The sequence below is a fragment of the Heterodontus francisci genome, chromosome 11, assembly GCF_036365525.1.
Source record: "Heterodontus francisci isolate sHetFra1 chromosome 11, sHetFra1.hap1, whole genome shotgun sequence".
NCBI lineage: Eukaryota > Metazoa > Chordata > Chondrichthyes > Heterodontiformes > Heterodontidae > Heterodontus > Heterodontus francisci.
In genome coordinates this window covers 39,947,254-40,019,342 of record NC_090381.1, presented here as the reverse complement: position 1 = coordinate 40,019,342, position 72,089 = coordinate 39,947,254, and the positions used below count along the sequence as shown (strand labels likewise).

Here is a 72,089-nt window from a genome sequence, read left to right as displayed (position 1 = left end):
ACTGGCCACTAACGTAAAAGTCAGTGGCGAACCCGCTTTCACCGGCCTGGTGATCCATCCCGCATTTTACGGGTCGGCAGGCTTTAATTGTTCCAAGGCGGGACTTCCACCCGCTTGAGGGAGGAGGTTCCACCTCATTGAGCTGCCAATTATCTGGCCGTCAGCTCTTAGTCCCAGCAGCGCCACTGGGAGTGGTGGCCACTGCTGGGACTGCAGCCCAGCCGAGGACATGGAGCTGGGACTGAAGGTAAGTTGGAGTTTGCCTCCTCTTGGGAATTGGTCGCGACCCGGCGAGGCAAGGGTGGTCATTTGGGGGGGACGGGGGGGGCGGTGCGTCTCGAGTCCTGGGGGTGGTTGGGGAAGTGGGGGTGGCCCTCAATAGGGCACCATGTGCTTGATTGGCAGGGCCCACCCCCGCCACCACCCCCCCCGGCCCAGTGCACTGAGAAGCCGCTGGGCAGCCTTGCCACCATCTGTCTTGCTGGGGTGGCATAAAATTCTGGCCAAAGTGTTTCTGTGAGGTAGTGGTCCTTTCTTTTTCAGGCTGCAGTACTGACTGCGTAACCAATACCCAACCATTCCCCCTCCTTGTAACTAACTCACCTAATCAGGGTGGCAACATCTATGGCCCAATCTCACAGGTCACGAAGGTGTCACATTACATTCATTACAATGTCACAATCCTTCCATCATGCAGGACTTAAAAGATTCTCCAGCTCTCTCGTTACCTGAATCCACCTTGTGGATAATTCGTGATAAGTATTATTTGTACCAATGACAGAGGCAGGAAGAGGGATGAGGTCCTGAAAGCAGATTTTAGGGAGTTAGGGCAGAAGTAAAAAGCAGGAGCTCCAAAGCAGTAATCTCAGGATTACTCCCAGTGCCAGGTGCTAGTGAATATAGGAATAGGAGGATTGATCGATTGAACACATGGCTGGAGAATTGGTGTAGGAGGGATGGCATCAGATTTCTGAGGCATTGGGACCAGTTCTGGGGAAGGTGGGACCTGTTAAGATGAACGGGCTACACCTTAACAGGACCAGAACTAACATCCTCTCTGGGAGATTTGCTAGTGCTGTTGGGGAGGGTTTAAACTAACTTGTCAGGGGGATGGGAATCTGAAGGGTAGCTCAAATTGGAAGGACATAAAGCTGGTAACAGGAAGTAGGAAAGTAGCAAGTGACATTAGAAGGTAGGCGAAACAAAGGAGAGCATCAACTAGGCTTAGAATGCAGAATGTCAAGAAGACAAAGTTAAGGGCACTCTACCTGAATGCACGCAGCATTCACAACAAGGTAAATGATTTAAAGGCCCAAATAGAGGTAAATGGGTATGATCTAATTGCCATACAGAAATGTGGCTACAGGGTGATCAAGACGGGGAACTGAATATTCAAGGATATTCGACATTTAGGAAGGACAGGTAAAAAGGAAAAGGAGGTGGTGTTGTGCTGATCATAAGGGATGGGGTCAGTACATTAGTAAGGGAGGATCTCAGAATGGAAGAACAGAATGTGGAACCAGTTTGGGTGGAGCTAAGAAACAACAAGGGGCAGCAAACATGGATTGGAGTTTTTTATAGGCCACCAAATAGTAGTGGTAATGTGGAGCAAGGTCTTAATCTGGAGATTAAAGAAACTTGTAGTATGGGTAATACAGTAATCATGGGTGAATTCAATCTGCATATAGATTGGGTAAACCTAATGAGCACTAATGCTCTTGGAGACCAAATTTCTGGAGCGTGTTAGGGATGCTTTTCTGGAGCAGTACATTGAAGAACTGACTAGAGAACAGGCTATTTTAGATCTAGTATTATGTAATGAGAAAGGGCAAAATAATAATCTTGTTATAAATGAACCTTTAGGGATAAGTGACAATAATATGATAGAATTTTACATTATGTTTAAAAGTGAGGTAGTTCCATCTGAAGTCAGGGTGTTAAATTTGAACAAAGGAAAATATGAAGGTATTAGGGGCAAATTGGCTGAGGTGGATTGGGAAAATACATTAAAAGGTATAACAGATTGGAAGTTGGCAAATGTTACTCTGCTTTTCAAGAAAGGAGGTAAAGAGAAAACAGGGAACTACAGGCCAATTAATCTAACATCAGTTGTTGGAACGATGCTGGAAACTATTATTAAAGAAGTCTTAACATTGCATTTGAAAAAGCATAATATGATTAGAACAAGTCAACATGGTTTTACGAAAGGGAGATCCTGTTTGACAAATTTGTTAGAGATTTTAAAGGATGTAACTAATAGGGTAGATAAAGGGGAACCAGTAGATGTTGTACACCTTGATTTTCAAAAGGCATTCGATAAGGTGCCACATAAAAGATTAAAAGGCAAGATAAGGGCTCATGGTATTTAGGGTAATATATTAGCATGGATAGAGGATTGATTAACAGACAGGAAGCAGAGAGTGGGCATAAATGGGGCATTTTCAAGTTGGCAGGTGTTGAATAGTGGGGTGCCACAAGGATCAGTGCTGGGGCCTCAGCTATTTACACTCTATATTAATGATTTGGATGAAGAGATAGAGAGAAATGTATCTAGGTTTGCTGATGATTCAAAGCTCGGTGGAAAGGTAAGCTGCGGGGAGGATGTAGAGAGGCTGCAAAGAGATATAGACAGGTTAAGTGAGTGGGCAACAAAATGGCAAATGGAGTATAATGTAGGGAAGTGTGAAGTTATTCACTTTGGTCATAAAAATAGAAAAGCAGAATATTTTTTAAAAGGTGTGAAACTGATAAGTGTTGATGTTCAGAGAGACTTGAAGGTACTCGTAGAAGGAACACACAAAGTTAACATGCAGTTGCAGCAGGCTATTAGGAAGTGAAATGGCATGTTGGCCTTTATTGCAAGGGGATTAGAGTACAGGAATAAAGAAGTCTTACTAAAATTGTTCAGGGATTTGGTGAGACTGCACCTGGAATACTGTGTGCAGTTTTGGTCTCCACATGTAAGAAAGGATATATTTACACTGGAGGTGGTGCAGCAAAGATTTACCAAATTGGTCCCTGGGATGAGGGGGTTGTCCTGTGATGAGAGGCTGAGTAAATTGGGCCTATATTCTCTGGAGTTTAGAAGAATGCGAGGTGATCTAATTGAGACATACAAGATTCTGAAAGGGCTTGATAGGGTAGAAGCTGAGAGATTGTTCCCACTGGTCAGGGAATCTAGAACATGGGGACACAGTCTCAAGATAAGGGGTCATTCATTCAGGACTGAGATGAGGAGAAATTATTTCACTCAAACGGGTTGTGAATCTTTGGAATTCTCTACCCCAGAGGGTTATGGATGCTCCATCATTGAATACATTTAAGGCTGGGCTAGATAGATTTTTGGTCTCGCAGGGAATCAAGGGATATGGGGAGCGGGCAGGAAAGTGGAATTGAAGCCCAAGATCAGCTATGATGGTATTGAATGGCAGAGCAGGCTCGATGGGCCATATGGTCTACTTCTGTTCCTATTTGTTGTGTTGTTGTGTTCTTGTGTACATACGCAATGGATAGTCTTTAATGAAATATTACATAGTTTACAGCAACTATACATTCCTTCAAGGCATAAAAACCCCAAAAGTTAAGGCAGTCAACAGTGGATAACAGGAAGTTAAGGATGTATAAGATTAAAAGAAAAGGCATATAAAGTAATAGTAGTAAACCTGAAGATGGGAGAATTTTAGCATACAACAAAGGCAGACTAAGAAATTGATGAAGAAAGAGAGAATAAAATGTGAATGTAAGCTAGCAAAAAATATAAAAACGGATTGTAAAAGCTTTCTATAGGTACTTAAAAAGGAAATGTTTGGCGACGACAAATGTGGGTCCATTACAGGCAGAGAGAGAACTTATAATGGAGAATAAAGAAATGGCAGAGAAGCTAAATAATTACTTTGTGTCTGTCTTCACTGAGGAAGATATAAGAAATCTCCCAGAATTAGAGATCCAAGAGGCTAGGGAGAATGAGGAATTGAAGGAAATTAGTATTAGTAAGAAGGTTGTATTGGAGAAGTTAATGGGGCTGAAGGTTGACAAGTCCTTAGGACCTGATATTTTACATCCCAGAGTGTTGAAAGAGGTAGTGATGGAGAAGTTGATGCATTGGTAATCATCTTCCAAAATTCTATAGATTCTGGAGCGGTTCCTGCAGATTGGAAAGTAGCAAATGTCACCCCACTATTTAAGGAGGGATGGAGAGAGAAAACAGGGAATTACAGACCTGTTAGCCTTACATCAGTTGTTGGGAAAATGCTAGAATCTATTCTAAAGGATGTAATTAATGGAAACTTGGATAATAATGATCTGATTGGGCATAGTCACCATGGATTTATGAATGGAATTGTTGGAGTTTTTTGAGGATGTTACTAACAGAATTGATAAAGGGGAGCCAGTGGACGTGGTATACTTGAATTTTCAGACGGCTTTTGATAAAGTCCCCCACAGGAGGTTGGTTAGCAAAATTAAAGCACATGGGATAGGAGGTCATATACTGGCATCAATTAAGGATTGGTTAACAGGCATAAAGCAGAGAGTAGGAATAAATGGGTCATTCTAGCATTGTCAGGCAGTGGCTAGTGGGGTATTGCAGAGATCAGTACTTGCGCCCCAGCTGTTCAAACTATATATCAATGATTTCGACGTGGGGACCAAATGTAGTATTTCAAAGTTCGCAGATGACACAAAACTAGGTGGGAATGTGTGTTGTGAGGAAAATCAAAAGCGGCTCCAAGAGGATTTGGAAAGACTTAGCGAGTGGGCAAGAACGTGGCAGATGGAATATAATGTGGAAGAATGTGAAGTTATCCACTTTGCTAGGAGGAATAGATGTGCAGAGTATTTCTTAAATGGTAAGATATTAGAAAGTGTAGATGTACAAAGGGACCTGGGTGTCCTTGTCAATAAGTCACCGAAAGCTAACATGCAGGTGCAGCAAGCAATTAAGAAGGCTAATAGTATGTTAGCCTTTGTCACAAGAGGATTTGTGTACAGGAGTAGTGAAGTCTTTCTTCAGCTGTATGGAACCTTGGTTAGACTGCACCTGGAGTACTGTGTGCAGTTTTGGTCCCCTCACCTTAGGAAGGATATTATTGCCATAGAGGGAGTGCAACAAAGGTTCACCAGACTTGTTCCCTGGATGGTGGGACTGTCCTATGAAGAGAGATTGGGAAAACAGGGCCTGTATTCTCTAGAGTTTCAAAGAATGAGAGGTGATCTCATTCAAACCTACAAAATACTTAAAGGGATAGACAAGATAGATGCAGCTAAGATGTTTCCCCTGGTTGGGGAGTCTATAACCAGGGGACACAATTTCAAAATCAGGGGCAAGCCACTGAGGACAGAGATGAGGAAAAATTTATTTACTCAGAAGGTTGTGAATCTTTGGAATTCTGTACCCCAGAGGGGTGAAGCTCAGTCATTGAGTATGTTTCAAGCAGAGATTGACAGATTTCTAAATCCCAATGACATAAGGAGATATAAGGATAGTGTGGGAAAAAGGCACTGAAGTGATGATCAGCCATGATTGTATTGAATGGCAGGGCAGGTTCGATGGGCTGAATGGCCTACTCCTGCTCCTATGTTCCTATGTTGCTAGCCCTTCGGCTGTCTTTCTGAACTTTAATTTTACTCCCTCTGACCAGTACCAATGTGCTTAATTTATCCTGATTATTGTGAAGTCATTTTGTCTATGAAATATGTGTCAATGCCTTCAAAATTTAAAATGTTGTCTCACTCTACTGGCCACATTAACCACTTCATGCCATGCTCTTGGTCAAGTTGCTATACATGTCTGAGACCCATTCTTCAGTGCATTCACCATGCTTTTTGCATGTTAATTGCTTCACAGGTAACAAATCAAATCTGCACTCTTACACTGGTATTCCAATATCATGCCACACATTTTCGACTCTCAGGTGATTTTATCAAACAATCAAAAAAGTGGAGGGGGTGGTACCTGCCTGAGTGTCTGAGATCTTTGCTAATTCTCCACCACCACCCCACCCCGCCCACACCCCCCCCCCCCCCCCCCCCCCCACACCCTGCATGATCCTGATTTCTCAGGTAGTGGCCGGATTATCAAATGTGGTTCTCTTTTTTTAAAAAAAAAACTCATAAGCAAGGATACAAATATCTTCAAGAGAAAGCTATCAAATTGCCAGTTTTATTACACTTTCCTGATTTTCACTGGAAAGTTCAGGACTTCTTGGAAATTCTACACTATATTAATTTAATGGTTTGTATTTTAATTTCACCATTGTTTGTCCCCAAAATTCCTTTATTAGCTCTTGCATCAGCCAAGTCTAACTTCCAATTCCCATTAATTATAATTCTATTGCATTCATGAGCCCTGGAGAATCTTTACATTCTAAAATTCATAATATCTTGAAAACAGCAACATCAAAATGATCATCCTCCGCCATGTCCAGCGTGATGCCACTACTAAACGCATCTTCCCCTCCCTCCCCTGTCAGCATTCCGAGGGGATCATTCCCTCTGCGACACCCTGGTCCACTCCTCCATTACACCCGACACCTCATCCACTTCCCATGGCACCTTCCCATGCAATTGCAGGAGGTGCAATACCTACCCCTTTACCTCCTCTTTCCTCACTATCCAAGGCCCCAAACACTCCTTTCAGGTGAAGCAGCGATTTACTTGTACTTCTTTCAATTTACTATACAGTATTCGCTGTTCACAATGCGATCTCATCTACATTGGGGAGACCAAACGCAGTTTTAGATTTAGATTTAGATTTAGAGATATAGCACTGAAACAGGCCCTTCGGCCCACCGAGTCTGTGCTGACCATTAACCACCCATTTATACTAATCCTACGCTAATCCCATATTCCTACCACATCCTCACCTGTCCCTATATTCCCCTACCACCTAACTATACTAAGAGCAATTTATAATGGCCAATTTACCTATCAACCTGCAAGTCTTTTGGCTGTGGGAGGAAACCGGAGCACCTGGCGGAAACCCACGCAGACACAGGGAGAACTTGCAAACTCCACACAGGCAGTACCCAGAATTGAACCCGGGTCGCTGGAGCTGTGAGGCTGCGGTGCTAACCACTGCGCCACTGTGCCACCTTCGCTCAGTCTGAAAACATGACCCCAAGCTTCCTGTCACTTGCCATTTCAACACACCCCCCACATCTCTGTCCTGGGCTTGCTGCAGTGTTCCAGTGAACATCAACGCAAGCTCGAGGAACAGCATTTCATTTACTGACTAGGCACGCTACAGCCTACCAGACAGAACATTGAGTTCAATAATTTCAGAGCATGACTGGCCCCCCTTTTTTATTTTTAGTTTTATGTTTCACTTTTATTTTATTTTAGTTTGTTTCATCATCCATTTTTTTACCATGTGCCTGCCTACTTTTTTTTCATGTTTGTGCTTTTGGCCAGAGCTGTTCACTATTCGGTCATTTAACACCCTCCCTGCACTAACGCTTTGTCTTTCACCACACCATTAACACATCCTTTGCCTTTACTCCATGACCTTATGGTCAGTTATTCTCTGTGACCCTCTGTCCTTTTAACACCTTGCCTTGTGTTATCTCTTGCCCCACCCCCGCTTTATTTGCTTAAAACCTATTACATTTCTAACCTTTGCCAGTTCTGATGAAAGGTCACTGACCTGAAACGTTAACTCTGCTTCTCTCTCCACAGATGCTGCCAGACCTGCTGAGTATTTCCAGCATTTTTTGTTTTTATTTCAGATTTCCAGCATCTTGTTTTTATATTATTAATCAAACTTTCCAATTGATTCCAAACATTACCATATTTTGTTTGTTTGTTCTTTATCTTAAATGACATTTTAGTTTCTTAAAAGTAACTTGCTAAATTAGACTGGATTTTTTGCATCTCAAAATTATTCCAAATTCAAATAACTGTATTACTGGAAGGACAGGTTTTGTTAATGTTCCATTGATTTCTCCCCAAATAATACTTATTTCTCTATATTCATAGAAACCACCTAGACTGTTCATTTTTTGTTTAGTTTTTCAAAATTTGATTATCCCTTTAAAGTCAAAGGAAAACATCTCCATCAGGGAGGACAGCATTTAGATTAAATTCCAATTGTTTCCAAACCTTTAAATCTTTTGTAAGAGGTTTCTAACCCAAAGATGTTTTGATACAACCAGGATGATTCCAAAGCCCAATACACAGCAATCATTTAAAATTCATAACTGCCAATGTTATATGAGTGAGCATTATATCTGGAATTAAAGACTCCCTCATACCGTGACATGATAACTTGGAAGTTTATCATGGCCACTAATGAAATTCCAGCTTTCACAACTTAACAGGTCAGTTAATCTTCATAATTTAAACTTAATTCAGACCAATGTTTATTAACTACACACACAACAGACTAGCACATGCCTTTTTAAAAAAAGAAAAGGTAAATTATGTCATTTTCATGTTCTTTCTTCAGGCACCTTTTCAAATGACTGTAATAAAACCAAAAAACCATATCTCCTTTATTTATCCTTTCTCTTCCTTAAACCAATTTCCAATTCCTGACTTTTGCTACTTAAAAACAGTCAGTAAGACATGTCTTTAAACTGCGAAAAGCCAATAGCAGATTTTAAAGCAAAGTATTTGAAAACTTCAAATTGGATTTCTGCCAGACATCTTCAAGTCTTCAAGGCTGAAACTTATCTCTTACAAAATTATTCATTGCCTTTTCACAGTTGCAAAACCAACTTTTAAAATCAAAATAAAACATTACATCAGCATCTTTAATTTTAAATACAGTTCAGTTTTTATATCCCACTTCTGGGTGCACATCTTGAATTGAAATGAACACACTTAACAGTCACATTCACACTTTTTAATTCCAAACAACGTAGAAATATTGATATAAAAACAAGAAATGCTGGAACCACTCAGCAGGTCTGGCAGCATCTGTGGAAAGAGAAGCAGAGTTAACGTTTCGGGTCAGTGACCCGATGCTTTCCAGCATCCGAAGTATTTTGCTTTTACTTTAGTGTAGAAATATTGATTCCTGTAATGGGTTATGAATTCAAAGTACCAAAAATCTGCATTTAATTCCCAGTCCCAAGCCCAAGAAACACACAGGTTCAACTAGTTCACAACCAAAACATAACTCAAGGTTCCCACAGAAATGTACACATGCAAAAATAGAACAAATAATAGACTCATACTTTCAACATTAAAGCCAGACTACAAAGGGTCAATGAATGTTAACTCTGCAGAACATAAGCTATACAGATAAGGACATTAATTTGTGGAAGTTTCCAACATTCATACAGACTCAAACAAAAGACACAGTAACTTGCTTTTACTCACTTTAAATTTCACTAATATTTTCTTGTTTGTTGTCCCTCTTTCCTCAACCTGATATCTCTCTCACTTTCCCACCCTGGTTCTCTCCCTTCAATACTTGTAACCTGTCTCTTTTCCTGGGTCCTTGATCCTATGCACAAGGCTCTTCACCTTTGGGAACACTACTAAGGATTCCTAGCATGACCAGTCTGTCAGTCGGGTGCCTAAACACAATTCGCAAGGCTCTTCACCTCTAAACCTCCATCCTGTATCCAGTTCATCTGCTGTCAGTGATCTAGATGCAACGTTGTCTCCTTACCCTTTTACCTCATTCAGTCGCTCCGACTGTGTTCAAATGTTCATGGTCCCGAGGAGGCCCCAGTGGTCAGTCAGATCTAACTAAACACAGGGTGGTATTAAATAAATGTGCTCACCCTCTGGTGTCTGCTGTCCGCCGGAACTCTGCTTTCGTCTTGACTGTCAGTGGATCCTTCTGACTAGCCAAGTTGTTGTGGGACAAAAATCACTTCAGGGTCAGGAGTGAGTTGAACTCTGAAGGGTCTTTATTATCAGCATGCAGGGGAGTGCCTTCAACATGCCAAAGTCTCTCAAAAAAGTCATGGTTACAGCAGAAATATTTATACAATAACTTTGTGTGAAATTAATACAGCTGGTTACTCATATGTCCATATTTGGTTATCTTACTATTGCTTGTATACCTCGTTTCAACACTTTACAATATTAGTTTTTCTTTGCCCTCCCCATTGTCATCTCTTACATCAGATAAACAGACCAAGGCCTCAGGATGGAAAGGTTTCAGCAAAAGAAAAACAACTTTAGCTGTTTGAACCTTAGTAACCCTGTCAACCTTCATTTCCACATCAGCACCTATGACATGAGGGACTTGTTTCGGTTTCAAAGTATTGCAGTAGATGCTTACCTTCAGTTCATCTAAATTAACCAATTTACAGGTCATTGTAACAATTCAGAACTTCATGAGTGTCAGTGCATGCGCTTAGGCAAAAAACTCGAATAGACTATAAAATCTTTGGTCTCACAGAATAGAATTATCTGAGACAGGTAAGTACTGTATTCCTCTTTCACCTGGTGAATTAACTTGCTTGTGTGTATAATACTCTCAATAAACACCTTAAGCTGAAATACATTGGCTGTCAATATGTTTTCTTCACCTGTTGTAGGAAACAGGAGTATTCAGCATGGACTCATTGCTAGTTGAGATTGGTATTATGGTTCAGGTTCTCTGCCAATGCTTCTACTTTGATTTCATGTCAAAAAAGGCATTTTTTGTAAGCAGACTGAATCTTTTATGATCGAGGATCCATTTCCTTATATTTATGGAGTTACACGCTAAGAGTGAACAATGATCTCTTACCTGCAGTGTACAGTACAACCAGGGATCATGGGGATGCTCTCCACATTCAACTGTCTCTTTCAGAAGCTGCAATATCCTAAGCCATCAGAACAATGTGCACAGGTAAAAATGAATAGTCAAATTCACTTACAGTTAAATTGTACATAGAAACAGTGAGACAGAGGTAGAAACATTATTTTTCAATTCTCTAGGGCCAACCAGATGAACTGATAGAGCTGTTCAGATCATTACCTTCCTGTGAGTTAAATTTCATGTGAGGATTCTCCCTTTGACCATGAAACTTTGTAATATGAGAAGTTGCAGGCATGCTCCAGAGTCCAACATTGGTGCTTAAAGTTCAGGAAGAAAGATAGATGGATGGAAGGAAGGAAGTAATACAAATTTGAATTTATATAGCACCTTTTATGACTTCAGAACATCAGAAAGCACTTTGCAGACAATTAAATGCTTTTTGAAGTGTCGTGACTATTTCAATATAGGGAGCATGACAGCTAATATGTGCACAGCAAGCTCCCACATGCAACAATGAAATAAATAAACAAATCATCTGTTTTACAGGTTGGTTGAGGGATAAATATTGGCTAGAGAGTCACGAAAACACCCCTGTTTTTCTTCAAACATTGCTATGGGATCTTTCACATCCACCTTAGAGGACAGACAGCTTGATTTAATGTTTCATTTGCAAAATGATACCTGTGACAGTGCAGCAGACCCTCAGTATGGCACAGGAATGCTAGCCTGGATTATGTGCTCAAGTCTTTGGAGTGGGGCTTGAAACCACATCTTCTGATTCAGTGGTAAGAATGCTACCACTGAGCCATGGTTGACACCATCTCAGTTAGCTACTCCTTCAAAAACATATTCTGAAATAATTGTTTAACTGGGGAAAATAATGTAGTTAGTTAATGAAAGAAAATATCACTAATAAGTTGGTATAACTTTCACTGTCTTGGAAAATAACTTCAATGTATGAGAACATCTTTAGGAAAGAGTGTGATGATTCCAAGCCTGCAGAGAGTGTAAGACATAATAGAGTTACTCACTGCTTCAATCACAGAAGAATTAAACAAGGGATCTTATCTAAGACATTTACAGCTCCTATCTCTTAATTATTTATTATCTAAGACACTACTTTGAAAAATTTAACTGTAAGAGCACGGTCAAATAATAAGAATTTCTCACATTACTGTGTAACAAATTTCCTGTTACTTGTAAGCAGTTTCTGCATTATAATAGTGCTGACATCTCCATAAATATATGCATCATATTACATTGCAAAATAAGCTTTTGAACCCACAGTGTACAGAGAAATGTTCATCAATCTAAGAATACCAGAAAACAGTGCTCATAACAGAGAATCATTGTTTCATAAGAACAATGGTTCATTCAGCCCTTCGAGCCTTGATGGAGAGAAGAGGAGATGTCTGGAAAGGGGATTAGTGCAAATTACTGCTTAAGCATACTTCCTCTGTCATTTTTATCAAAACCTACAGCATTTGACTTCCCTCAGTGATCTCCTGGGCTGCACAACCGAAGCTCACAGGACGCCAGTTGATCACTTGCTTCAGATTAATGATTTGCAAGTAGAATGGTGTAAGGGCTCTGCCTTGCTATCCACTCATCAGCTCTCCCAGGCCTCATGAGGTTCACAATAATCAGCTTGCTTGTCCGGTTAGGCATTTAGTCAAACAAATTTTAAATCGTCTGGAATAACAAAGCGATCTCAAGATAAATTCAATCACTTCATCATCAAGCATTATCTCTCCCTTGAACTGTAACTTCAATACATATTTTGCTGTTATCACTAGTTCTCTATAAGTTTTTGTAACATTTAAAATTTATGCTGATACGCCTCCAAGCCCATTGCGGGGGAGAGCATAAAATTCCCTCACCTTGGATTTCCTTTTATATTAGTTGTCAGTTTCTTTTCATACCCTCTCTTTGCTTCCCTTATATGCTTTTTCATTTCCCCTCTGAACCTTCTATATTCCACCTGATTCTCTGTTGTATTATCCACATCTATCATAAGCACACCTTTTCTTCTTCATCTTAATCTCTATCTCTTTCATCATCCAGAGAGCTCTGAATTTGTTTGCCCTACATTTCCCCTTTGTGGGAAAATACCTTGATTGTGTCCGAACTATCTCTTCTTTAAAGGCAGCCCATAATACAGTTACCGTTTTGCCTGCCAATTTATCTGGGCCAGAACCATTCTTACCCCACTGAGGTTGGCTATCCCCCAGTTAATTATTCTTACTCTACTTGTTCTTTGCCCTTTTCCATAGCCAACCTAAACCTTAGGAAAAATGATCACTTTCCCCTAATTGTTTCCCTACAGACACTTGATCCACTTGGTCCACCTCATTCCCAAGAACCAGGTCCAGCAGTGCCTCTTTTCGCATTGAACTGGAAACATACTGTAGAAAATTCTCCTGAACACACTCTAGGAATTCTTGTCCCTCTGTACCTAGCACCTATCATGTCTGCTAGGCATCCCAAGGTGAGCCCCAAGCAGAAAGTGCTTTTCTAAATTTTATTCATTCGCGGAAACTCTTTTAAGTATCACTTTACTGTGACATTCATGCCAGAACTCTTGTAAAGAACAGACAGAGGGCGCTGTGATCCATTCCATTCAGTCTGGCTGTGCTAGAGTTCTAAAGCAGGCAAGTGTGCTGAATGCTATTGGAAGAGTAATTGTATGATACCTGAAATCTAGCTATAATGTTCATGAGAGTTCAAACATGAAGCCTATAAATAGACACCTAGATCGCTGCAAGGTTGACACAATTTTGACAGTCTGCTTCTAGCTGTGGAGGAATATTTCACAGATCATGTATTAGAAAAGGGTAAGTAAGACACCCCTTCAAACAGAGTTGACTTGCCAATGTGTGGTGTGTCATGGTGTTCTGATGCAGTCATTGTCTATTTTTTAGTGTGAATAAGTGAGTAAGGAAAGGAAGAATAAGCACAGGGTGAGTAGTGGCTCTGCTTCATTCTGTCCCCTCTTATTATGGACCCCTTGCCGATATTTCTCAGGTTTATTATTTGATGTGACTTAAGGCACTTTTATTGGGAGGCCATTCTTCAATATGACCCCATCCTCCATTGTTTTGATCAGTTGTGTTCTGTATGCAGATGCAAATTGTTGAGATGTTGAGATGTTGAAAGTTTGAAGAGTCCAGAATTTGTCATCTATAGTGCCCATCCTGTGTCCAGGTTTAGTGCTAGTCACTTGACTTTTGTTCGAAATGAGATTTTTGGGTGAAATTTCCAAGCTTTGTATAACAAGAATTGGATTTTTCAGTGTCAGGTAGAAAGTGTGTCTTGCAGCAAGATTATTTTGCATGTGAGAACAGAAAGTGCCGAAATACTCAGCAGATCTAGCAGCATCTGTGTGGACAAAGACAAACCTGTTGAGTATTTCCAGTACTTTCTGTTCTCATTTCAGAGTTCCAGCAGCAGGAGTATTTTGCTCTTATTTTATTGTTTTGCATGTGAATGTTTGATAGAGGTGAAGGCCAATAAATCCCCAGGGCCTGATGGTCTGCATCCCAGAGTACTTAAGGAAGTGGCCCTAGAAACAGTGGATGCATTGGTGGTCATCTTCCAAGGTTCTATAGACTCTGGAACAGTTCCTACAGATTGGAGGGTAGCTAATGTAACCCCACTATTTAAAATGAGAGGTAGAGAGAAAGCAGGGAATTATAGACCAGTCAGCCTGACATCGGTAGTGGGAAAAATTCTAGAGTCCATTATCAAAGATTTTATAGCAGAGCACTTAGAGAACAGTGGTAGAATCGGACAGAGTCAGCATTGATTTACGAAAGGGAAATCATGCTTGACAAATCTACTAGAATTCTTTGAGGATGTAACTAGTAGAGTTGATGAGGGGGAGCCAGTGGATGTGGTTTATTTGGACTTACAGAAGGCTTTTGACAAAGTCCCACATAAGAGATTAGCATGTAAAATTAAAGCGCATGGGATTGGGGGTAGTGTATTGCAATGGATAGAAAATTGGTTGGCGGACAGGAAACAAAGAGTAGGGATAAATGGGTCTTTTTCCTGAATCTGAATGGCTATAAACTGAGAGAGGGGAATATGCAGCGAGACCTGGGTGTTCTCGTACACCAGTCACTGAAGGTAAGCATGCAGGTGCAACAGGCGGTAAAAAAGGCAAATGGTATGTTGGCCTTCATAGCGAGAGGATTCAAGTACAGAAGCAGGGATGTCTTGCTGCAATTATAGAGGGCCTTGGTGAGGCCACACCTGGAATATTGTGTGCAGTTTTGGTCTCCTTATCTGGGGAAGGATATTCTTGTTATAGAGGGAAAGCAGCGAAAGTTTACCAGACTGATTCCTGGGATGGCAGGACTGATGTATGAGGAGAGACTGAGTCGGTTAGGATTATATTTGCTGGAGTTCAGAAGAGTGAGGGGGGATCTCATAGAAACCTATACAGTTCTAACAGGACTTGACAGGGAAGATGCAGGAAGGATGTTCCCGATGGTGGGGGAGTCCAGAACCAGGGGTCATAGTCTAAGGATACGGGGTAAACCTTTCAGGACTGAGATAAGGAGAAATTTCTTCACCCAGAGAGTGGTGAGCCTGTGGAATTCGCTGCCACAGAAAGCAGTTGAAGCCAAAACATTGTATGTTTTCAAGAAGGAGTTAGATATAGCTCTTGGGTCTAAAGGGATCAAAGGGTATGGGGAGAAAGTCGGAACAGGTTACTGAGTTGGATGATCAGCCATGATCATAATGAATGGTGGAGCAGGCTCGAAGGGCCGAATGTCCAACTCCTGCTCCTATTTTCTATGTTTCTATAAGGGTTGTCTGAGCGCCATCAAATGCAGCAGGTTGCAAGACTGCATGTTGGGGAGGTGGTGGTGTAGTGGTAACGTCACTGTGCTAGTAATCCAGAAGCCCAGGCTAATGCCCTGGGGACACAGGTTCAAATCCCACTGTGACAGCTGATGGAATTTAAATTCAATTAGTTAATAAATTCAATTAATTAATAAAAATCAGGAATTGAAAGCTGGTCTCAGTAATGGTGCCATAAAACTATCATTGATTGTCATAAACACCCATTTGGTTCACTAATATCCTTCAGGGAAGGAAATCTGGCTATCCTTACCTGTGATTCCAGACCCACAACAATGTGGTTGACTCTTAACTGCCCTCTGAAATGGCCTAGCAACCTATTCAGTTGTCAAGGGCAATTAGGGATAGGCAACAAATGCTGGCCTTGCCAGCAATGCCCACATCCCATAAAAGAACAAAAAACAGGTCAGTGCTGTGTGTTCATACTGTTAGAATCATTTTTGTGCTTAGATTTCCACATTTCCTTAGCCATCCTACATACACCTAAGATGATGGTTACTCTTTCCATTACCACCTCCTTGACACTGCAGATAATTGATCACAGAGAAGGGTGTCCCAGTGCCCCAAAGAGATTAAGCCTCCTTTGCTGCATCTCTTACAGAAAGATTGCCCCAGTTGAATCAGAAAAGGGAAGTGTCCTTCTTCTTTGCCTTGCATTTCCTCTTCTTTCAGCATCATCTTAAGTCCCAGCAAACATTTCAGCCAAAACCTCACCTGTGGCAAAATCAGGCAGTCCACCTTTCAATATCAGTATCTTTTTAAGAACTTCAGCTATCCTACCCCCACCCCCAATAAGCAATCTTCCTGTATAGAGCCCAACCTATTCAGGGAGCATTGAATAGTAATTGAAGTGAGCTGACCTCTGGAATGCTCATAGTCAGCTCCAGAAGTCTTCAGGAAGCCATGGAACCACAGAGAACATTTTCAGCTTCAGTAAACTGTCAATAATGTTTTTTCTCTCTGTAATATTATCTCTCCAATTTGCTTTTCCAATAAAGTCAATGGAAAGTCGTCAGGCTTGGCATATGGTGTATGACAGAAAGAGGACATTCGGCCTGTCACATCTCTACCAGGAGCAATCCAAAATTAATCTCACTGCCAGTTCTCTCAGGTGGTCCTGGATCATCTCTGCGACAAAGATTTGTTCATTTTCCCTTAAAAGATGCAATTATATCTGCTTCAACTATTGCTGTGGAAAAGCATTCTCTGAACTCCTCTCTTCATTCTAGAAGTGACAATTTTTATACATTCTGCATTGGTAGATGGATTCACTAAATAAAGTGAGACAGCAGGCATTAATCAGTGGTTAAACAAGCACTGGGAATTCAAAGGTTGAGCTGTACAATTTGTGACAAAATGGCAGAGACAGTTTCATGTTGTTTTCTTTTCTCTCCTCTTCTGAAGGTGCTGATTGATATTGGCCATAATTCATCAGGCACCAGCAGCCTCTTGTTACCTCATCTAAATGGCCATTCATCAAGTGTGAGCATCGACAGTGAGTACTGAGTCCATGGAGGATATCACAGCAGACTGTAATCTTGCCCCTACCTGACACCCAGGTACATACCATTTATCGCAAAACCTGGGTTAAAGGTCATGAGTAACAACCCTGGCTCATTTTTCTTCTCACTAGCTCCAGGATAGGGATTTCAACTAAAGTACCTTCTTTATGTAAAGTAGAAAAGTAGGACCAGATGTGGAAATTAATGAAAGTGGAGATAGTTCCAAACATTTGGAATAATCTGCCAAGTAAATATTGGGACTGTTGAAACTAAGATTGTATGAAGGGAGAGGCAGCATTTGGTAGGGATGAATTTGATCGGTCAGATTCCTCTTCTTCTCACAGACTTTTCTTATATTTATTTAGGTCTGTAGCTGAACATCTTGCCATCTGGTGCATCTACTCACTGAACTACGATGAAGATGGTGCCTCTTTGAATTTCATAGCTGTGGCACTTATCACTGAGCAATTATAAAATCAAATTAATTGTGGAATTTAATCTTTCTAGTAATAGAATAAAGTGATACTTTTAGAGAAGAATGAAAACGTATCAATTAGCCTCTCCTAGATTCAAAACAAGACCAGACTTTTGTTCCTTTTCGAGATTTGCACTCCATAGTCAGCAGTTTTATATAACTCAACAATTTAGCACCATGACCTAAACTGTACCAAATAATTATTCTTCATCTTTTAATATTTGTGTGTAATAACAGTCTTCCTGTTTCCCTTGCTCCAAATTATTTTTATATGCAGCAGGTTTGGGTTAAAATTGCATCATTGACAGATATCTAATTTAAGAAAATCTTCAGGTCAATCTGGTACCTCAGTGATGCTTTGTAAAATTTCTGCAATGTCTGAAGTGTTTCTACTGTCAGTAAGAAACACAATCTCTGGTATATCTGACAGATCCACTGTTTCGCATTGGGAAAGAGGCCCTCTTAGGGTGAAAATTTCATACCACCACTGAACAGCTGCCTTGTGAAAGGTCAAAGTGTAAACCTCAATCACTCAATCTTATTTATGTATTATCCCCAAAATGCTGATGCATGCCTCTTGCTATGCATAAAATTGTAAATATCAAAACTCCCACACACTCATTTCTACTGAAAGCTGAGTGATATTATCCTAAATCAGGTGCTATATGATTTACAACTGATTGAGTTGACAATGACAATTGGTAGATGATCCTTCCATAATATGAACCTGTTTTTTTTTTACCATTCTTGTATAATGCCTGAACAATTTTACTTGTGTGGGAAGCCAATTTATTTTCCTCCGTATATACTGCACTCTTAGGTGATGGAGGATCAGACCTCAGACAGTCCTTTTGTCTACACAAGCCAATTGAACATAGTTTATAAACAAAAGATTAATTGCTTATTGTTCATATCTGTCTTTCTCCTGTCATTCAAGGTGAGATAGAAGACCAGAAGTCAATTGATTGTCTGAAGTAGAATAAGGGCAAGAAATGCACATTTTTCAAGTCCAACATTTTAATTATTTTTTGTATTTGTAAAATTATTGGAGATAATTCTGAGCACAAAAACAAATAATCTTGAATCTATCCATTCTGAGTTACTATCCTTGAACTGTATGCCACAATGCACATAGTAAGCAACCTCTTGTGTCTTGTGAGGTCTGGATGCCCTATGGAACAGACCCATAGGTTATTTTGCACCAATGTGTCAATAGAAGAGCAATCTATAGGCTTAGTCAAAGTGTCCCATGAAGTGTACTTTTGTTGAGTGAATGATGGGGATTGAAGAAGCCATGAGTAACCAACTAAAGAATATACTATAAACATACCATCAAAGTACAGTCAAAATTACAACGAAATTCGATATTTAAAGGTTGTAAATTGGTAACAACAATAATTCTACCACTCCAAGATCAAGTGAGATGTTAAAATGGCAACAATGGTGTTTCTTCCTACTCCCTGCACTATCCAAGGATCCATCCTGGGCTGTCTCATCTACTTGCTGATTGTAGTCTCTTGCGCATCCCTCGCCCTTTGCCCCACTATTGACGGTCATGTTTCAACCATTTGAGTCCTGCTGTCTGGAAGTCTCTCCTTAAACTCGATACTTCCCACTGTCTCTCTCCTCCTTTCAAAACCGTGTAAAAATCCATCTTTTTGACCAAACCTTTTGCCCCCTGTCCTAATCTGTCCTTTCCTGGCTCATGTTGGGATGCTTTTCACATGAAAGGTGCAATATAAATGGGAGTTGTCATTGTTCATTAATTTTGGTGGGCAATAAAATGCTTGTTAACTTTAATATAGTGCAATAAAACTCAGCCAAAAATAGATGTTTGTGTGATCATATGCAATATTGCACTTTTCATCATTTTTCATTCATGGATTCCTGTGGCTCTGACAATTGGTCATATTGGAAGTGCAGCATAGTTTTTGTTCCCTTTTGATCCTTGGATCTCATCACAATGAGGGCATGATACAGGGAAGTGGAATACAGCAGGAAGCTGGCCTGGAGAAAGCACCACAGCACAACGGGGATGGGCCAGAGTACGAGGGATGGGGAAGTAGTCTGGGGAGCTGGGCTCAGTGGAGTGTGGGTGGGATGGGAGCAAGGAACCAGAGAATGGAATGTTGAAACTAAATCAATTGAGCATCAAGAGATATAGGAATTTGTTATGGTTTTGCTTCAGATAACCACAAACTTTAAACAAACTTAACAGATGTTACCAAAAGCACTGCTATGATAAAAAAAACTGCAGATCTGAAATAAAAAGCAGGAAGTGCTGGAAATACTCAGCCTGTCAGGCAGCATCTGTGGAGAGAGAAACAGACTTACTGAGACCTGAAACGTTAATTCTGTTTCTCCACAGATGCTGCCAGAGCAGCTGAGCATTTCCAGCACTTTCTGCTTTTATAACAAAAGCACTGCTGTTTGATCCGTGTAGACACAAACACAGGGGAGGCGATGGCGTAGTGGTATTGTCACTGGACTAGTAATCCAGAGACCCAGGGTATTGCTCTGGGGACATGAGTTCAAATCCCACCACAGCAGAAGGTGGAACTTGAATTCAATTAATAAATCTGGAATTAAAATCTAATCTAATGATGGCCATGAAACCATTGTCGATTGTTGTAAAAACCCATCTGGTTCACTAATGTCCTTCAGGGAAGGAAATCTGCTGTCCTTACCTGGTCTGGCTTGCATGTGACTCCAGACCCACAGCAAAGTGGTTGACTCTGAAATGGCCTAGCAAGCCACTCAGTTGTACCTAACCACTACGAAATCAATAAAAAGGAATGAAACCGGATGGACCACCCGCTATCAACTTAGGCACCGGAAACGACAACGGCAAACCCAGCCCTGTCGACACTGCAAAGTCCTCCTTACTAACATCTGGGGGCTTGTGCCAAAGTTGGGAGAGCTGTCCCACAGATTAGTCAAGCAACAGCCTGACATAGTCATATTCACGGATTTATACCTTACAGACAATGTGCCAGACACTGCCATCACCATCCCCGGGTATGTCCTGTCCCACTGGCAAGACAGACCCACCAGAGGTGGCGGCACTGTGGTATACAGTAGGGAGGGAGTTGCCCTGGGAGTCCTCAACATCGACTCTGGACCCCATGAAGCCTCATGGTATCAGATCAAACATGGACAAGGAAACCTTCTGCTGATTAACACCTACAGCCCTCCCTCAGCTGATGAGTCAGTACTCCTCCATGTTGAACAGCACTGAGGGTGGCGAGGGCACAGAATGTACTCTGGGTGGGGGACTTCAATGTCCATCACCAAGAGTGGCTCGGTAGCACCACTACTAGCCGAGTCCTAAAGGACATAGCTGCTAGACTGGGTATGCAGCAGGTGGGGAGGGAACCACCAAGAGGGGAAAACATACTTGATCACGTCCTCACCAATCTGCCTGCTGCAGATGCTTCTGTCCATGACAGTATTTGTAGGACTGACCACCACACAGTCTTTGTGGAGAAGAAGTCCCACCTTCACATTGAGGATACCCTCCATCGTGTTGTGTGGCACTACCACCGTGCTAAATGGGATAGATTTTGAACAGATCTAGCAATGCAAAACAGGGCATCCATGAGGTGCTATGGGCCATTAGCAGCAACAGAATTGAACTCAACCACAATCTGTAACCTCATGGCCTGGCATATCCCCCACTCTACCATTACCATCAAGCCAGGAGACCAACCCTGATTCAATGAAGAGTGCAGGAGGGCATGCACCAGGCATACCTCAAAATGAGGTGTCAACCTGGTGAAGTTACAACACAGGACGATCTGCATGCCAAATTGTATAAGCAGCATGCGACAGAGCTAAGTGATCCCATAACCAAGGGATCAGATCTAAGCTCTGCAGTCCTGCCACATCCAGCCGTGAATGTTGGTGGACAATTAAACAACTAACAGGAGGAGGTGGCTCCACAAATATCCCCATCCTCAATGATGGGGGAGCCCAGCACATCAGTGCAAAAGATAAGACTGAGGCATTTGCAACAATCTTCAGCCAGAAGTGCTGAGTTGATGATTCATCTTGGCCTCCTCCTGAAGTCCCCATCATCACAGATGCCAGACTTCAGCCAATTCGATTCACTCCGCGTGATATCAAGAAATGACTGATGGCACTGGATACTGCGAAGGCTATGGGTCCTGACAATATTCCAGCAATAGTACTGAAGACCTGTGCTCCAGAACTTGCTGCGCCCCGAGCCAACCTGTTCCAGTACAGCTACAACACTGGCATCTACCCGGCAATGTGGAAAATTGCCCAGGTATGTCCTGGACACAAAAAGCAGGACAAGTCCAACCCGGCCAATTACCGCCCCATCAGCCTACTCTCAATCATCAGTCAAGTGATAGAAAGTGTCATCAACAGTGCCATCAAGCGGCACTTGCTTAGCAATAGCCTGCTTACTGACGCTCAGTTTGGGTTCCGCCAGGGCCACTCAGCTCCTGACCTCATTACAGCCTTGGTTCAAACATGGACAAAAGAGCTGAAGTCACGAGGTGAGGGGAGAGTGACTGCCCTTGACATCAAGGCAGCATTTGACCGAGTATGGCATCAAGGTGCCCTAGCAAAACTGAGGTCAATGGAAATCAGGGGGAAAACCCTCCACTGGCTGGAGTCATACCGAGCACAAAGGAAGATCGTTGTGGTTGTTGGAGGTCAATCATCTGAGCTCCAGGATATCACTGCAAGAGTTCCTCAGGGTAGTGTCCTAGGCCCAACAATCTTCAGCTGCTTCATCAATGACCTTGCTTCAATCATAAGGTCAAAAGTGGTGATGCTCGCTGATGATTGCATAATATTCAGCACCATTCGTGACTCCTTAGATACTGAAGCAGTCCATGTAGTAATGCAACAAGACCTGGACAATATCCAGGCTTGAGCTGATAAGTGGCAAGTTACATTTGCGCCACACAAGTGCCAGGCAATGACCATCCCCAACAAGAGAAAATCTCCCTTGACATTCAATGGCATTACCATCGCTGAATCCCCCACTATCAACATCCTAGGGGCTACCATTGACCAGAAACTGAACTGGAGTAGCCATATAAGTACCGTGGCTACAAGTGCAGGTCAGAGGCTAAGAATCCTGAGGTGATTAACTCACCTCCTGACTCCCCAAAACCTGTCCACCATCTACAAGGCACAAGTCAGGACTCTCCACTTGCCTGGATGGGTGCAGCTCCAATAACACTCAAGAAGTTCGACACCATCCAGGACAAAGCAGCCCGCTTGATTGGCACCCCACCTACAAACATTCACTCCCTCCACCACCGACGCACAGTGGCAGCAGTGTGTACCATCTACAAGATGCACTGCAGCAATGCATCAAGGCACCTTAGACAGCAGCTGCCAAACCCACGACCTCTTCCAACTAGAAGGACAAGGGCAGCAAATGTATGGGAACACCGCCACCTGCAAGTTCCCCTCCAAGTCACACACCATCCTGACTTGGAACTATATCGCCATTCCTTCACTATCGCTGGGTCAAAATCCTGGAACTCCCTTCCTAACAGCACTGTGGGTGTACCCACCCCAAATGGACTGCAGCTGTTCAAAAAGTCAGCTCACCAACATCTCCTCAAGGGCAATTAGGGATGGGCAATAAATCCTGGCCTAGCCAGCGACGCCCACATCCCATGAATGAATTAAAAAAAGGGAAAAAAAACGTTTCCAATAATTTCCGTTACAACCAGAATACGCGGTATGGGCGCATAACTTTGTCCAAGTCTAATGCAGGGAACATTGTCTAGTCATAAAAGTTGATATAGTTTCAAGAAAAAAAGATGAAAGGTTTAAGGAGACAGGGGATCTGACTGAAGTGAAGTCCAATCCACAAACAGAATGTGTATTTATGACGTGAATAGTTATCTGATCTCTGCATCTGATCTGTGGGGCGGCACAGTGGCGCAGTGGTTAGCACCGCAGCCTCACAGCTCCAGGGACCCGGGTTCGATTCTGGGTACTGCCTGTGTGGAGTTTGCAAGTTCTCCCTGTGTCTGCGTGGGTTTTCTCCGGGTGCTCCGGTTTCCTCCCACAAGCCAAAAGACTTGCAGGTTGGTAGGTAAATTGGCCACTATAAATTGTCACTAGTATAGGTAGGTGGTAGGAAAATACAGGGACAGGTGGGGATGTTTGGTAGGAATATGGGATTAATGTAGGATTAGTATAAATGGGTGGTTGATGATCGGCACAGACTCGGTGGGCCGAAGGGCCTGTTTCAGTGCTGTATCTCTAATCTAATCTAATCTAATCTAAACTCTTTCCAAAAAAAAACTTGAATTTATATCAGTCCAGTTAATGGAGAATCATATCCCAAGGCAGTTCACAGAAGCATAATCAGACAAAAATAGATGCTGAAACAAAGAAGGAGATATTAGATAGGTGATTTGGTCAAAAGGGTAGGTTTTACGAAAGATCATCAAAGAGGAGGGGGAGGTAGAGAAATGGAAGGGTATGAGAAGGGACGTCTTGCATATGGAGCCTAGACAGCTAAAGGCAATGATGGCATGAGGGGAAGGAAGGAGGAATTAACTGGCAACAGAAACAAAAGCAACACAAGGACAAACTGTTTCATGCAGCAAGTGGTTAAGGTCTGGAATGCATTGCCTGCAAGTGTGGTACAGGCAGGTTCAATCGTGGCATTCAAAAGAGAATTAGACTGTTACATAAAAAAGAAGAATGTGCAGGGTTACGGGGAGAAGGTTGGGGAATGGCACTAGGTGAATTGTTCATTCGGAAAGCCAGTGCAGACACAATGGGGCCAAATGGCCTCCTTCTTGCCGTAAAAATAATTCTTTGATTTTTGGGTGCACACTCGGCCAAGAGTCAGTTCCAAGTTCCAGTTTGGTCCTCATATTGCAAACTGTTCACAAAGATGGTGTTGACTTATTGGTTTGCTTTTATTTGCTCTCCAATTGGTAATTTGTAAATATTTTCCCCCTGAAAATTCCAGAACAATTGTGCAAAAATTGCATTTCAACACTTCAGGGAAGCACTGGCACAGCCAATCCTGTTACATTCAGGTCAGGTTATAATAAGCAACTTGCTGCTCTATTCTGCCGAGTTACACACACAATCAATTCCTCTTAAATAAAACTGTTCAGGATGGCCCAAGATGCTTTATGCCCAATAAGTTACTTTTTGAAGGGCACTCAGTTATCATATAAGCCATCGCAGCAGCTAACTTTCAATCAGCAAGGTTCCACAAACAACAAATAAATGACTCACTTGATCATCTGTTTTTGGTAGTATTAAATAAAGAAATGCAACAACTTGCATTCTAAAAGCACTTTTCACCATCTCAAGATGTCCCACAGCACTTTAGAAACAATGAAGTACTTTTGAAGTTTGGCCAGGACACTGGAGGACACTCTTCAAATAATGCCTTGGAATCCTGTATGACTCCTTGGGAAGGCAAATGGAGCCTGGGTTGACTGTCTCATCCAACAGATGGCACAATGACAATGCAATGCTTATGTGCATTACGTGATCAAATCAATAGCACTGCCGTGAAAACGTGACCTTCTGACAAACATGTTGTCAACTAAGCCAAGCTGACATAAATGACTCCACAGCGAGACTAAATGAATAATTCCTGAATGACAAAGTAATTGAAAAGGCTGCAGTAAAACTTCATGGGGAGGAGGAGAGTTTATCATATGGAGTCACTGGTTAGAAAGAAAACCGTTTATAACACTCGTGGTATCACTTTAATCAGAAAAATTAGAGAAACGTGTGAATATTTCGTTTCCAAGGAAATGCATGGAAAATATTTTAGGATGCAATATATCTGTAGAAACATTATTGCCATATCAATGCTTGTATGAAGTGGATCTAAGGAATACACATGAGGCAGTTTTTTGGAGGCTACATTATCTTTATTCATAAGGAAAAACAAAGTCTAAGTTTGTATCATAGAAAAATAAATGCTGAGCATGCTTTGGAATCTACCTAAAATAAATTCCTCATGTGTTGATGACTAATGCTGCCTCCCTAATACCATTTTAATATAGCTGTGTATAATGCAAAGAATCTACATTAACAATGGAACTCTTATTAATAATATTCTCTGAGGCTTTTGGTTAAATTTCAGAATTGCAATTTGCTCCCAAGCAGTGTTAGATCCATTTTTGTGTTCAAGCATGTAATGGCAGACATTCTAAGAACCTATGAAAAGGAGTAAGCCATTCAGCCATTCAAGCAGATCAATCTGTACCTCAACTTAATTTAATGCCTTAACTCGATATCCCTCTATACCTTTGCCTAATAAAAATGCAAATAAAACATCGCAACTGAATGTTACAAAGCCTTACAAATGTTCAGTTCCCTAGCAATATAAAACAAACATAGTTGTGTCAGTATTGATATTCCATCGTATTTAGTAATTGGCACATATTATCACACATATATAAAACATGCTGAAGACATCTCGGGAGCGGAACATCATTACTGCACAAATATGTTTTGCACTAACTACCTTATAATCGACTAAATCTCTGAAAATGAGACTTGGATTATGAGTAGAGCTCTCAATTTGGAATCCTACATCTAACAGTGCTCTCAGGTATCATATTATTGATGCATTTCATGCATTAAAATATCTTACTTGCATTGCACTTCTCAATAAAATTGTGCATACTTTAAGCTTTGAAGCATAGTACATAGAGTATTCTAAAGCATAAAGCCAAGCTAAGTAATGAAATAATTGAAAGATTATAGGATTACAAATAAAATATCCTGATTAATTCTACAGGTAATCAGTATCATCCCTGGGTAGTCTGATTAAGCTTGAGTGCTATGACTGACTTGAGAATTCAATTTACAAGGTGAGAATAAAACATCTTGACATTCATTGTTGATATTTACCTTCCAATCAAGGATTTTGAGAAGTTCAGAGTATTCAAATATCAGGCACAATTTTTTACTTGAATATTATTACATACAGAAAATTTGAGATCCATGGAGTTTCTGTAAAAAATAAAGGTAATTGCGTAACTGAAAAATGGTGTCTGTTTTCATCCCTTTGTCATTCTTAGGCACTGCCAGTCTCCATCCTGTTACTTGAAAGAAACAAAAAATAAAATAATATAACCTCAAAGCACTGACATGATCTTTTTAATGAACCTAGATGTTTGATAGGAATGTGTCAATACAATACTGGAACACTCTTTAGGCAAGAGAGATATTTGCCAAGAACGAACAAGAGAAAAATTCATACCTGGACCCAGGACAAAATCAACATGAAAACTGTTACAGAAAAAACAAGTGAGGGAGAGATGGATGAAATCTATTTTTTGCATTGAGAAACGTAGATGAAAAGTCAAGGTCCATGTTGCCAAGGTTAAAAAGAATGAAAGCAATGATGAGGTAAATGAGAAATTAATTTTAAGGTGATGTTAAGATTATAGAAGAAAAGTCTAAGAGCTATAAGGACTTTTACTGCATTTGAGATCCTGGGAAAGGATGAGTAAAAATAGGCTGGATGAGGAGTCTTGACTTCACCCTAGGATGCAGGGAGAAGGAAGATGGTGTAGTCAGAGGAACAAAACGGAGGCAAGTCGACGAAGCTCTGAATAGAGAAGTATCAATAAAATAGAGAAAGAAAGGATGGTGAGAGAGGGGAAAGTTGGAAAATAGAAGAGAGAAGAGGAATGAATATTACTAACTAGCAATGCATCATGAGAAATGTGCCCAAAAATCATGGAGCAGACATTGACGAAGTCAGGAAAAAGCCTGCTTCATTTGAAAACAACTGTTTGCTATTAGGACACAATCCTGCAGAATAGAAAGTTAGCAGAATAACTCAAAGGAGATTCTTAACAAAAATCTGGTGTCATTAAATATTTTCTTGTTAAATTGTGCTCTTTAATACAACATGTCTTTAATGTTCAGTATCATCAGGATTAACTTGAGTACACTAGCTGTATTCTTAGCTGGAGTGTCAGATTTACTGGACCATACTGTATTATATCAGGTAGAGTATCAGGTATAATAAAACCATAAAGTGCTACAAATAATCAGCAGGTCTGGCAGCATCTGTGGAGAGAGAAGTAGAGTTAACGTTTCAGGTCAGGAACTGCTGATGAAAGGTCACTGCAGATGCTGCCAGTCCTGCTGATTATTTCCAGCACTTTTTGGGTTTATTTCAGATTTCCAGCATCTGCAGTATTTTGCTTTTATTTCAGAGTATCAGGTGTGCTGGGCTGGCTGCACTGTACAGTATTACATCAGGTAGAGTATCAGATGTACTTTACTGACTGTACTGTATTATATCAGGTAGAGTATCAGTGTGCTGTACTGGCTGCACTGTACTCTATGATATCAGATAGATTATCAAGTGTGCTGGGCTGGCTGTACTGTACTGTATTATATCAGGTAGGGTATCAGGTGTGCTTTACTGGCTTTACTGTACTGTATTGCAACAGGTAGAGTATGAGGTGTGCCTTACCGACTGTACTGTACTGTATTATATCAGGTGGAGTGTCAGGTGTGCTATACTGGCTGTACTGTATTATATCAGGTAGATTATCAGCTGTGCTGGGCTGGCTATATGGTACTGTATTCAGTCAGGTAGATTATCAGGTGTGCTTTACCAATTGTACGGTACTGCATTATATCAGATAGAGTATCAGTTGTGCTGTATTGGACAGTATTATATCAGGTAGATAATCAGGTGTACTTTACTGACAGTACTGTATTGCATCAGGTAGGGTATCAGCTGTGCTGCACTGGCTGTACTGTTTTGTAGTGCAACCGTAATAATGTACTATATCAGTACCATCTTACTGCATCAGCTAGAATACAGGACATGCAGTAATGATGGCATTTTGGAACTTCTGATTGGAGGAGTTACAAAGATGGAGGGTGGAGAATTAATATTCAAAGTGAAGAATGATTTTATGTTGACTACTGTTAATTCACCTCCCTCATTCAGGACAATAACTGACTTCAAACCAGTTTACCACCTGCCATCCAGACTCACTGTTTCAACTGAACGTACTTTTACTATGGTGCGAGGCCTTGAGGAGATTGATGCTTAAGCAGAGACCTTTGCCCATGCTCTCCCTTATTGCTAACCCTACCCTATCGGAAAACCAATAGAAACCTGCACTTTTGTTATCTTCAGTAGGGGCTCTCCAGAGGCACCAAGGAGAAATCCAGTCCACTGTTGGCATTTTATGAGTCTCTCAATAACAAAAGTGCTCTTAAACAAGTCAATAGATAGACAGAATTAATTGAAATCCCTGAAATGAATCTTTTTCTTTTTCACTTTGTTGGTTAAATGAACCGGTGGCACTTCACATTGCAGTGTGCTAAGTATTCAGGCTGCAAATACTTAAAGCACAGCAGAAGAAATAAGCATTGCATTAAACACTGAAAGTAAATATCATGCCAAGCAGATAAAGATCCGATTAACATTAAGTTCAACTTACTTGATCTCTCTGATTTTTGATGGCACCCAGCGTGCAACAGGATTAGAACAGATGGGTCCTTTCTCCACCGTGTAGAAACTAAAACAGCAGAGAAATTAGAACATTTTTAGAACTCTGAAGAGGATGAATACATAGAATTTTGTGTACAGCTTAATGTCTGGAGTCAAGAGCCATCAATGGTGTGTGAAGTTCCTTTTGCTGCTCTTTATATATCGTGATAATTATAGGAAGAAATTTACTATAAGTAGTCATGCCATCACGATAGAAACACTATTGTATTCCTTGTCACTTTTTCTTCCTGTTAATTGGTATCTCATTGTATAAGCCAAGTATAAGTACATCCGGCGGCATCCAGATGCTGCCAGATCTGCCGTGTATTTACAGCATTTTTTGTTTTTATTTCAGTTTTTTGCATCCCTAGTATTTTGCTTTGGTAGTCACTATAAGGAGGTTTCATGTGTGCAATAATAGTGTGAATTAAGGCTGACAAAAAGACAATACACAAAAAAAACCAATGACAACGGGAAGAACGGGATTGTCTTTTATCACCTTATACAGCTGATGCTTGAAACTTGCAGTGGACGATTTGTGCTTATCTACACATTTCTTTAAAGCTATTGTTATTCAGAGTGCACATTAGATGCTTGGCTACTTATTTAGGTTAAGTTAACAAAAGTATTTACTTGAATTTATAAAGTTCCTTTAATATTTATAAATGTATGATAAGAAGTTACTGTTAATCCTATTAGATTAGATTAGATTAGATTAGAGATACAACACTGAAACAGGCCCTTCGGCCCAACGAGTCTGTGCCGACCATCAACCACCCATTTTATACTAATACTACACTAATCCCATATTCCTACCAAACATCCCCACCTGTCCCTATATTTCCCTACCACCTACCTATACTAGTGACAATTTATAGTGGCCAATTTACCTATCAACCTGCAAGTCTTTTGGCTTGTGGGAGGAAACCGGAGCACCCAGAGAAAACCCACGCAGACACAGGGAGAACTTGCAAACTCCACACAGGCAGTACCCAGAATCGAACCTGGGTCCCTGGAGCTGTGAGGCTGTAGTGCTAACCACTGCGCCACTGTGCCGCCCCATTAGTGGGCTAATGTTCAATACATTTGAGTGACTCTCCTCTCAATAAACATTTAACACATTTGTGCAAAATTTTCCACTCCACTACTGCACCATGACAATATGAAAGGCACAATTCAACATGGTGGCTCCTCATCAGAGCCCTTTCCTATCCTGAGTGGTGTGAAACAGGGCTGTGTTCTCGCACCCACACTTTTTGGGATTTTCTTCTCCCTGCTGCTTTCACATGCGTTCAAATCCTCTGAAGAAGGAATTTTCCTCCACACAAGATCAGGGGGCAGGTTGTTCAACCTTGCCCGTCTAAGAGCGAAGTTCAAAGTACGGAAAGTCCTCATCAGAGAACTCCTCTTTGCTGACGATGCTGCTTTAACATCTCACACTGAAGAGTGCCTGCAGAGTCTTATCGACACGTTTGCGGCTGCCTGCAATGAATTTGGCCTAACCATCAGCCTCAAGAAAACGAACATCATGGGGCAGGACGTCAGAAATGCTCCATCCATCAATATTGGCGACCACGCTCTGGAAGTGGTTCAAGAGTTCACCTACCTAGGCTCAACTATCACCAGTAACCTGTCTCTAGATGCAGAAATCAACAAGCGCATGGGTAAGGCTTCCACTGCTATGTCCAGACTGGCCAAGAGAGTGTGGGAAAATGGCGCACTGACACGGAACACAAAAGTCCGAGTGTATCAGGCCTGTGTCCTCAGTACCTTGCTCTATGGCAGCGAGGCCTGGACAACGTATGCCAGCCAAGAGCGACGTCTCAATTCATTCCATCTTCGCTGCCTCCGGAGAATACTTGGCATCAGGTGGCAGGACTATATCTCCAACACAGAAGTCCTTGAAGCGGCCAACACCCACAGCTTATACACACTACTGAGTCAGCAGCGCTTGAGATGGCTTGGCCATGTGAGCCGCATGGAAGATGGCAGGATCCCCAAAGACACATTGTACAGCGAGCTCGCCACTGGTATCAGACCCACCGGCCGTCCATGTCTCCGCTATAAAGACGACTGCAAACGCGACATGAAATCATGTGACATTGATCACAAGTCGTGGGAGTCAGTTGCCAGCATTCGCCAGAGCTGGCGGGCAGCCATAAAGACAGGGCTAAATTGTGGCGAGTCGAAGAGACTTAGTAGTTGGCAGGAAAAAAGACAGAGGCGCAAGGGGAGAGCCAACTGTGCAACAGCCCCGACAAACAAATTTCTCTGCAGCACCTGTGGAAGAGCCTGTCACTCCAGAATTGGCCTTTATAGCCACTCCAGGCGCTGCTTCACAAACCACTGACCACCTCCAGGCGCGTATCCATTGTCTCTCGAGATAAGGAGGCCCAAAAGCAAAAGCAACTATTGCACCAGAGCTGTTAACACATTTTAACAGAATGAGTAATACCTTATGTAGCAGATAAAGGAATATCGTTGGAAACCTTTGATCTATGTTCATATTGATTGTAGCGATTTCTAAGCTGATACTTAATTGCATATGTTAGCTCAGTGTCACAGCTGTACTATTTGTCAGCTATGGCTCAGTTGGAAGTGTTCTTACCTCTGAATCATAAAGTTCTGTGTTCAAGTTCCACTCTGGGGCTTGAGCACAAAGTTAAGGCTGATGAGGAAGCACTGCATTGTTGGACGTGCTGTCTTTTGAAAGAGACATTAAACTGAGGCCCCATCTACCTGCTCAGGTGGATGTAAAAGAGTCCATGACACTATTTCGAAGAAGAGCTGGGGGGTATCCCAAGTGTCCTGGCCAACATTTATCCCTCAATCAACATCACAAAAAACACAAATTATCTAGTCATTATTACATTTCAGTTTGCTGTGTGCAAATCGGCTGCCACATTTCCTACAGTACTACAGTGGCTCGACTTCAAAAGTGCTTCATTGGCTGTAAAGTGCATTGAGACGTCTGGTGGTTGTGAAAAGCGCGATATAAATGCATTTTTTTTTCTTTTTATTTACAAGAATCCATTACTTTCAGTTTCTTAGTAACCAATTTTGAACCTAGTCAGCAAGGTGGGAAACTCACTGTTCCAACCCATTTAGACATAAACAAACTTTGGTTGACTGGCAGTAAAATCTTTTCCAACATGTGCCAAAGAATTCTGGGATATCAAGAATGTCATGTCATCTGTTCTTTATGGGAAATTGGAAAATACAAAAAGTTTGGTGATTATTTTTCATGATTTACTGGCACCGTGTCAGAAGAAATGAGTAATTTCTGGTATTTTAATGGTGTGGTGAAAGACAAAGCATTAGTGCAGAGAGTGTGTTAATTGACAGAAAAAAGAGCAGCCTTGGCCCAAAGAACAAACATGAAAAAACAGTGGCCAGTCACATGGTAAAAAAATTAATGATGAAACAAACTAAAATAAAATAAAAAGAAAAAAGAAAAAAGAACTGAAAATAAAAAGGGGGGCCTGGCATGCTCTGAAATTATTGAATTCAACGTTCAGTCCGGCAGGCTGTACCGTGCCTAATTGATAAATGAGATGCTGTTCCTCAAGCTTGCTTTGATGTTCACTGGAACACTGCAGCAATCCCAGGACCGATATGTGGGCATGTGAGCGAGGGGATGTGTGGGGGGGGGGGGGGGGGGGGGTGCGGGGGACAGTGTTGAAATAATGATCCCGAGATCTGAGTTCAAATCCCACCATGACAGCTGGGCAATTTAAATTCAATTAATTAAACAAAAATCTGGAATAAATGATCAAGTATAAGTATTGATGACCAAGAAGCTACCAGAGTATCAAAAAAAAAAATGGTTCACTGATGACCTTTAGGGAAGGGAAATATGATGCCCATACCTAGTCTGGGAATTCCAGGACAACAAAAATGTGCTTGATTCATAACTGCCCTCTGAGATGGTCTAGCAAGCCACTCAATAGTATTTAAGAACTCGACTCACCACCATTTTCTCAAGGGCAATTAGGGACGCACAATAAATGCTGGCCTGAGATGCAGTGGTTTTTGTCGAGGTTCATCCCAAGCAGCTCTGTAACACAGGAGTCTGTGCTCTACGGGCTGTTCCCAGGGACGCACACCGAGACAAACATCAACTGCTGCTGGAGGACTATCAATTCGGTGAAAGACGCCCTTTGGTCTGCCCGAAACTTGCTGGTCTTCCAGCGCAAAGAGTTGTCCACCACCGAATGTTGCAGACTGGCACATTCCAAGGTCCAGGACTACGTGCTGAGGGACGAACTAAAGCTTGGGGCAGCCGCAGCAAAGGGTCAATGGGGAAAGACCACAGTGTAAGGTCCCCCCACCGAGCTGAACTGAGGGGCTGGATCCATGGGAAACCCCTCGAACTGTATCGGAGAAATTATGTGTGCTGTAAATGTAAAAATGTATATGGCATGACAATGAAATGGAAGGGTTGTGAGGCAACTCATGATTGTATAGAAGGTAACTGATCACCTTTGCACTGTCTGTATTCTTTGACTTGATGCTGTTTTAAACTGTTTGGGAATGTAATTTTTACAGATTTTTATGAATAAAGTATATTTTGGAAATAAAAAAAAATAAATGCTGGCCTGTCAGTAACATCCACATCTCGTAAATGAATAAAAAAAACATTTAACATTTTAAGATGGTTTGATTAAAAATAATTGCTTACATTACAGCTTCCACACATGGCGAAAGGGCATTCTGTATCCTGTAATGTGTAATATTATAGGGGATTTTCCTCCCAGACACGTTCTTGCAGCAGTTTGTAGTAACCCTGCTTGGCCGGAGATCTGAAAAGTACAAACGTGCTGCTTTAGTCCGAGATGAAGCATACAAAATAACGTTTACATAATGCAGCCTGTTTCAAACAAAATTGTATCTATTCAGCAAACATAGAAGATATTAAAAAAATGCAACACTTACATGAGTGGCTTGACACAAAGATGGTCCCAAATAGCAGGCAAATGACAGCAATTTGAAGCGATCTACCGGAATGCATTGTATACTCCCTGAGAATTTTCTCTTTTTTTTGCAATCTGAGTCTTCAGCAGAAGCTGATGCAGTCAGGTTAGAAATGGTTTTTTGCCCTGATGTGCGTGCCACGGTTTACTTATTTCCCTTTTTCAGAGCTTTTATGATAAAAGTGCGCACAGGAAAGCGGTCTGCAGTTAGTGTCAGTTACGTCTATGTGGTTTCATTTGAATGAGGTGCTAATTTCAAGATTGGGGAAAAGGTAATCACACTTCTGAAAATCAAAACAAGTTCAGCTCTTTTGAGTGCTGAGAACTTGTTCCACGGCTTTTCAAACATCCATCTCTTCAGTCACAATTTATCAGCAAAGAGAACCAGCTTTACAAACATTTCTCTAAATTTTCATTCTAATTTATCCTGATATCCTTTCTCGTCTGAAAGAATTGATGTTATTTTATATTCATTCTGGGGATACAGGCATTACTACCAAGGCCAGCACATATTTCCCATCCCTACTTGCCCTTGAGAAGGTGGTCATGAGCCTCCTTGAACTGTTCCAGTCTGTGCAGTAAAGATTCTCTCACAGTGCTGTTAGGTAGGGAGTTCCAGGAATTTGATCCAGTGACCATGAAGGGATTCCAAGTCTGGATGGTGTGTGACTTGAAGTAGAACTTGAAGATTATATTGTTCCCATGCATCTGTTACCCTTCTCCTTCCAAGTGGTGGTGGTTGTGGCTTGGGAGCTAGTATTGAAAAAGGTTTGACAATTTGTTGTAGATAATGCACACAGCAGACACAGGATGCCAGTGATTGACGCCGTGAATGTTTAAAGTGGTGGATGGGCTACGGATCAAATGGACTACTTTGACTTGGATTGTGACAAGCTGCTTGAGTGGTGTTATAGCTGCACCCATCCAGGCAAGTGGAAAGCATTCCATCACACTCCTGACTTGTGCCATGCCTTGTAGGTGGTCTATATTCAGACATTGTTCTTTGGGCATCAGCAGCCCTGCAGGTGCTTCAACCAAGTGGTGGTCTTCATGACCGAACATAAACATTGAACTGGCCATGACAAGATGAGCCTGATCTTGTTCTTACCTTACACTGTTTTTTCCTTTCTCCCTTACTAACCAGATTGATGAAGTGTGTTGTGCTACTATAGCTGCAATAAGCTAACACATTACAGATCTGAAGGTGGATTGGCCATTGTTAGAACAGAACCTTATACCATAAAATAAAAACAGAAAATGTCAGAAACACTCAGCAGGTCCGGTAGCGCCTGTGGAGAACAAAAGGTCATTGAGCTGAAAAGTTAACTTTGCTTCTTTCTCCATAGATGCTGTCTGATCTGCTGAGAATTTCCAGCATTTTCTGTTTCTATTTCAGATTTTCAGCTTCCACTGTATTTGCTTTAGTACCTTATAACAAATAGATTAACAAAGTATGAGTGCCACAAAGTGTTCCTGACAATCTGTTACACTTTGGCCCTGATCACAGCACTCAGAAAGTTTCACAACTTTGGTTGCTAAACATGTATTAACTGCAGGATAGCAGATGGCACTTGGCAGCTGTTACTTTCGACTGAAACATTTATATCTTCAAAGACATGCACTCAGGAAATTGTTCCAGCAAACAGTGATTCTGTTGCTGGTTGAGTAATCCAGAACCCTGAACTGATGATCCAGAGACACGAGTTCAAATTCCCCCATGGCAGCTGGGGAATTTAAATTCAATTTAGTAAATAAATAAAAATCTGGAATAAAAATCGAGTATCAGTAAAGGTAGCCATTAAACAATCAAAGTACTGTAAAAACCCATTTGGTTCACTAATGTTCTTCAGAGAAGGAAACCTGTTGCCCTCACCTGGTCTGAACTACATGTGACTCCAGACCCATAGCAATGTGGTTAACTCTTAACTGCCCTCCGAAATGGGCTAGCAAGCCACTCAGTTGTATCAAACCACTGCAATAAAAAGTCAATAAGAATAAAACAGGATAGGCCATCCAGCTTCGACCTTGGCACAGGACATAACAAAGGCACACATTGCCCAGCTGAGCTTGCAAGATCCTCCACACTGACCAATGGGGAACTTGTGCCAAAATTAGGAGAACTCTCCCGCAGACTAGTCAAGCAACAGCCTGATATAGTCACATTCACTCAATTATACCTTTTGGCCAATGTTCCAGACACCTCCATCACCATCCCTGGGTATGTCCTGTCCCACTATCAGGGCAGACTCAGTAGAGATGGTAGCACAATGGCATACAGTAGGGAGGGAGTGGCACTGCGAGTCCTCAGCATTGTCTCTGGACCCAAAGATGTCCCAAGGCATCAAGTCATTAATGGGCCAGGAAACCTCCCACTGACTGCGAGAACACGAGAACACAAGAAATAGGAGCAGAAGTAGACCATCTGGTCCCATCGAGCCTGCTCTGCCATTCAATTTGACCATGGCTGATCGTGGGCTTCGATTCCACTTTCCTGCCTGCTCCCCATATCCCTTGGTTCCCTGCGAAACCAAAAATCTAACTAGCCCAGCTTTAAATGTATCCGATGGAGCATCCACAAACCTCTGGGGTAGAGAATTCCAAACATGCACAACCCATTGAGTGAAGTAATTTCTCCTCATCTCAGTCCTGAATAATTGACTCCTTATCTTGAGACTGTGTCCCCATGTTCTAGATTCCTTGACCAATGGGAACAATCTCTCAGCTTCTACCCTATCAAGCCCTTTCAGAATCTTGTATATCTCAATTAGATCACCTCTCATTCTTCTAAACTCCAGAGAATATAGGCCCAATTTACTCAGCCTCTCATCACAGGACAACCCCTCATCCCAGGGACCAATTTAATAAATCTTTGCTGCACTGCCTCCAGTGCAAGTATATCTTTTCTTAAATGTGGAGACCAAAACTGCACACACTATTCCAGGTGCAGTCTCACCAAAGCCCTGACCAATTTTAGTAAGACTTCTTTATTCCTGTACTCCAATCCCCTTGCAATAAAGGCCAACATGCCATTTCACTTCCTAATAGCCTGCTGCACCTGCATGTTAACTTTGTGCGCTCCTTGTACGAGTACCCACAAGACTCTCTGAACATCAATACTTACTAGTTTCACACCTTTTAAAAAAATTCTTCTTTTCTATTCTTATGACCAAAGTGAACAACTTCACACTTTCCTACATTATACTCCATTTGCTATTTTGTTACCCATTCACTTAACCTGTCTATATCTCTTTGTAGCCTCTCTACATCCACCCCGCAGCTTACCTTTCCACCGAGCTTTGTATCATCAGCAAACATAAATACATTACTCTCTGTCTCTTCATCCAAATCATTAATATAGAATGTAAATAGCTGAGGCCCCAGCACTGATCCTTGTGGCACCCCACTATTCATCACCTGACAACTTTAAAATGCCCAATTTATGCCCACTCTCTGCTTCCTGTTTGATAACCAATCCTCTATCCATGCTAATATATTACCCCCAACACCATGAGCCCTTAAATAAAAACAGGAAATGCTGGAACCACTCAGCAGGTCTGGCAGCATCTGTGGAAAGAGAAGCAGAGTTAACGTTTCGGGTCAGTGACCCTTCTCTTTCCACAGATGTTGCCAGACCTGCTGAGTGGTTCCAGCATTTCTTGTTTTTATTTCAGATCTCCAGCATCCGCAGTATTTTGCTTTTATACCATGAGCCCTTATCTTGCCTATTAATCTTTTATGTGGCACCTTATCGAATGCCTTTTGAAAATCCAGGTATACTACATCTAAAGTTGCCACCCAGGTTAATAGGGCTGTTAAGAAGGCATATGGTGTGTTAGCTTTTATTAGTAGGGGGATCGAGTTTCGGAGCCACGAGGTCATGCTGCAGCTGTACAAAACTCTGGTGCGGCCGCACCTGGAGTATTGCGTGCAGTTCTGGTCACCGCATTATAGGAAGGATGTGGAAGCTTTGGAAAGGGTGCAGAGGAGATTTACTAGGATGTTGCCTGGTATGGAGGGAAGGTCTTACGAGGAAAGGCTGAGGGACTTGAGGTTGTTTTCGTTGGAGAGAAGGAGGAGGAGAGGTGACTTAATAGAGACATATAAGATAATCAGAGGGTTAGATAGGGTGGATAGTGAGAGTCTTTTTCCTCGGATGGTGATGGCAAACACGAGGGGACATAGCTTTAAGTTGAGGGGTGATAGATATAGGACAGATGTCAGAGGTAGTTTCTTTACTCAGAGAGTAGTAGGGGCGTGGAGCGCCCTGCCTGCAACAGTAGTAGACTCGCCAACTTTAAGGGCATTTAAGTGGTCATTGGATAGACATATGGATGAAAATGGAATAGTGTAGGTCAGATGGTTTCACAGGTCGGCGCAACATCGAGGGCCGAAGGGCCTGTACTGCGCTGTAATGTTCTAATCTACTGTTTCCCCTTTATCTACCCTATTAGTTACATCCTCAAAAATGTCTAACAAATTTGTCAAACAGGATCTCCTTTTAGTAAAACCATGTTGACTTGTTCTCATCATACTATGCTTTTCCAAGTGCAATGTTAAGACTTCCTTAATAATAGTTTCCAGCATCTTCCCAACGACTGATGTTAGGCTAAGTGGCCTATAGTTCCCTGTTTTCTCTCTACCTCCTTTTTTGAAAAGCGGCGTAACATTTGCCAGCTTCCAATCTGATAGGACCATTCCTGAATCTAAGGAATTCTGGAAAATCATAGCCAGCGCATCCACTAATTCTGCAGCTATCTCGTTTAGAACCCTAGGATGTAGGCCATCTGGTCCCAGGGACATGTCAAATTTTAGTTGCATCTACTTCCCTCCTTCAGTTGCTGAATCAATACTCCACCACGTTGAAAACCACTTGGATGGAACACTAAGGGTATCAAGGGCACAGAATATACTCTGGGTGGGGGATTTCAATGCCCATCATCAAGATTGTCTCAGTAGCACCACTACTGACCTCACTGGCAGATTCCTGAAGGACAAAGCTGCCAGACTGGGCATGTGATGAGAGAGCCAACATGAGAGAAAAACCTACTTGACCTTGTCCTCACCAATCTACCTGTCGCAGATGCATCTATCCATGACAGCATTGGTAGGAGCGGCAACTGCACAGTTCTTGTGGAGATGTTGTGTTGTGTGGTCCTACCAGTGTGCTAAATTGGATAGATTCATAACCGATTTAGCAGTTCAAAACAAGGTGCTGAGGACCTTCACCGGCAGCAGAATTGTATTCTACCATAATTTGTAATCTCACAGCATGGTATATCCCTCTACAATTGCCATCAAGTCAAGGGACCAACCTTGGTTCAATGAGAACTGTAAAGAGCTTGCCAGACCAGAACCAGGTGTCCCTAAAAATGAGGTGCCAATCTGGAGAAACTTCATCAAAAAACTACATGCATAGTAAACAACATGCTATAGACAGACCTAAGCATTCCTACAATCAATGAATCAGATGCAGGCACTGCAATCCTGCCACATCCAGTCATGAATGGCAGTGGACAATTAAACACTTAATGGTAGGAGAAGAATCCATGAATGACCATTCAATGATGGCATAACCTAGCACGTCAGTGCAACAGATAAAACTGGAGCATTTGTAATCAGCTTCAGCCAAAAGGACCAAGTGGATAATCCATCTTGGCATCTTCCTGAGGACCCCACCATTATAGATGCCAGTCTTCAGCTAATTTGATTCATTCCATGTGATATCAAGAAATGGCTGAGTGCACTGGATACAGAAAAAACTATGGGCCCCAACAACATCCCAGCTGCAGTACTGAAGACTTGTGCTGCAGGATCTACCCAACAAAGTGAAGAATTGATCAGGTATGTCCTGTCCACAAAAGGCAGGAGAAATCCAATCTGGCTAATTTGCGCTTCATCAGTCTACTATCAATCATCAGCACTGTGCTAAAGAAAACAATAAGTATTTATGCCTTTCATGGTCACAGCATGTCCCAAATTTGTTCATGTGTTGTAGCTGTTGCTGGCAAGGCCAACATTTATTGCCCATCCCTAACTACCCTTGAGAAAGTGGTGATGAACCACCTTCTTGAACCGCTGCAGTCTGTGTGTTGGAGGTGCTCCCATTGTGCTGTTAGGTAGAGAGTTCCAGGTTTTTGACCCAGCGACAGTGATGAAGCAGCGATACAGTTCAAGTCAGGATGGTGTGTGGCTTGGTGGGATCTTGCAGGTGGTGGTGTTCCCCTGCATCTGCTGCCCTTGTCCTTTTAGGTGGTAGAGGTCATGGGTTTGGAAGGTGCTATTGAAGGAGCCTTGGTGAGCATTTTGTTGATAGTACACACTGCAGCCATGGCGGGCTGGTTGTGGTGGGCGTGAATGTGGTGGATGGGGTGGCAATCAAACAGGTTCCTTTATCCTGGATGGTGCAAACTTTTTGAGTGTTGTTGGAGCTGCACTCAACCAGGCAAGTGGAGAGTATTCCATCACATTATACCTTGTAGATGGTGGAAAGGCTTTGGGGAGTCAGGAGGTCAGTTACTCACTGCAGAATTCACAGCCTCTGACCTGATCTTCTCGCCACAGTATTTATATGGCTGTTTCAGTTAAGTTTCTGGTCACTGGTGACTGCAGGATGTTGATAATGGGGCATTGAACAACAGTAATACCATTGAATGTCAAAGGGAGGTGGTTGGAGATGGTCATTGCCTGTGATGCAATTGCTTGCTTTCAGCACTGGCCCATAAGCACTTTACACAGATTTTAGACATTCTTTTAACCTTAACTGTTGGCATGCATTCCATGGACTATAATTAAATGTAACTGAGCTTTTTCATGGGAAAGCATCTGGGTCAGCTGCATTCAGGAACCGTAACCTTGGGTTCACCTGCAACCTACAAGGTAGGTTTTTCACATATTGCTTTGTTATGAATGCTAAACCTTGTAGTTTGGCTATGTTTTAAAAACTGTGATCTTTAATGCAATGTAAAAGTGAACATTTGGATGAAACATGTGACCTCATAAAAAATCTGCCCAGAGATATGTCAGGAGTCTTGGTTATCATGAGAACAAGGAATCCAGTCGGAAGGCCGGCAGCTCTGCAGTCCCGGAAAAACCACTGGGAGCAGTGGTGACTACCGGTACTGCAGGAGGCACTGCAGGGTGTGGGGAGCGGGTGGTGGTTGGTGAGGATGGGGGTTGCCTTCCCGAGGCGGTGTTGGAGGTAGGGTTTGGCAATCGCAACCGGGGGGCCCTCTGGGTGTCATGGATTGTCCCCAAAAAAGGGACCCCCCCGACCTCACTAGGAGGTCATGAGGCTTTACCTGGTGGCATTTCCCCATGACCTTCCCCATCCTGGAATAAATGGCAGAGGGCTTAGGCAACAATGGGAATGGCACCCCCTGCCAATTTGTTTGCCACCCAGCCTCCATGCCCGCCTCCAAGGATGGAACAAAATTTAACCCATGGTCTCTGAGAATGGTCAAAGGCAAATAACTGTCAACCTTTTGTTCTGGATAGATTTGAGAGCCTTTCCTAGGTCTGGGGGGCTGAAAAGAAGAAACAAAGACCAACAGTCAGCTGTACAGCCTGAAGAGAGAGAGAGACCAGTGGGCTTTTTCTAGGGAAACATCTGCTTTCAGATCACCGATTCAACAAAAGGTTACTTTAATTTGAACTCGGCTCAAAGGCTCAAGGTTTACAGAGGAGAAAAGACCAATGGGATCACCAGAGATTGTCTTATTAACGGAAGTCCAGTTGAATGTGCTTGGAAGAAGCGAACGAAGAGGACATTGGCTTTGAGAAGGACACTGGAAGATTCAACCCATTGTAGCTGGGAGGAAATTGAGACTTTTCACTGTAAGGATACCTTTATCACTGACAACATTGTGTAATGTATAAATGTTTTGTGGTGTTTTTGAGTGTGTTAATAAGTTAATGGTAAATACCTTTCTCTGTAATTTAGTGTATTAGCTACCTGCTAAGTACTGTTTAGTTAATGATGACTTATAGTTTAGTTGCTATAGTACAAGTCTTAAAACACAAAATCTTGATGTGTGATTCTTTAATCGGTCATGGGAAGTTCATATCTCTTGTTCTAAATTTGGCGGTCTCAGCTGAGGTCATAACAGTTACCTGAATGTGGAGCTGGGATACCATGAGCCTGCATTTAAAGAACATGAGCAGCTGCATCTCCTCCACATCCTGCACCCTGATCGCCACGGCTCCAGATCCCCAGCCTCCTCTCCTAACCACCAGACCACAAGTTTACCCTCCCAATCTGCAACTAATCCCTGCAATCCCCAATCTCTTGACAGGATCCCTTTGCAACCCCACCCCCCCACCTCACCCCACACCAACCCTGATCCCAGACCCTCGGCCCTGGATCAAACTCCAGACTAACTTCCCTAGGACCAGTGTGATAGTTGCATTGCTTCTTGCTGGCAGGCTGCTTCACCTTGCCAGCTCCATTATAATGAGGCCTGAGCCCCAATATTAGGGCCAAGTCAGGTTTCACCATTCAAACACAAGGTATGGAACCTAGGCCTCCCACACACTCGAATATCTCAATGTTTGAAGAGTACCTAAAAGTTGAATTCAAATGTACTGGAGTGCCTGCTCCTAGTTCTTCTTAAATCCCACCTTCAGATACAGTTATCATTGGGAGATCTGTCTAATAACTGGATTTTTAAAAATTTATTCACAGGATGTCGGCATCACTGGCAAGACCAGCATTTATTACCCATCCCTAATTGCCCTTGACAAAATGGTGGTAAGCTACATTCTTGAACCATTGTAATGGTTTTGATGTAACTGTGTTACTTGCTCAGCTATTTCAGAGGACAGTTAAGAGTCAACAATATTTCTGTGGCTCAGGAGTCACATAGAGGCCAGACTGGGTAAAGTTGGCAGATTTCCTTCCCTAAGGGAGATTAGTGAACCAGATGAGTTTTTACAACAATCCAGTAGGTTTACAGTTACCATTATTGATATGACCCCTTTATTCTATATTTATCTAATTAAGTGAATTTAAATTCCCAGCTGCCATGGTGAGATTTGAACTCATGTCCCTCAGATCATTTGTCCAAGCCTATGGATTATTCATCCAGTATCATAACCACCAGGCTACCACAATCAAATTCCAACATGCGATATACTTTTGCCATGCTACAAAAAGTCTTTCATATTTCTGATATTTTCAATGAGTTCACAAACAAGTATCAGGATAACTTGATCAAAACACTCAAAGAACAGATCAAAGGGAGGCAGCAGATATCAATTGTGCTGTGTATTGTTGCTAGCATTTCAGATGCTAGGTTGAGCTTGGTTCACAGAGATCTTGGAACCATTGTAAATCTAAACAGTAACTCATTTATTGTAGTTACTTGGACTCTATGCATTTTTCATAAGCCTGTCTAGCTTCTGCTACTCATGATGATTCTCCCGAGCCTATTACACATGTGATCTCTTATATTATAATCACATTGGGAGGTATTACTCTTACTGTCTGCAACATTAACCTTTTCAAACCCTTATACTACAAGTTGTCTGAATATTGAATATCATATTATTGTATTTTTTACTAAAAAGTCACACTTAGTTCCAAAAAACTCAAGTAGGGCTGATTTTCCAACTATTGATTTATCTCCAATCTGTTGCCAGCAGAGAAGCCTTTCCTATTAGATGCATTTATCAGAACATTACAGAAGCAATGCCAATGATTTTTCACTGATTGAAATTAATGGAAAGAAAATCATGGGTAGTACAGCCACAATTTCCGAATATGTGAGTGAGGATCTCCCCTCGATAGAACAGATCCTCAACAAATTGGCCTAAGTCATTAATGGGTACTGTGGTACTGTGCTATGCAGATTTGGAAGGTCCCACATTCAGTCCTTGTTGAGCTATATTAGACAATCTCAAATGTAGTAGTAATGGAGGCTGTGATTGAACCTGGTGTTTCTGGGCTTGTGCTTCAATGGCTGTCAAGGAGCACTTACTGACAGTAAACATGCTTGAACATTGATGGAGATGATTTGTGATGTGGGAAGCTTCACAATAAGAATTGTCATTTGAATGAGATACCAGAAGGTCACCAGTTCATATTTAACTGTATCCAAGCATGAATTGGAAATGGGAGGGTAAGTAGAGAAAATTATCCATGAAAAAGCAATTTCTGAGACTTTGTGGTTGTGCATCATCCAGGAAATCATAGAATCTGTGACATTCAGCAGTAACACAATTTCTAATTGGTGTCACAATTCTTTGTCGATGCAACTTCCTTGCTGGAAAATTTGCTTCAGTTAAAATTTGTCACTGAATTCTAAATCATAGGATATTTTCCATTCGGGAAGTCATATTGGTTACAGAAAAAAAGCCACAGCACTGAACTTTTCTTAAGAAGTTTACAATACTTACCAGAAAATGCATTCATTTTGGGTAGATGTTCACAGACAGAGGTTGTGGAAAATGCGAATGAAGTTGATGGTGGGAAAGCTGGTCCGTCCCCGGCAATGGAGTCAGGTGCCATTGCTCAGGCGCGACGCCATTTTTAAAGAGCTTCCAGCCCTTCAATTTAGTTTAAATATTTAAAGAGATAGGCCTGTTAAATTTTATTAAAAATATTAAATTAATGTTTATAGCGACTCTCCCACCACCCCCCCCCAATAACCATACAGTTCTTTCCTTGCCCTTTCCCCCCCAAAATACTTACCTTGTGTACCTGACATTCCCCCCCTCAAAGCTTATAAACTTTTCACTTCAACCCCTTCCCACCATCCCTTACACCAATCAGATTAGTTTGACCCTGCTCCCCCCGCCACACTGAAATACTTACCTGATCCCCCCCTCCCCACCAGTGCCCAAAATTGGAGCAGGACAGATGGATTAAGTGATTAATTCTTTAATTTGCATGATTTTCAAATTAAAATTCTGCTCCAATCCCTGAGCAGCAGGGGGCGGGGAGGGGGGGTGGGTGGGGGGGGGGGGGTGTCACATGGCCTTGTTGCCACCAACAATATCGGGCCGGCCCTTTCCAGAGTCGAGGCCCATGGCGGGCCTCTGCCAGAGGCATTTTCCAGCCCTCCTGTCGTTGGTGGGGGCTATAAAATTTGTCCCAGCAGGTGTATTCTGTATATGATGGGCGGAATGTTCCCGCTTTCTAGGAATGGGTTGGGAGGTGGCCTACTAAATTGGTGAAGGAAGGCAGAAGGGTCGAGTGCCCATCACCTTCCTGCTGCCTTGAGATTTTGCCAGCGGTGGGGAAGGTGGAGGACAGCCCTCCCACTCAGATGCCAATTGAGCCATTTAAGCAGCCAATTCACAACCTTTTCCCAATGCCACTTTACCAATGGGAGTTGGGCCCTTCACCGAGGGGATAGACCGCCTGGTGAACCATGGTCGCCTCCCAGCAGGCTTGGGAAGGGATATGCCCCTCCTAATTTTGCACTCTGTGCCCACAGAGGGGCCGTCCCTCTGCAATGGCCGCCCCTGTGATAACACCCATCTGCCCTCACCACCTCACACACCCAAGCACTGCCCCAGCGATCGCAGACCCATTCACTTCATTGCAAGGGTGGTGTCCATTGCTGCATCCCTTTACTTGTGTGCTCCCGGTGGCACTGCTGTAACTGAAGAACTTCTGGCCTCCAATTGGCCGGCAGCTCTTAGAGGCGGGCTCACATCCTTTAAAGGGACAGAAGTCCTGATGGCAACTAATTAGTTGCCGAATGGGCCAAAAATGCAGCCAAATTCCCACAAATGGTCGAGGTTGCCCCCAGCTTTCGGGCCTGTCTTTGGGGCCCCCGCTGCCCTGATTAAATTCAGCCTGATCTGTGGAACATTTGCTCATGTTTCATGCCCATTTGATTGCATATGACTCTATATTTCTTTTTAACTCAGCATTACTGATGCAATATCATCACACTTGTGTCAAACTACTATTTTATCTGCTCTTGGCTCAGTCATTGGTTTCAGAAATGTAATCATGTTTGTTCGTGAACTCATCATTACATGGACTGCGGTGTTGTATTACGGTTACTTATGACTTGCCATTGTCTCCATTTCCATACATAAACCCAGTGCAGTCTCAGAATTCAAGATTAGATTATATTGCTGGATAAAGAAAAAGGAGATACAGAGATATGATAAAGGGGCAGATAAATGTGATTACGCCTATTTGCTCTTGTGGAGGGTCAATGTTGACACAGACTGTCAGGACCAAATGGCATGTTTCTGTTTTGTAACTTCCATGCATTTCTACATAAGTTGGACTTCGTTAAATTGAAAACTGTTGCCTGGCCAAGCAATGTACATTTATGCTTAGCTTTCCTCTTCTTTTTTTCCTTTGTATCCTCCAGGATAACTCCAACTAAAAGGATAGAAGGATGACTTAGGACACTTGCAAAGTCTGTTCATGGGAGGAGATTGAAGTGCACCTAAAGGTTGGATTATGCTGCCAACCTTATTGGACCATGGATTTGTGTCCACTTATATTGTGCCTAGTGATCTGACTACAATCATAGGAAGATCAGAGGGTGGTGCAGTGGTTAGCCTCACATCTCCAGCGACCCAGGTTCAGTTCTGGGTACTGCCTGTGTGGAGTTTGCAAGTTCTCCCTGTGACTGTGTGGGTTTTTGCTGGGTGCTCTGATTTCCTCCTGCAGTCAAAGACTTGCAGGTTGATAGGTAAATCGGCCATTGTAAATTGCCCCTAGTATAGGTGGAAGGTAGGGATGTGGTTGGGAATAATGTAGGATTAGTACAAATGGGTGGTTGATGGTTGGCATAGACTCATGTTTCAGTGCTGTATGATTCTAAGTGACTTCTTTATTTTGAAACTAAACTTTCTTATTTACTAAAACTACAATCCAGGGGAACAGGAACAAATAGGAAATTGCCATTGGCCAATGATATAACAACAGAGATATATGTTTACAAAAATAAAAATAAAGAGTAGAAACTATGAGGACTTAATTGGATACATACACAGCCCAGTTTAATCTTGAACGATATAAACTTGACAGGTTCAAAGTTTGCTCTGCTGTCTCTCTGAGATAGTTTGACTACGAGTATTTAGTTGGTAGATGAGAATGGGTTTGAAATCAGCTATAATTCTTACAATAATCAAGAACCCCGATGATGCTCACTGACCATACTAATCCAGAAAGAATGGTCCCTTCAGTATTAATGATTTTTCTTAGATGCTGACCACACTAATTCCTGCAAAATGATGTAATTTTCAAACAGTTTATGTTTGTGGTCTGAACTCTGAGATTAAATTACTTCCTTAAATTTGCCCAGCAGTGTTTTATGTTAGTCATTATGTGCACAGTTTCTTTTTCAATGATTTTTCTTCCTTTTGTAATTCAATGCTCTTGTTGCTGTTTCAGGATGATCCACAAGATGGAAGCTTTGCTCGTTTCGGACTCTGAGGTCAACCTTGACTTTGTGCAATAGTGTAAAATGGGTAAGAGCGAGTCGACTGCTTCAATGGAAATAAAAATCTGGAGAGAATTAAAACAGGCCACCCACTCGCTACCATCCATTTTACGCTATCATACAGTCAGGATCTACCCATACGGGTGTTGGCCACCTTTTCATACATTGCCATTCCTCATAGGCATAGGTAGCAAGTGCTTGCAGGCTATATGACCCTGTCTCAATCGGCCCTCACCTAACATCCTCACACAGACCTTTTAGCAGGCGTCACTGGATAATGATCTGAAGCAAGAACACTGGCTGAAATTTCTCTTGCTTGGTTCAGAAAGGCTGAAGCCCATCGTACGCACCTTGCTGTTCTCATTAAGATCATCCAACTCGTCACAGACCAAACATGAGATCTCCCAGTTCTGAATGGTTTAACACAAGACGTCATGGTGCTTTTATTCGCTGAACATTCGAGATGATCCCTGACTAAAACCAATATTGAACTAACGAAGGGCCTGCAAAGCTACTTGGCTATTTTTTGAAAGTTGAATTATAGGAAGTTTCAGTGTTTTGTATATATTAGATGATTATATGTGGTGAACATAAGGAAACGAAAACTGACATCTCATTAGGGAAAGATGGTCTTTTTGTAATGTTCTATTTCAGATTTAAGCTACATTGAGTGCCTGTGGTTGAACACAACTGAACTTTAATAAGCAACTGGCTGATACGTTCAGAGCGTTTCAGTTTGAATTCATCAGGAGTGCTATGTAAAACTTATGGGGTATCGAATAGCCTAGCACTCAAGACACTCATGTGAAAATATGTTCAGGAAATAAAAGCCTTGATTGCATGCTCTTTTTGCCCACATCATAGCACTGTTACCAGTATTATCATCTCACAAGGGCTGCATGAGCAGTGCAGCTGCCTGTTTTGTAATATTATTTAAAATGACTTTTGCACCACCAGTTCTGTTTCTGGTCAAAAACATTCTGGTCAGCCACCAGCCAAATAGTAATCTCAAACTCATGATCAAACCTCCTAAAGTTCAACAATGTGACAATACACTAAGACAATGTCAGATGCACATTACATTAAAAAACCACAATAAAGGAAATCGCCTCAACTTCCTTCACTAATCTGTTATTTTCTCACACTAGTTTTAAAAGTTGGAGATCCACAAAAAAAGAAAGGGAAATATCTGTGATAAGGATTTAGGAATAAAACACAAAGTGAGGTGTATGCGAAAGTTCTATAAGTTCAATATTTTGGATTGAATACCCTGGGCTCAAAAAATAAATGAAGAAATCTTATCAGAACTCTATGGTCAGAGCTTAGAAACAATGCAGAATTGTTACAGAACAAAGCCTGAGCTCAGAAACAGCTGAAATGCTGGGCAGGATTATGTGGTAGAAATAATGGTGAGACTAACCCCGCTCGCTTTTACTAAAGTAAATCAGACAGCAACTTCCAATGACTGCACATGCACAGTTAAACATGGAAATCAAGAAGTTGCTAATAGCTCCTCCTGAAGTGTGATATCCATGTTTCACCAAGATGCTTCACAATGAAATACATGGCATGATGTGAAGTTGCTGATAGATATCCATTAAACTCGCCAGAAAATGTTAGAGCTTGTCCATTCAGTATAAGTAAATTTTTAACTCTGTGATCAGTCTTAATTACTGATAAACAAGTTCTCTGGCACTGAAAGTGAACTTTTACAAGCGTGGGGCTGGATTTGCAAAGTCTGCTAAATGTGGGCATGGAGGTAAGTGTGATTTGAAGATCACATTCACGTGGTTGGCACTGAGATACGCCACCTCTGGAATGCGATGCCATATTAAAAGGCACACTGGCAGCGAGGGAGCAGGTTGGATGCAAGCTTCCAATTAATTGCCTGTTGAGCTCGTGGAAGAGCTCATTAACAGGCTTGTCAGCAGCAGTTTATACTTTTTAAAGGCTGGGAACGTGGAGGACACCCTGTAGGGAACATGACATGGTGTTTAAGATGTGAACACAGTGGGGGGACTATGAGGGCGATGGGAAGGGCAGATTAAAATACTGCAGAGGCTCAAAATTAAGCTCACCTGCTTCAAAGATGCCGCAGACTGGCCATTGCCTCAGCTGTAAGACGTGCTTTTCTTAGTGGTGAGTGTCAGGAAACTGGAGAGTGATGTGAGGCCACTGGCATCACTTGGGTAGCTGGGATTGGCAGGGGAAGGCATGGTGAATGCACAAAGCCCTGCTGACGGAGTTTAGATGGGAACAGGCTACTCTGACATTGGACAGAGCAGCCAGGATGAGCTACAGCAGATGCAACCTCCCTACAGGAGGAGGCCAGAGGAGCATAGTGGAGGCTGCAAGGGGAGGAAGGCATCAGGTGCATAGCCCAAGAGTCATATACCTGCAAATGTCAGAGCCCAAGGCTGTAGGAGCCTGCGCCTATCCAGGCAGATGGTCTTGGTTCTGTTTGCTCTGATCCACAGTGCCCTGAGGCATCAGGAACCCCATGACACTCCCCTACCTGTAACCGGGTAGTTCCAGGAATCAGCTGAGGACCTAGGTGGCATTTCGCAGTTGGTAGCTCATCAGGTCGTCAGGCAGGTTATGGCCATTTTCAGGCGGCCAGGTGACTATATCCACTTTGACACTCTGAGCTGGCTCAGAGGGCATTGGCTTCAGCCTGCAACGCTGGATTTCCCCTGGTGCAGGGCATCATCATTTGTGTCCATGTGGCCATCAAGGCACCCAGTGACCGGCCAGTGAGATCCATCAACAGGAAAGGCTTTCATCCCTCAACACCCAACTGGTCTGTGACCACAACAAGAGCTTCCTTCATGTGTGAGCTCACTTTCCTGGCAGCTGCCATGACTCCTTCATCCTCCATTTCCAGTCTGCTTCAGATTTTCACTCCATCCCCCAAAGTACATGGATGGATCCTTGGGGACAAGAGAAATCCCTTGAGGAGATGGTTACTGACCCCTCTATGAAGCCCCAGACAGAGGTGCAGAGGCAAAATAGCCAATGTCACCTGCTCAGCAGACCAGCCATTGAGCAGGCTATTGGGTTTCTGAAGATGCGATTCCGGTGCCTGGAACGGTCGGGTAGGTCCCGCCAATACCCTCCTGCAAGGGTCTCAGTCATTGTGGTGGTCTGCTGCTCTCTCCATAACATGGTCCTCCAGAGAGGTGGGGACCTTGAGGACAGTGAGGCCCAGGAAGAAGACAGCTCATCGAGGCAGGAGCAGGAGGTAAGAGAGTAGGAGGAAGAGAAAGAGGAGGGGGATAATATTGAACAGAGAGTGCCCCTGCTACATGATGAGGTGTACTCCTCCTGCCGCCATCCAGGGAGGACCTCCCTCCTCTCCCTCATGAAATCCAGCATTAGATTCAGGTGGGCATTGATGAAGTGAGGGTCTGCCCTGCCCCTAGTGTCAGGCTTCAAGCTCCCCTGTGACATCTCGCTTCCCTCTGGTGCTGTGGAAGGCAGATCTTTTCCTTAGAAAAACCAGTAGCCTCAACGATGGCTGCCGTAGGAGTGTACCCGAGCTCCATACATGTTCTGACCTACTGCCATTTTGAATTCCATTGGCTCTAAGTGGACTGAAAACCTATCTCCATACCAATTAAGGCTTTCCCTTTTGAAAATCTCTATCTGAATCAGCTTCCCACTGGAGGGAGTTTTCTGACCCAAAGCCAGACCTGCGGCTGGATTTTCAAACCCCGCTGAGAGTGGGAATGGCAGCGAGCATGATTTAAGGATTGAGTTCTCAGGGGTCAGCACTGGGACCCACCACCTTCGGAACACGATGCAATTTTCAAAATGCCACCAGCTGGGTGGGAACGGGTCGGGAACTTGCATCCAATTAATTGCCTGTTGAGCTCATTAAAGAGCTCATTAACAGGCTTGCCAGGAGCAGGGAGCTATTTTAAAATGCTGGATGGGGAAAACACCATGGGGGGAACACAGCTGGGAATTGAGAATGTGAGCATTGTGGAAGGAGATGAGGGCAATGGAAATGGCTGTTTAATTTAAAGCGCAGGCAACAAAGGAAGCTTAGCTGCCTAAGATGTGTCTCACTGAGGAGATTGTTGCAGATGTAGATATTAAATTTTACATTGGATCTTGACATGAGACTGGATAGGGAAGTGAGCCTGCTGGCATCACTGTTGCAGCTAGGGTTGGCAAGGGAACACCTGGTGAATGTAAAAGGCCCAGCTGAGGGAACTGGAGGCCAGAGGAGCACAATTGGGGGCTACTGGGGGTTAAGGGTGATCCCCTCAGGAAGTGCCTCCTGATTGATGCCCATTCGAAACCCAGAGACGGATGGAGATAGGCACAGACCCTCATGGAGCAGACCAATGATCCATTGAAGAAACACTGTTGCTTTGACCAGTAGGGTGGTGCCCTCCAATATGACACAGCCAGAGTGTCAATGGCAATGCAAAGAGGCCTGGAGATGGATGAGGCGGGGAGCAGGAACACCACTCGAACTCAGAGAAGGTCTGGGAGGAAGAAGAGGAAGAGAAAATGGAGGGGGAACTGTTGGTTGGAATGGCAGAAAGGACCTCGCTGATTCAGCCGTGCTTCACCTGATTTCTACCTAACCCTTGCAGCTGAGAAGCTCACATTACTCATCCTCCAACACACAGAACTGTTGCGAGGTTCCATTGGCAGCTGGGAACATGAAAATGCAGCCTTCCTCCATCCATGTATGTCCAACAATGAACAGCTTGACCAAATAGCAGTTCAGCTCTCCATGCACCTGTTACTGTCACACAATGCACCATCCACCTTTCCAGAGGACACCAACACACGTCTGAACGATGACAAGTGATTTGTCAAGGCATAGCAAAATAAAGACAGAGATGATCATAAACACCCAGGTGACCCTAGAGGTGAAATCATCGACGTGGCACCTTGCTCTTCCGCACACTTCCACAGGGTGCTCCCCTATATTAGAGGATGAGGTGGAGGCAGCTGCTCCATACTTTGTGCCACTGGCTGAGATGCCTTTGGCTTCCATCCTCTTCTTGGAGGTGCCCATGGGGGCCCTCCACAGGCTGCCATGCCTGCGTCATGGCAGGGGCTGTTCCTGTCACAGGGCGCTGGCACACAGATAACTCCTGAGTCAGTGGGGGGCGAAGGGCCGAAGGGTGACACCAAAACCCCCTGAGGGGTTGCCCATTTGTTTCCCCCAAGGTCTGTCTCAGCTCTTTCCTGATGTTCCTGGCTGCTGGAAGTGGCCACCACTGGGACACAGCTGGCATCCACTCAGACCACCTCTGCACTTTCAGCAACACTGAGTAATCAATGCTGCAGAGAGTTTCACTTTGTTTGTGCATATCACCACGCTGCTCCTGCACCCACTCAGAGTAGTGCTGCATCTAGCTCTCCAAGAGGTTGCCCAATCTCTCAATGGAAGAGCTCATACGATCGAAGCCGAGTCATAATGGTGCAAATGCGCAGCAAGGACTCCTCTGTTGCCTGCCCAAGTCTCTGCAATACTTCAGGGCACACCGACAAATGGGAACTAATCTGCCTCTGGTTCTCAAGCAAGGGTCTCCTTTTTTGTGATACCTGAGGTGCAGCATCATCACCCAGTGGAGTGTCTCTGTGTCTGTCCTGTATCCTCCAAGGGTGACTGCCCCCTGCTGACTCTGCCTTGCTCTCCTCCTCCTGCTGATGCGTGATGTGAGGTTTACCCAGTGCTCCCCTTTCTATGCTGCTCTGTGGCCCAGCCAAGATGGGTGTGTCTGCACTGGTGGAGGGTGCTGAGGATGATGTGATAGTGCAGTTTCCATGGATTCGTCCCCAGCTGCTGATGTCAGTGCTGAGACGGAGCATTGTCTCGGAAGCCTCTCTGCGACTGGCCTTGTGGGAGTCAGAAAACAATGGTAATGTAGTGCCCCAGCACATTCAGTTCCTTATATGACAGCAGTCTTAGATCCAGAGTTTGCATAGGGCAGGAGTCTCCTCCATGGCCTTCACCTCAAGAAAGAGCTCTTAAATGCCCTTGCTGCCCATGGCCACCCATCTTGCCATCCCCACTGATTGTTGTGATGATATCCGGGTGATCTCCACTGCCACCTCCCCCGCAAAAGTCCAAGTGCAGAGCTGGGCCACTTCACCTCCCATTCTGACCATCTCCCTTGCATTATGGGCTCGCTTCTCCCGCAGGATCAGATGAGAAAGATCCATAAATATGCTGCCACCACACCCCGCCCCCCCTCCCACCCCATATATCTCCCAGCATGACATTCAAGTGGTCTGATGTCCCCCTCAGTGATATCACCATCTGAGTGTCTCTGTGCAGTTAGTGCGCACTTAAACCAACAATGTGAGGGGGATGTATGGACATGCTGTGAGGTCATCTCATGTGCATTCTAGTACTTAGAGAGTTTGTGCCTATTCAAGCAGCTACTGATGGCCACTCACCTTACCAGACTGCAATTGACCATTAAACCTCTTCCTGCATTGCACCCTGGCCCTTCTTGTCAGCCCAGGGCTGCTGATGTCTGTGGCCACCTCCATCCATGCCCCCCTAGTCTCGCTTGAGGGATTCCTCCTCCCTGAGTCTGTGTAGAAGACCTCTCTCCTCTTGGACAGCATCTATTAGAGCCTCAGGAGAGGCATCAGAAAAGCTGGCTGCTCCCAGCGGATGCATTGCCATGCTCACACAGGCCATCCGAGATTCCTGGTGACTCACTGGTATTGACAATGGCAAGCCCAATGAAGGCTGCCACTTGCCTTTAAAAATTATTGACAATTACCCATTCCAGCCTCCATAATCCTTCCGGTGCCTCTAATTGGGCGCCAGACTCGGTAACAGACCGATTACTTAGTTTGCCTTTGAAAGTAGCTCCGCATCAACAGGGTTGGGACGTGAAACTGTTCCTGTTGTTGGGGTCCTAACCCGAAAACGCAAATCAGGCTTCCGGTTTCCTGTTTCCAACCTCCATAATGAAAATCCAGCCCATGGAGTCTCATTCCTTCAGATTTTAATTATTGTTGGAGATCTTTAAAAATAATAAAAATGCAATAATGTTGTTAAAGCATTTTCTTTCGCTCTTTTTTTTATCTCTCTCTCTCTCTTATTCCCATCTTTCTTCCTCTTTATTTTTCTTTCTGCACCTGATTTGATACTGAACTGTCACTTCCTGGATTACATTGTGCACCTCTGGAAGGATTCTGCTATCTGATTAATTAAGGAAATACACAGTTGCTTGCCTTGTTCACACAAGTTCCAGATCCCCTGTGGAGGGCAACGCGCAATTTTAGTTTTCTAATTTACTGTAAGTTCCAGTAAAATCTCATGAACAAACAGTGGGCAAGAGCAAGTGTAATCAATGGCTGGTGTTGCTCGTTCACCACTGAGAGCAAAATTCATCCCAGTGCCTTTAATCAGGAGGCCAAACAACCTTAGATACAAATGTTGAGAAATACATCACATTTAAATAATGAATATGATAGTACATTTTAATGTGGAATAATTAAATGTATCTCGATTGCAAGTGACCATTTTAGTCTATCAAATTTTTTGAAAATAATAAATTTCACAATTCAACAAGTTGTTAACGTTCACTAATTCTGCTCTTTTAGAATAATACAGGAAGTGATACTGTTATATTCAGTTACATTTTCTTTTTTTTATTTGTTCATGGGATGTGGGCGTCACTGGCTAGACCAGCATTTATTACCCATCCCTTATTGCCCTTGAGAAGGTGGTGGTGAGCTGCCTTCTTGAACTGTTGCAGTCCTTGGAGTGTAGGTATACCCACAGTGCTGTTAGGAAGGGAGTTCCTGGTTTTTGACCCAGCGACAGTGAAGGAATGGCGATATAGTTCCAAGTCAGAAGGGTGTGTGGCTTGGAGGGGAACTTGCAGGTGGTGGTGTTCCTTTGCTGCCCTTGTCCTTCTAGTTGGTAGAGGTTGCGGGTTTGGAAGGTGCTGTCTAAGGAGCCTTGGTGCATTGCTGCAGTGCATCTTATAGATGGTACACACTGCTGCCACTGTGCGTCGGTGGTGAAGGGAGCGAATGTTTGTGAATGGGGTGCCAGTCAAGCAGGCTGCTTTGTCCTGGATGGTGTCGAGCTTCTTGAGTGCTGTTGGAGCTGCACTCATCCAAGCAAGTGGAGAGTATTCCGTCACACTCCTGACTTGTGCCTTGTAGATGGTGGACAGACTTTGGGGAGTCAGGAGGTGAGTTACTCACTGCAGGATTCCAAGCCTCATGTAAAGTCCAGTCATTGAATAGTCATAAAATGAGTGTAATTATATTTTGATCTGATTCAGTTAATACACAATAGGAAAGACAATTTGTTATTCTGTCAGTATATGTTTAATGTCATCAAATAACACATTTTTAAAATGTATTTATATATATGAATAAAAAATAGCTAGAATTTAGCCTAAAGTGTTCTGCCACAAAATTTAGTGGAGAGAAGGCATTTGGTTAGGTATGCCAGTGGTAGTAGAGGCCATCACCACCCTTAACCTTTCTGCCCCTTTTTCTTTTTGAGCTAAGAATGTGCTCCCCATACATGTATCAAAAAGATGAGAGATGCATTGATCAGCATGTACACTTTGATTTTGTCTCTATTTCTTGGTGCTCTTGTGCTGAAATTTCATCTTTGGCTTGTGATTTTCCCTCCCAATATTTACAGGTACAGTATGTATTTACAGTCCACATCCTGACACTTCTGACAGCAATCAAGGAATTTTACCACCAAGGTGAAAGCTGTTTCTTCCTTTTGGGATCGACAATCTCTTCCACTTAGTGAAAAGCAACAGTAGATAAAATTAGGCATCTGTGTCATGCAAATAAATAAATGTTATCTCTTTTCAGAAGGAGGTGAAAATACCAATCAGATTGCACAATACATCAGTCACCTGTATGGTAGGAGACAGAAGGCTGGTGTGAATAGTAAGTATTATAGATGAGAGAATGCGACAAATGAACTGCCACACTGCTCACTGGATATCCAGGGTAAACCATGTCCAGGAAACTGGGCGCCCAGGGTTTCTAGAGACTAAGCAGTCATATGGTGGTTTATTTAAAGATTGCAGTAATATAAAAGCAAGTTGTATAAGGTCATTTTAGGATAGCGAGTGACTTTTTTTTGTGATGAACCTTAGGTAGACCACACTTTGGAGTATTGTGTACAGTTTTGGTCACCAGATTATGAAAAGGATGTAGACCCACTGGAGAGGGTGCAAAAAAAGATTTACAAGGGTAAAACCAGAACTGCAAGATTATACCTATCAGGAAAGGATGAACAGGTTGGGTCTCTTTTCTCTTGAAAAGAGAAGGCTGAGGGGTGATCTAATAGAGGTCTTTAAAATTATGAACGTTTTTGATAAAATAAACACAGAGAAAGTGGGCAAAATTTTGTTCAGCACTTGGAGGCAGGGAAGTAAACAAAATGGCAGGGGGCACCATTCCCGACGTTGCCCAGGCACCCTGCCATTTTGTTCGTGAAAAGGAAGGCCGAAGACGGCCTTCCCACCCCAGGCCATTTGAGGCTCTTAAGTGGCCAATTAATGGCCACTTAAGGACCTCTTCCCGCCTCCAACTCAATTTTGTGGAAGGTGGAGGGACCCACTGCCACGGGGAGTTGCCACGAAGTAAAGCCTGATGGCCTTCTAGTGGGGTCGGGGGTCCTCTTTTGAGGGCAATCCAGGGCCCCCAAAGCGGCCCACTGGTGGCATCGCTGCCCCCCTTGGAAGACACCCCCCCACTCTCATCAACCCCCAATCCCAAGCCATTGCCGGGGCCCACCTGATTGGCCCCAGCAACCCTGGCCCAACTCAACTGTGTCGGGGTCTTCTCCAGCTGTCGCACTGCAGGGCCTCCTGAAGTACTGGCAGTGGCCACTGCTCCCAGTGGTGCTGCCAGTACTGCAGAGCTGCCAGTCTTCTCATTGGCTGGCAGCTCTGGAGGTGGAAGCTCGTCCCTTAAAGAGACGGCTTTCCCGACACCGGGCAGTTAATTGGCTTCCCGCCATCAAATGGCTTCAGGGGTCTGACGGAGGGCCAGGGCGGTATCTCTGCCAGCCTTCCGGCCCCCATCGCCAGAATAAAATGCAGCCCAGTGTTTCTACTTGTGGGAACGAGCAAAACTAAAGGCCATCAAAATAAGTCCGTCACCAAAAATTCGAATAGGAAATTCAGAAGAGACTTCTTTACCCAGAGAGTGATGAGAACATGGAATATTACCACAGCAAGTAGTTGTGGTGAATAGTATAAATGCGGAAACTGGATAAGTAAATGAGGGAGAAGGGAGGAGAGGATAATGCTGATAGAGTTAGATGACAAAGGATGGGAGGAGCCTTGAGTGGAGCATTAGCACTAGCATAGACTGATTGGGCCGAATGGCCTGTTTCTGTGCTGTATATTCCATATAATTCTAAGTAAAGTTCTCATGAAACTTTATGCCAATTATTCTATTTTTAAATTTGACCCCTGCATCATTACTGGCAACAATGGATTCCTCAATGGGAATAGCCCTGCCAGAGGTGATTGTAAAAAGAGCAACACCTGTAAAGGATGGCAGGCAAGTCAAGCTGAAAGAGAGGCCCATTTGTCAGTACTGACATCAATGGAGAACAGTGAACAAACTTTGCTTTGGGAAACCGTTAGTGTATGCCAACTATCCTATTTTCTAAAAGAAGCTCGGGCAGCACAGCATGGACAAAGTATGTGAAAGCCTAGGTAACTGTGTTGTTGATTCTTTATTAATATTTGCAGGGGTATGAATAATCCTGGCATGTCCACATTTAGTGCCCACATTGATCTGGTAGTGGATCTGCTCTTTGACACACTGTAGTCCTTTGCTGATGGTGCTCCCAGAATGTCGTGAGTTCCAGGTTATTGGCCCAGCGACAATAAAGAAACATCAATATATACCTAATTAAGGAAGGTGTGTGACTTGCAGGGGGGTGATGGTCTGTCCATGACATTGCTACACTTGTCTTCTTCAAGGCACAGGTTACCATGAAGGGAGATGCTGCAGAAATAAGCTAGATAAGTTTATGGTAATGCATACCGTAGTCACAGTGTGGCTGCCAGTGACTGAAAAGGTGGATACTGAGTTCAGTGGCACACAGCATAGGCTTTCAGTAGCAGAGAATGCATGTTAAGTTGATCAATGGCCAGCAAAGCCTGATTTCCCACATTTGCCAAAATGCCACCAAACATACCTGGAGCCCCTACTGGGTGAACTATCTGCACAGGGAGAACCAGATGCACAGAAGTATCATCTGCTACAACAATGACTGCAGCTACCATACAGCACATGAGTGGTAAATGACACAACAATAATAGTGAGCTTAGGCCAGAAACTAGGATTACCTTTTTGAAAGTATGCTGCAATGCTGAACTAGAGGAATGGTGGTGTGGAGGGTGTAGAAGACCATTGCAGAGGGCTCAAGACTGCCTCTTGCAACACCAGGTCCATTTTAGTATCCAAACAGGGGTCAGATTCTGCTCTGTTCACTCATGCCTGTACCTATTTCTTCAGTTTTTTTCCTGACATTTTCATTTCCTTGTGCATTCAGCCTTGTTAAAGGCTTCCAGTGGTTTGGGATCTCTTTTGAATCTTTCTCAAATCTTTAAATTTCCTTTTTCCTTTTGTGACACTTGGTGTTAATTTTTCATTTTTTTTTATTCATTCATGGGATGCGGGCGTCACAGGCTATGCCAGCATTTATTGCCCATCCCTAATTGCCCTTGAGAAGGTGGTGGTGAGCTGTCTTCTTGAACCTCTGCAGTCCATGTGAGGTAGGTACACCCACAGCGCTGTTAGGTAGGGAGTTCCAAGATTTTGACCCAGCGACAGTGAAGGAACGGTGATATAGTTCCAGGTCAGGATGGTGTGTGACTTGGACGGGAACTTGCAGGTGGTGATGTTCCCATGCATCTGCTGCTCTTGACCTTCTAGTTGGTAGAGGTCACGGGTTTGGAAGGTGCAGTCTAAGGAGCCTTAGTGCGTTGCTGCAGTGCATCTTGTAGATGGCACACACTGCTGCCACTGTGCGTCGGTGGTGGAGGGAGTGAATGTTTGTGGATGGTGTGCCAATCAAATGGGTTGCTTTGTCCTTGATGGTGTCGAGCTTCTTGAGTGTTGTTGGAGCTGCACCCATCCAGGCAGGTGGAGAGTATTCCATCACACTCCTGACTTGTGCCTTGTAGATGGTGGACAGGCTTTGGGGAGTCAGGAGGTGAGTTACTCGCCACAGGATTCCTAGCCTTTGACCTGCTCTTGTAGCCACAGTATTTATGTGGCTACTCCAGTTCAGTTTCTGGTCAATGGTAGCCCCTAGGATGTTGATAGTGGGGGATTCAGCGATGGTAATGCCATTGATTGTCAAGGGGAGGTGGTTAGATTCTCTCTTGGTGGAGATGGTCATTGCCTGGCACTTGTGTGGCGCAAATGTTACTTGCCACTTATCAGCCCAAGCCTGGATATTGTCCAAGTCTTGCTGCATTTCTACACGGACTGCTTCAATATTTGAGGAGTCGCGAATGATGCTGAACATTGTGCAATCATCAGCGAACATCCCCACTTCTGACCTTATGATTGAAGGAAGGTCATTGATGAAGCAGCTGAAGATGGTTGGGCCTAGGACACTACCCTGAAAAACTCCTGCAGTGATGTCCTGGAGCTCAGATGGTTGACCTCCAACAATCACAGCCACCTTCCTTTGCGCTAGGTATGACATAACCAGCAGAGAGTTTTCCCCCAATTATTCATTCTTGAGATACAGACATCATTGGCAAGGCCAACATTTATTACCTATCTCTAATTGCCCTTGAGAAGGTGGTGGCATCTTATGCCCAACCAAGTCTGCACTTGGATCTGTGATTAGCGAGTTTATCCCAAACATTTGACTGCTATTAACACTTTCCCATGCTGGTGAGATTCACATCACTTCATAACGGTTCAAAAAAAAGAAAAAGAAAGAAAAGCTTGCATTTATATAGTGCCTTTCATGATGACTGGATGTCTCAAAGTGTTTTGCAGTCAGTAAAGTACGTTTTTTGTTGAGAACTGACTTAAACCATTGGTCTCTTCCACCTTTGAGATTTTTTATGTTTCTAAGGGATGAAAATTTATTTAGGCCTGGTTTCTGGGCCCAAAATAGGTAGAATATCACGTTGCAATTTCATACTGGGATGCTCGCAATGAGAATACTTTTGACACTTTAAATAACAAAATTAAACACTCCTAGATCAGGTATAGCTTGTACCAGATACATAGTAAAGCGGTGACCAAGACCTTGGTGTACAGGGCACAATTTTAAAGTTTGCAGACTATATGAAACTTGAAAGCTTTGTGAACTATGAGAATGATAGTGTACAACGACAAAAGGACATAGACAAGTTGGTGAAATGGGTGGACAGGTGGCAGATAAAGTTCAATGCAGAGAAATGTGAAGTGATTCATTTTGGTGGGAAGAACATGGAGAGACAATATAGAATAATGGGTGCAATTCTAAAGGGGGTGCAGGAGCAGAGGCACCTAGGTGTATACCTATCTTCGAGGAGCGGAGCGGAGAGGAGTGGACCTGTGGGGAGAACGCCGAGAGAGGAGCTGATAAATTGAATCCAAGTATCGAGGCCCAGTCACTTACCTTCCAGGACTGGAACGGAGAGGAGCAGACCTGTGGGGAGAATGCCGAGAGAGGAGCCAATAAATTGAGTCCAAGGATCGAGGCCGAGTCACTTACCTTCTGGGAGCTGGGCGGACCTGTGGGGAGAAAACGCCGAGAGAGGAGTTGATAAATACAGTCTGAGGATCGAGGCCGTCATTTACCTTCCGGGAGCGGAGCAGAGAGGAGTGGACCTGTGGGGAGAACGCCGAGAGAGGAGCCGATAAATACAGGCCGGGAATCGAGGTCCAGTCATTTACCTTCTGGGAGCAGAGCGGAGAGGAGTGGACCTGTGGGGAGAACGCCGAGAGAGGAGCCGATAAATACAGGCCGGGAACCGAGGTCCAGTCATTTACCTTCTGGGAGCGGAGCGGAGAGCAGTCCAGGTGCGTCGGAGTTTGAATAAAAAAGCCAACAGTGACATTACAGGAAAGCTGCAAGGTGATTGGTTGGTGAGTAACAGCTGTTAGTGCCTGTAACTAGCTTTAAAAAAAATCAGGGGAAAGTTCTTTTTTGCAAACCTACCGTATAAGTGATAAGTACTACTAAAGTGTGATTTTTTAAAATTAGTGCAGTTTATTAAGGACTTTAGATTGTAGTGGGTAGTGTTTGGAGTAGAACAAGGCCCCAAGTGTAATTAGTATTTTTTAAAGGGAGTAACTAATTAATCTAACAGTAAGTTATGGCAGAAGAGTCCGCACCCGTGATATATTCCTCCTGCACTATGTGGGAAATCAGGGACGCTTCCAGTGTCCCTGACGGCCATGTGTGTAGGAAGTGTGTCCATCTGCAGCTACTGGTGCTGTGCCTAATCTGCACTTACTCTTAAACAATCCACGGAAGCTGATTAGTGAAAGGTATATCAATATTTTATTCACACACTAAATCATCAAGTACAAGCTCTCACGACTTACACAGTATACTGCCCGCCAAGGCACGAGGTGATCAGTCTCAGACTTGCAGCTGTTCTCTGAGCCCTTGGCTCAGGGTATCTTCTCAAGCATTCTTCCCCAGGGTTCTCGTGCCCTCCCCGGTTTCAGTCAGGGGTTAAATCTTGTTTCCGAGACCCTCCCCTCTTACTTACTCATAGGGGTCTAGTATAATGACATAATGATAATTCTTTATTTGGCTCAGTGAGAACCTGGTTCATTTCTTTACAGTTTCCCATTATCTACTGTGAGTCTAATCCTATCTCGTGTCCATCGCGACTCCTTTATCTGGTATGTACAAGGGCACTGAATCTACTAGCATCTTTGCTGTTCCCTTTCTACCCAACTGTTTTTACTGTATGTGCTTTTACTGGGTCTACAACTGTAGACATATAAGATCTTAGTTGAAACAAAGGGCTAGTTACACATAATTGCACAGTGTGTCGAAACATAGTGGGGTTGGGTAGAAAAGGAACAGCAAAGATGCTAGCAGACTCAATGTCCTTGCACGTACCAGATAAAGGAGTTGCTATGGACACAAGATACGATTAGACTCACAGTAGACAATGGGAAACTGTAAAGAAATGAACCAGGTTCTCACTGAGTCAAATAAGGAATTATCAGTATGTCATTATACCAGACCCCTATGAGTAAGTAAGAGGGGAGGGTCTCGGAAACAAGATTTACCCCCTGACTGAAACCGGGGAAGGTTCGAGAACCGCGGGGCAGAACACTTGAGAAGATACAGGGGTGGCACAGTGGCGCAGTGGTTAGCACTGCAGCCTCACAGCTCCAGCGACCCGGGTTCAATTCTGGGTATTGCCTGTGTGGAGTTTGCAAGTTCTCCCTGTGTCTGCGTGGGTTTCCTCCAGGTGCTCCGGTTTCCTCCCACATGCCAAAGACTTGCAGGTTGATAGGTTAATTGGCCATTATAAATTGCCCCTAGTATAGGTAGGTGGTAGGGAAATATAGGGACAGGTGGGGATGTGGTAGGAATATGGAATTAGTGTAGGATTAGTATAAATGGGTGGTTGACGGTCGGCACAGACTCGGTGGGCCGAAGGGCCTGTTTCAGTGCTGTATCTCGAAACTAAAACTAAACTAAACTAAACTAAACATACCCCTGAGCCAAGGGCTCAGAGAACAGAAGAGCAGCCGCAAGTCTAAGACTGATCACCTCGTGCCTTGGTGGATAGTATACTGTGCATGTAGTGAGAGCTTGTACTTGATGATTCTTGATACTGTGCAAGCTAGTGAGAGCTTGGACTAAAATATATACCTTTCACCAATCAGCTTCCGTGGATTCTTTAAGAGTAAGTGCAGATTAGGCACAACATAATGTCCCCCCCTTTGATCCCTTTGCATAGCCCTGCAGGATCAAAGGGGGGACTGCTCCTTCGCCTTGTCCGCTTCCTTTCAGCCTTATTAGGAATGTATTCAGCTTTTTCGACCTGAGACTGGAATTGGCTTAAATGCACCACCTGTGCTGCACTAACTGATTCTGCCTTCAGGGCCCTATCATGCCACTCATTCTTTTCTTTTTCTAACTTCTGCAACTCCTGCTTCAATCTTTCATTCTCCCTTTCCTTTTCATCTAATTCCCCATACAAGACACTATAGCAGTGGCTTTCACTAACTTAGGTGCCCGTTTGGCTTGGTGGTAAATGCATCTTCCCAATGCTGGAGCCCAACAGACCCCTCGCACATGTCCTGTTTAACTGCAAACTCTATCCACGAGGGCCACTTGCCCTTCAAATATTCTGGCCTGGCCAGGGCCATAATTACTCAACCATTATCCTGTTTTATCTACTCAATTACTCAACTGTTCACCAATCCAATCCAATCCGTCGAACTTGTAACTTTGTTTTTTAAATTAGTTCGAACTCGGTAAGACTATTCAAAATAACTTGAAATAGTACTACAACGAAGTCCCTGTTCAGATGCCAATTATGTTGTGCCTAATCCGCACTTACTCTTAAACAATCCACAGAAACTGATTAGTGAAAGGTCTATCAATATTTTATTCACACACTAAATCATCAAGTACAAGCTCTCACTACATGCACAGTATACTATCCACCAAGGCACGAGGTGATCAGTCTTAGTCCTGCAGCTATTCTTCTGTTCTCTGAGCCCTTGGCTCAGGGGTATCTTCTCAAGTGTTATGCCCCGGGGTTCTCGTGCCTTCCCCGGTTTCAGTCAGGGGTTAAATCTCGTTTCCAAGACCCTCCCCTCTTACTTACTCATAGGGGTCTGGTATAATGACAACGATAATTCCTTATTTGGCTCAGTGCGAACCTGGTTTATTTCTTTACAGTTTCCCATTGTCTACTGTGAGTCTAATCGTATCTTGTGTCCATAGCGATTCCTTTATCTGGTACGTGCAAGGACACTGAGTCTGCTAGCATCTTTGCTGTTCCCTTTCTACCCAACCCCACTATGTTTCGACACACTGTGTAATTATGTGGGCTATTGACTTAAATGCACCACCTGTGCTGCACTAACTGTTCCTGCCTTCAGGGCCCTATCATGCCACTCATTCTTTTCTTTTTCTAACATCTGCAACTCCTGCTTCAATCTTTCATTCTCCCTTTCCTTTTCATCTAATTCCCCATACAAGACGCTATAGCAGTGGCTTTCACTAACTTAGGTGCCCGTTTGGCTTGGTGGTAAATGCATCTTCCCAATGCTTTTCCCCAATGGCCCCCTCGCACATGTACTGTTTAACTGCAAACTCTATCCACGAGGGCCACTTGCCCTTCAAATATTCTGGCCTGGCCAGGGCCATAATTACTCAACCATTGTCCTGTGTCATCTACTCAATTACAGGCCACATTGGTTAGCCTTGACAATACTTTCCTAGCTTCCATGGTGCAATTCACAGTGGCATAAATCCACATTTTGACTCTGCTGTTTTATATATAGGATGAGGACACATGACCACCTGGTTTTCCAGACTACACTCAGACAATGTTGTTCCAACTATCTCTTTCCCAATTTCCACAACATAGGGTAATATATCATAATATTTTAGGTAATTTTTTCCCCTTATCACCTCTATATTTTCTACTTCATATAATTGCATCCCTAATATATCTCTTGGAATTACAGGTATTCCCAATACTACTCCAATACTCAAAGATCTCGTATTTACACACTCCTGACCTTTCCATACCTTAACAAGTTTTCTGAGTTGGCACCTAGTAATTTTAGCATTGGTGTGACTAGCTAAGTACTCCAACTGGGTGTCATTTATTCAAACTGGCACCTGTCCCTCATCAGTTTGCCTCAAATTTTCCCAAATTCATTCGAACATCCACAAACCATACATACTACAAGCACTTTCATTATTTGAAATGCCGTGGACCTCCTTTACCTTTTCTATTATATCATTAATAGTATGAGCATGTCCTTCCAGTACTCTCACCAGTCCTGTCACTGCGTTCAGCAAATCCTGTCCCACTTTAGTGACACCACTTTGTCCCTTTTGTTCCTTTTTCAAAATATCTTTTACTAGCTGACTGAGAGTTCTAACCTTCTGATCCACATTTTCCAAATCTGTAGTATTGACAATTGAAGTTCCCGTATTAAAGACTGTGGCTGCGTCATTTACTAAGCTGCGTTTACATCTCTTTCCCTTTATTGCTCCCTTGTCATTGAATTCTTATCCCAGCAAATGTTGCAATAACACCTTGTACAACTCTTGGGTCTTCTCAGGGCACCTGTCAGGTAGTTGGATATCTGAGATATTCAATATTGCCGGTACCAACTCATGCTGTATGTTATCATATACAATTTTATTAGTTTTTATTATCGCAAGTCCATTTTCTGGTCCTGCAGTTAAGGCAGGGCAAGGGAGATCAGTCACTTGTTGATGCTGGGTCGTAACCTTACTTGTTGATAATTTGGATGTGGGGGTAACCGTGGGGGTTGGTGCTTCTTGCCCGTTTAATCTCACGACTTGGAATAGGAACTGTCCTTTTTTTATTTTCCCCAACACAATAGAGCCAATAGCCCCTAACATTGTGAGGTTTCACACATATTGATCGGTTTCTGCAGTCTTTATCACTGCACTGCCATACTGGGAACTAGGGGCCCCCTGGTGGGTCTCTTAATGTGGTCCCTTTTTGGCATTCGACACATACCCACTGTCCGATAGTAACGTTTACAAGAAAGACCCACCGCAATTCATCCCTGAGTCTGGGACTTCCATCTTCCAATACATGTAATCCACACCCTGTCTGCCTAATCTTGACCTCCACTGTAGAGGAACCGTCAACAAAAATGTTGATTGCTGGTTTGATTGCTGGCTCCTTCCCTTGTACACCCCCCAATGATTTTGACACAAAAGGTCCCTTGAGGGCCTTTGCTGTCAAAATCTGACACTCATGGGGTTCACCCTGGTATATTAAATTGGCTGCCAGGCATGTAGTTGTCCTTGCCCTTTTCACTGAAATGTCTCTACCTTACAAGAGCAAGATCCACCAAGCAATATGATTCTGACTAATATTCCCGTCCTTCAGTCGTCCATCCAGTAACAACTGGATGGGCGTGTGTTCAGTCAGGATAGTTACGGGGCTGAGGCCGACAATATAAGTAAAATTTTGAATCGCCCAGAAGACTTCCAGCAAGTGTTTTTCACAACATGTTAACAGGTGAGATGCGTATGCCACTGAGCAAAATCGACCATGTTTTTACTGTAATACCGCTGATACGGTAGTATCTGTGGTAGCGACCTCGAGGGCAAAGGGTAAGGATTGGTCCAGGACCTGTAGCACCAGGGCTGTGGCCAACCCTGTTTTAATTCTGCAACCGCGGACGTACACTCTGGTGTCCATACCCACTTGGAGTTCTTTTTCAGGAGATCATATAAAGGGGCTGCTTTTAAGGCAAATCCATCAATATGGTTCCTGCTTTATCCAACGAGGCCCAAAAATGATCTCAGAGCCTTAATATCTTGTGGTAGGGGAAGTTCGAGGATTGTCTGTACTTGCATCTGCTCTATCTCATGCTTTTTCTGCGTTATCACTATTCCCAAATAGGAGACCTTTTCTTTCATTATCTGTGCCTTTTTAGGGTTAACTTTCACTCCGACCTTCCAGAGGAGTCAAAGGTGCTCCTCTCTACTCCGTGCCAACCGCTGGTGGAATATCGACAGACTATTAAGAAATCCCTGGGGGAGCCATGTCCAGGTATACTGTTGTCCCTGGAACGTAAATGCAAATTTATGTTGACACTCTTGTGCCAGCGGTATGGACCAGAACCCATTGCTAATATCCAACACAGTAAACCACTTAGACTGTTTTTGGTTTTTTTTGTTTTCTAAAACTTTGATTGTCCTCTTAAATGTCAAATAAATTTCACTTTGAGTGCTTTAAATAACCACTCATATCAATTAAATTTTGTTCATCGATTCCAATTTCTTATGGTGGTATAGCATTTTTTTTTTACATTGAAGAGAGAAATGCTTGCAACTATCTCTCCTTCTCAAGCACTTTGTCTCATTGATAAAGATGCTCTGGCATTTGATGTCTGCAATTAAGTTCTTAAATTCCTAAAGCTGCTGGATCTCTTGCTGTGGCATCAGTTCTCATGTGGCCTTGGAACCTACCGTCACCTGCTTCAAAAAAACACGAAGAATCTATTGTGGATCTGCCCCTGAGCCCAATGGGTTAATTTGTCCAATTATATCTGTCAATTTAGAAATTTAAAATTTAATAATGTCCAATATATATAAATTTTATTCTTAGCAATGTAAAAATTGTATGGTGGATTGAATGGAAAAACAATAGCTACAGCAGAGTTAATTTCTTTGCGTGTCTTCAAGGGGATGGAGCAAAGCCTTCTCAGCTGCGTCACTTTATGTAACCTTTTTTTTCTGATCGAAAAGAACTACACTCCATTTTGAACTTTTTTTTTCAATTCTTTTGGTATCCTTAGGGTTTGAAAACAACAAAATAATTAGTAACATTATCAACTTCAAAGGAAAGCATCTCCATCAGGAAAGACAGCATTTTAAAATAAACTCCAATTGTTTCCAAACCTTTAGCATATTTTGTAAGACTTTTCTAATCCAAGGATTTTTTTTATACAACAAAAGTGATTCCAAATTCCAATTCACAGCAATAAACATTTAAAAATCAAACTGCCAAAGTTATATGAGTGGGTCTTATGTCCAGAACTAAAGACTCCCTCAAAACTTGACATAATAAACTTGAAAGTTCATTGTGGCCACAAATGAAATTTCCAGTTTTCTCAACTTAACATGTCAATTAACCTGAATAATATAAACTTGACTCAGACTTATTAACTTATAATACTTATTAACTACACACAGAACAAAATAGCACGTGCTTTTTTTAAAGATAGGTAAATTACGTCATTTTTCTTGTTCTTTCTTCAGGCGCCTTTTCAAATGACTGCAACAAAACCAAAAATTAAAGAAAAAGTTATTTAATATTCTTAAAACAAAAGATTTAACACCAGCTTCTGAAACAAACTTTAAATAGACAGAATCTTTCCCATATCTCCTTTGTTTATCCTTCTCTCCTTTAAACCAATATCCAATTCCTGATAATTGCGACTTAAAACAGTCAGTAAAACATGTCTTTAACTGCAAAAAAAAACAAATTTTAAACTGGAACTCCAATTAAAGCAGTGTTTTAAACTTCATATTGGATTTCTGCCAGACATCTTCAGACCTTCATGGCTGAAGCTAATCTCTTAGAAAATTGTTCATTGCCTTTTCACAGTTGCAAAATCAACTTTTAGAATAAAAATAAAAACTTTAATTTAAAATATAATTCAATTTTATACACCACTTCTGTGTGCACAGTCTTAAATTGAACTAAACACTCAACAATCACTTTTCACACTCATTCAAAGAACAAAGAACAAGGAGCAAAGAACAGTAGAGCACAGGAACAGGCCATTGGGCCCTCCAAGCCTGCGCCGATCTTGATGCCTGCCTAAACTAACACCTTCTGCACTCCGGGGCCCATATCCCTCTATTCCCTTCCTATTCATGCAATTGTCAAGATGTCTCTTAAACGTCGCTATCGTATCTGCTTCCACCACCTCCCCCCGGCAGCAGGTTCCACGCACTCACTACCCTCTGTGTAAAAAAACTTGCCTCACATATCCCCTCTAAACTTTGCCCCTCACAACTTAAACCTATGTCCCCTAGTAACTGACTCTTCCACCCTGGGAAAAAGCTTCTGACTATCCACTCTGTCCATGCTGCTCATAACTTTGTAAACCTCTATCATGTCGCCCCTCCACCTCCGTCGTTCCAGTGAAAACAATCCGAGTTTTTCCAACCTCTCCTCATAGCTAAAGCCCTCCAGACCAGGCAACATCCTGGTAAACCTCCTCTGTACCCTCTCCAAAGCCTCCACGTCCTTCTGGTAGTGCGGTGACCAGAATTGCACAAAATATTTTAAGTGTGGCCTAACTAAGGTTCTGTACAGCTGCAACATGACTTGCCAATTTTTATACTCTATGCCCCGACCGATGAAGGCAAGCATGCCGTATGCCTTCTTGACTACCTTATCCACCTGCGTTGCCACTTTCAGTGACCTGTGGACCTGTACGCCCAGATTTCTCTGCCTGTCAATACTCCTAAGGGTTCTGCCATTTACTGTATACCTCCCACCTGCATTAGATCTTCCAAAATGCATTACCTCACATTTGTCCGGATTAAACTCCATCTGCCATTTCTCCGCCCAAGTCTCCAACCGATCTATATCCTGCTGTATCCTCTGACAATCCTCATCATTATCCGCAACTCCACCAACCTTTGTGTCGTCCGCAAACTTACTAATCAGACCAGCTACATTTTCCTCCAAATCATTTATATATACTACAAACAGCAACGGTCCCAGCACTGATCCCTGCGGAACACCACTAGTCACATCCCTCCATTCAGAAAAACACCCATCCACTGATACCATCTGTCTTCTATGACCGAGCCAGTTCTGTATCCATCTTGCCAGCTCACCTCTGATCCCGTGTGACTTCACCTTTTGTACCAGTCTGCCATGCGGGACCTTGTCAAAGGCTTTACGAAAGTCCATATAGATAACATCCACTGACCTTCCTTCATCAATCATCTTCGTAACTTCCTCAAAAAACTCAATCAAATCAGTAAGATACAACCTCCCCTTCACAAAACCATGCTGTCTCTCGCTAATAAGTTCGTTTCTTTCCAAATGGGAGTAAATCCTGTCCCGAATAATCCTCTCTAATAGTTTCCCTACCGCTGACGTAAGGCTCACTGGCCTATAATTTCCTGGATTATCCTTGCCACCCTTCTTAAATAAAAGAACGACATTAGCTATTCTCCAGTCCTCTGGGACCTCACCTGTAGCCAATGAGGATGCAAAGAATTCTGTCAAGGCCCCAGCAATTTCCTCCCTTGCCCCCCTCAGTATTCTGGGGTAGATCCCATCAGGCCCTGGGGACTTATCTATCTTAATGCTTTGCAAGACTGCCAACATCTCCTCCTTTTTGATAATGAGATGACTGAGACTATCTGCACTCCCTTCCCGAGGCTCATCATCCACCAAGTCCTTCTCTTTGGTGAATACTGATGCAAAGTACTCATTTAGCACCTTGCCCATTTCCTCTGGCTCCACACATAGATTCCCATCTCTGTCCTTGAGTGGGACAACCCTTTCCCTGGTTACCCTCTTGCTCTTTATATACGTATAAAAAGGCTTGGCATTTTCCTTAATCCTGTTTGCCATTGACTTTTCATGACCCCTTTTAGCCCTCCTAACTCCTTGCTTAAGTTCCTTCCTACTGTCTTTATATTCCTCAAGTGCTTCGTCTGTTCCGAGCCTTCCAGCCCTTACAAATGCTTCCTTTTTCTTTTTGACTAGGCTCACAATATTCCGTGTTATCCAAGCTTCCCGAAACTTGCAAAACTTGTCTTTCTTCCTCACAGGAACATGCTGGTCCTGGATTCTAATCAGCTGATGTTTGAAAGACTCCCACATGTCAGATGTTGATTTACCCTCAAACAGCCGCCCCCAATCTAAATTCTTCAGTTCCTGCCTAATATTGTTATAATTAGCCTTCCTCCAATTTAGCACCTTCACCCGAGGACTACTCTTATCCTTATCCAAAAGTACCTTAAAACTTATGGAATTATGGTCACTGCTCCCGAAATGTTCCCCCACTGAAACATCGACCACCTGGCCGGGCTCATTCCCCAATACCAGGTCTTGAGTGGCCCCATCCCTAGTTGGACTATCTACATACTGTTTCAAGAAGCCCTCCTGGATGCTCCTCACAAATTCTGCCCCATCCAAGCCCCTAGCACTAAGTGAGTCCCAGTCAATTTACGGGAAGTTAAAATCACCCACCACTACAACCCTGTTACCTTTACATCTTTCCAAAATCTGTCTACATATCTGCTCCTCTACCTCCCGCTGGCTGTTGGGAGGCCTGTAGTGAACCCCCAACATCGTGACTGCACCCTTCCTATTCCTGAGCTCCACCCATATTGCCTCACTGCATGACCCCTCTGAGGTGTCCTCCCGCAGTCTTTCTTTTTTTCTTTTGGGCCTCCTTATCTCGAGAGACAATGGATACGCGCCTGGAGGTGGTCAGTGGTTTGTGAAGCAGCGCCTGGAGTGGCTATAAAGGCCAATTCTGGAGTGACAGGCTCTTCCACAGGTGCTGCAGAGAAATTTGTTTGTCGGGGCTGTTGCACAGTTGGCTCTCCCCTTGCGCCTCTGTCTTTTTTCCTGCCAACTACTAAGTCTCTTCGACTCGCCACAATTTAGCCCTGTTTTTATGGCTGCCCGCCAGCTCTGGCGAATGCTGGCAACTGACTCCCACGACTTGTGATCAATGTCACACGATTTCATGTCGCGTTTGCAGACGTCTTTATAGCGGAGACATGGACGGCCGGTGGGTCTGATACCAGTGGCGAGCTCGCTGTACAATGTGTCTTTGGGGATCCTGCCATCTTCCATGCGGCTCACATGGCCAAGCCATCTCAAGCGCCGCTGACTCAGTAGTGTGTATAAGCTGGGGGTGTTGGCCGCTTCAAGGACTTCTGTGTTATA

General features: G+C 43.1%; 1 protein-coding gene and 1 long non-coding RNA gene across 2 annotated transcripts; one reads left to right on the top strand and one right to left on the bottom strand.

Annotated features, from left to right (window-relative positions):
• Positions 1 to 13,451: 13,451 nt before the first annotated feature.
• On the top strand, positions 13,452 to 19,365 carry LOC137374841 (uncharacterized). Its single transcript, XR_010975905.1, has 3 exons — positions 13,452 to 13,536; positions 16,976 to 17,130; positions 17,439 to 19,365. It is a non-coding gene; the product is annotated as an uncharacterized lncRNA (long non-coding RNA).
• A 6,065-nt stretch (positions 19,366 to 25,430) lies between these two features.
• LOC137375203 (eotaxin-like) lies at positions 25,431 to 34,207 on the bottom strand. Its single transcript, XM_068042005.1, has 4 exons — positions 33,993 to 34,207; positions 33,739 to 33,859; positions 29,008 to 29,085; positions 25,431 to 26,634 (listed from the first exon to the last, which is right to left on the bottom strand). The coding sequence occupies exons 1-4, from the start codon at positions 34,066 to 34,068 to the stop codon at positions 26,607 to 26,609; spliced, it is 303 nt and encodes a 100-aa protein (XP_067898106.1). The 5' UTR covers positions 34,069 to 34,207; the 3' UTR covers positions 25,431 to 26,606.
• Between the last annotated feature and the right edge of the window lie 37,882 nt (positions 34,208 to 72,089).

What these genes read in the sequence shown, in the direction of transcription:
- LOC137375203 (XM_068042005.1), bottom strand. Translation starts at nt 34,068, where the DNA reads ATGCATTCCGGTAGATCGCTTCAAATTGCTGTCATTTGCCTGCTATTT. An exon ending in CTTTGTGTCAAGCCACTCAT is followed by an intron (nt 33,860 to 33,992) that starts GTAAGTGTTGCA and finishes TGTACTTTTCAG; the next exon opens with ATCTCCGGCCAAGCAGGGTT. An exon ending in CCATGTGTGGAAGCTGTAAT is followed by an intron (nt 29,086 to 33,738) that starts GTAAGCAATTAT and finishes CTGCTGTTTTAG; the next exon opens with TTTCTACACGGTGGAGAAAG.